This window comes from Pleurodeles waltl, chromosome 10, assembly GCF_031143425.1.
Source record: "Pleurodeles waltl isolate 20211129_DDA chromosome 10, aPleWal1.hap1.20221129, whole genome shotgun sequence".
Classification (NCBI taxonomy): Eukaryota; Metazoa; Chordata; class Amphibia; order Caudata; family Salamandridae; genus Pleurodeles; species Pleurodeles waltl.
Genome location: NC_090449.1, coordinates 370,191,759 through 370,263,847, shown reverse-complemented (window position 1 = coordinate 370,263,847; position 72,089 = coordinate 370,191,759).

Genomic DNA, 72,089 nt, shown 5'->3' with positions numbered 1-72,089 from the left:
GCTTATTGGTGTAGAACATGTCTCATAAATCTGCATGATGTGACACAAATGGTTATACATTGTTTGTATTTTCCATATGATCCTTGGTTAAGGCATTTATATCTAGTGTAACTTGCTTATGTTTTCCGGCCTCAGGGACAGATAATGTCATCTGTCACTGCCTTCTGTCACAATAGCATGCAATTGGCAACGACATTGTTGTTGTTGTTGTTGCAAACATGAATGGATTATGTACTGACCTAGACATCCTCTGTGAATATATGTCTGGTGATCACATGGTAACTTTGTTGTGTTGTACAGTCAGTATTAGTCTACATGTGTTCCTTCTCCTACATTTAAGGCATAACGTGTTTGGAGTTGATTTGGTCCTATATTTCTGGCATTCTTTAGGCTGCTTATCCTTTGTATAATTCTTCTACTGCAACATTGTCCCATCATACATGGACAGGATGCTACATGAGACTTGTGTAATTTGTAGATGAACACATCTTCTTCTACTGGCTACGTGACAGTATCTCTCCCAAATGCTTTGCTACATAACATGACTTCTACACACACATTACAGTACACAAGCCACAGCACTTGTGTAGTGTCAGAGTTACTCCCTATGTTGTACCTCCAAGTATCTGAGGGAGTCTCTCAGCTGTTCTTCCACTTCTTTTGGTTTACATGGACATTCACTCACATCTACATTCCACAACGAATTTCACTTTCACCATGAGTGTATCTTATAAGTGTGTGGAGTCATCTCAGCTATGATTATATGAAATGCCAAATGCAACATTTCAGTCTCCTTTTTCACCCATACAATTTTGGATGGGTCTGTGACATGTTTGGACATTGCTAGATTTTCATGCACATCCCAAACAGGATTGACATGTGGGAGACCAAGAAATTTTACGGTTTTAGTCTCAGAAGGTCTCTTTCTCTTGGTCAGTGTCAATGAGAGGTGTGTTTTCATATTTCATGTGTGACTGTATCATACAGACTTTATTGAGTTACCTTTCAGATATAAAGCAACCATTATCTGTAATTGCTATCTCTTTCCTACCTAGGACATGCACCAGTGCAGCAGTCTTCACATGTATTTCTAGACTAGCTGCAGGCGTATGTCAAAACAACACAATTGTAACATGTGTCTAAGAATGTACATTGGAAGTGCTATAGACTCTGCCTACATTCCACCCACACATTCATGTGGTGGTGCATTCTCCCTTTTTATGGATCATTCCTGGCTATGTGGCGTATGTGTGGAGAGTAGATCAGCAACCATCGCTGTCCCACTTGTCTTTTGGCCCTTAGCGCACTCCACAGCCAAAATGTGTGTGCTATATTTGAGAGAGAGCAACAGAGTAGGGGCCAATAGCGCTCAAGGTATGTAACACCATTAAAATACGGTGCAGGGTTAGGGTCAAACTTTTGGCCCTAACCCTGACCAGTGCATAAGGGTGCATAGATACCAATGGTGTTGCCCCGTCACACCTGCTCAGTGCTGGTGTTACAGCTACCTGCCTGAGATGTGACACAGCTCAGTTCCTTATTTTCAAGTACACCATTTTGAAACAGCCCTCTCCGTATGTACGCCTCCCTTGCATAAATCTTGCCTGGCGAAGGCATGATGTTGTACAAGCGGTCAGAATTGGTGCAATGCATACATTACGCCACTTAGTATTTCTGATGTGTAGATCTAGGCCATTGAGAGCCACATAAGTGTGAGGAATGTGATGCTGATGTGCGGCATAGAGGTGCCAGACCCTCTTAAATCACAACCTATGCTCCAACATTCTTTGTAACAGTTGTGGTTTGTTCCTGCTCTCTGAGGTATCTCCAACTTATCAATGGAGTATGAAGCAGCAGATGAGTAGGCCAGGGACAATCTGGTGCAATGAGATTTAATGGTGATATTTACAGGGTGATTTTAGTTGTACATTGTCTAAGTGAGCAGTTTAGTATAATTAGTTGTCCCCTCAAACTCTTGCAACAGTGTTTTGTTGTTCCCCTTCACCTGTGCTGCATCATTGTCTCCTCATTGGGGACATCTACCAGTTCATCCCAGGGGGCATTAATCTGCATACAAATGTTATTGAAGATTGCGCATACGAAGCTCATCTTGCATACCAGTGGTGGTGCATGCAACAGGCTTCCTCCTGTTAAGGCCAGGCACCTGAACTTTGACTTCAGGAGCCCAAAAGTCCTCTCCACCGCATTTAGGGCCTGATTACAACTTTGACGGAGGGGGTTAATCCATCACAAATGTTACGGATATCCCGCCCGCCATATTACAAGTCCATAATATCCTATGGAACTCGTAATACGATGGGTGGGATATCTGTCACATTTGGGACGGATTAACCCCCTCCGCCAAAGTTGTAATCAGGCCCTTAGTGTCCTCCTGTGGCCTTCATTGTACGCCCGCTCTTCCTCCATTGTTGGGTTGCCAAAAGGGATCATCACTCATGGCTGGATGCCATAACCTTGGTTGGCTACAAAGGAATGAGAGGACATGTGTCTGTCATGCATATATTTGGTTTTCTATGTGCCATGGTAGATGTTAGTTTTAGGTGGAGTGGTGACTCAGACTTGCATCTGGTATTGTGTGTGTTCTTGTTTTGTTGAATGGTTGCATTGGTGTGTGATGGTAGACATTAATATCATGGGTTGTGGCTCAGGGACCTAGTGATTGTCAAATAAAATCTGGACTGACAGTTTGACTATGCCAAATATGAGTTGTTTTGTCCATATTTGAGGCTGTGTCCTAATGTTAGTGGAACCTTCCACCTCCTTGCACCACAATTTGTATTGACAATATGTTAGCCCAGAAGGCTAAACACAGACCACCATGTTTCTATGTGGCACTATGCATGCAGTGCACCACTTAGTTACCCTTTGTAGCAGAATATGACTGTACCAGGCATCATGTGTAAAAGGGGGAGATTCACACAATAGGAGGTCTAGCAAAATTGATGCAGAGGATTGTCCAAGGTTCCAAGACGCGATTTTTCACAGATAATTTCAACATCTGAACAGAGGAGGTATTTGGAGGGGGCACACCATAGATTTGAATGGGTCCCTATGTACTGTGCATGAAATGGTCCGGTATGTTGTCAGTCCTCCAACAGAGTCCATCAATGGCATACATTATCTTGACACTATTTCACCTACTCTGTGGCATGGTGCGCCGTATATTATATATGGTGCCGACATGGTGGCAGTAAGGTGCGGCAAAGGGGCACAATTACAGTGGCACTGCTGTTGATGCTGCTCCACCTTTCTGACATGTGGCCCTCAGTCCCTTCACTTTAGACCTGCAGAAGAGTGATGCTTTGGGACTTAACGCAGGTTTTGTGCCCTGTGTGTAGAATGTGATTCCCACCCTTTTTCCCTTGGAAAAGCTCCTTTGCACAAAGTGTTATTGTTGCCAATTGCTGGCCGGAATTCGTATCTGCATGTGGAACATGGGCACAGTGTGGCACAGCTGTATGGAATGTATGGTATGTTTTGTGATGTATGCATGAATTTTCAGACACCTGTGTGACAGGAGGGGGAGTGTTGTGTTTTTCTGAAATTCCCTGTGTCGCATGACCAGTCCTGCTAAGTCCCATGTCTCCTCATTCACATGCATCTCTGGCCTCTCGCAGTGCATTGTTAGTAGTTCAGCTGACAAAGGTGGTCATTATAACCCTGGCGGATGGTGATAAAGCGGCGGTAAGACCGCCAACAGGCCAGCAGAAATAAATTTGCTATTACTACCGTGGCGGAAACCGCCAACAAAGACAGCTACTTTAACACTCGGACCGCCACAGCGGTACAAACAAACAGCTTGGTGGTCACCACCAACAGACAGGCGGAAGACAATGTACCGCCCATAGTATCACAACAGGCCAGTCTGCCACCTTTTCCGGGGCGGATTCACCGCTGATAAAAACACAGCGGAAACTGGAATACTGAAGGAAAAACACTCACCTATACACAGCCCACGAGGAACGAGGACGCCATGGATCCGGAACTCCAAATTCTACTTGCAATAGTCTTCCTGCTCCTCTACCAGGAGCACAAATGCCGGCGGCGAAGACACATGGGAGGGGGGAGGGAAAAAACAGGGACATACACACGCAACACCCCCACCCTCACCCACTGATGCATATCAATACATCACAGTTACACCCCCCAAGCCCCCGGGAGGAATGCAAAGACAATAGAAAATGAGTGTAACCATTGTAATATATTAAAAGCAAGTAGGCAGAAATATATATATATACACCATGTACAAAATATATACCAAGCATAATAGTCCAGGTAGTGCTCTAATAAAGTCCTTGGAACACTGGGACCACAGGGTATAGGCGAGGCCTACACAAGATCCCCGACCATGACGGAGAGAACACTGCAGGGGCATCAGAGAGCAACTAAACAGGCACCTCAGGGGGAGGGAAAGGGGGGCACCTCAGCCGGTTGAGTGCATGACGCCAAATCCACGAGGGGGCCACATGCCCACTGTTCCATCCTGGGGAGTGCAAAGCCACAGTCTCTCAAGTCTCTACAGTGGGTGGTTTTCCCACTGTTCAATCCTGGGGAGTGCAAAGCCACAGCCTCTCAAGTCTCTACAGTGGGTGGGTTGCCTACTGTTCAATCCTGGGGAGTGCAAAGCCACAGTCTCTCAAGTCTCTACAGTGGGTGGGTTGCCCACTGTTCAGTCCCGGGGAGTGCAAAGCCACAGTCTCACAAGTCTCTACAGTGGATGGTTTGCCCACTGTTCAATCCTGGGGAGTGCAAAGCCACAGTCTCTCAAGTCTCTACAGTGGGTGGTTTGCCCACTGTTCAATCCTGGGGAGTGCAAAGCCACAGTCTCTCAAGTGCATGACAGTCTCCACTGGTTCTGAAGGGGGCTTTGTGCCCAGAGTGCATCATCCTGCTAAGGACAGAGGTACTGGATGACTTTCTCCACTGGTTCTGGAGGGGGCTTTGTGCCCAGAGTGCTTCATCCTGCTAAGGACAGAGGTAGTGGATGGCAATGTCCACCGGTTCTGGAGGGGGCTCTGTGCCCAGGGTGCTTCATCCTGCCAAGGACAGAGGTAGTGGATGTGATATGCCAATGGTTCTGGAGGGGGCTTTGTGCCCAGAGTGCTTCATCCTGCTAAGGACAGAGGTAGTTGATGACTTTCTCCTCTGGTTCTGGAGGGGGCTTTGTGCCCAGAGTGCATCATTCACCCTGTGACGCACTCAGTTGCATCAGTGCCCTTGCCGCTCATGGGCCAGTGGTGCTTGAGACAGCGGTGCCCTGTTCAGCGGTGCTTGAGACGGCGGTGCCCTGTTCAGCGGTGCTTGAGACGGCGGTGCCCTGTTCGGCGGTGTTTGAGATGGCAGTGCCCTGTTCAGCGGTGCTTGAGATGGCGGTGCCCTGTTCATCGGTGCTTGAGACGGCGGTGCCCTGTTCAGCGGTGCTTGAGATGGCGGTGCCCTGTTCAGTGGTGCTTGAGACAGCGGTGCCCTGTTTAGCGGTGCTTGAGACGGCAGTGCCCTGTGCAACGGTGCTTGAGGCGGGGGTCTCCATTGCAGGGACTCAGCTGCTGGCTGTCCTTCATCGTCCAGCGGGGCTTTTGCTGGCGGTCCTTCATGGCCCAGCGGGGCTTTTGCTGGCTGTCCTTCATGGCCCAGCGGGGCTTGTGCTGGCGGTCCTTCATGGCCCTGCGGGGCTTTTTCTGGTGGTCCTTCATGGCCCAGCGGGGCTTGTGCTGGCGGTGGCATCCTGGGCAGCTGGGCCTGTGCTGGCAGTGGTCTCCTGGGCAGCTGGGCCTGTGCTGGTGGTGGCCTCCTGGGCAGCTGGGCCTGTGCTGGCAGTGGCCTCCTGGGCAGGTGGGCTTGTGCTGGTGGTGGCCTCCTGGGTAGGTGGGCTGGTGCTGGCGGTCCTGTCCTGGGCAGGTGGGCTGGTGCTGGCGGTCCTGTCCTGGGCAGGTGGGCAGGTGCTGGTGGTCCTGTCCTGGGCAGCTGGGCTAGTGCTGGCGGTCCTGTCCTGGGCAGCTGGGCTTGTGCTGGCAGTGCTGTCCTGGGCAGCTGGGCTGGTGCTGGAGATGGCCTCCTGGGCAGCGGGGATGATGGCAGTCTTCTCCGCTGTGCTGCTCTTTCCAGACTTGCCTAGTTTCTTATTGCCCTTCCCCACCTTGGAAGGTGTTACAGCTGACTCCAATCTCCCACCGGGACCCCTGGGAGCGGCTTTGGTGGCTGGAGTCTTCCCCCTCTCCCGCCGGGCACTGGCCAACTTCTGGTGCTTCACCGGTGGGGGACTGTCTGTGCTGTGGCTCCGTGCCACACTGGCTGCCCTGGTGGCCGGTGGACTCCAGATTCCAGTGACTACAGGCACCACTGGTCCGGAGATGTTGTGGCTGAGGTGCTAGTTCGGGATCTATGAGACAGACGGGGTGGGGGAGGTGTGGGAAAGAGGGCAAGGTTGGACAGGAAAAGTTTTTTTGACACACTGGGACGGGTAGCTGGAGGGGGTTTGGGAGTGGAGGAAGAGGTGATGGTTGTAGGAGGTGTTCGTTTGCTGACTTTGGGTGAAGGTGCATGCGCTGGAGGCTGTCGTGAGGTGGATGGCTGTTGGGTGGGTGTGTGCCTGCGTTTGTGTATCTTGGGAGGTGGCGTCATAGACACACTGGGAGAGGACACAGGGGACGTGTGAATGGTAGTGGGGGTGGTGACTACACGTGAGTGGGGTGTGCTGGTGGGTGTGCTGGAGAGGGATGTAGTGGCTGTAGAGGTAGTGCATGCAGGTGTGAGTGTAGACAAGACAGGGAGGGAGGAGTGAGACGAGGAGGAGGGGGACACAGTGGAGGCAATGGATGTTGGTGTGTCTGTATGTGTGTGATGCTTGCGTGAGTGCCTGTGGGATGTGTGGTGCTTATGTTTGCCTGAGCTTCCCTTGTGTGTTGACGTGTGTGCATGCTGGTCTGTAGGTGTGCTTTGGATAGGCTGAGGTACAGGGGATTGGGTCGGGGTGGAGGAAGGTGGAGGGGGGAGGCTAGACACAGGGACAATGGCTGCCATCGGTGCTGAGGCCAGAGTCTGAAAAGCTTGCTGAAGGGCCGCCTGACCAGAATGAATGCCCTCCAGAAATGCATTTGTTTGTTGCAACTGCCTTTCTACACCCTGGATGGCATTCAAAATGGTAGACTGCCCAACAGTGAGGGACCTGAGGAGGTCAATGGCCTCCTCACCGAGGGAAGCAGGGGTGACTGGGGCAGGGCCTGAGGTGCCTGGGGCGAAGGTGATGCCCACCCTCCCGGGTGAGCGGGCACGGGGCGAAGGCTGAGGGGCTGCTGGGATGGCGGTGCTGGAAGGGGTGGTGGCGGATGTACCTGTAGATGGGGGTGGCACAGATGTTGCTGCCACCACAAGGGAGCTCCCATCAGAGGACGAGTCCATGTCACTGGTCTCTGCTCCTGTCCCCACCATGGAGCTCCCCTCGCACTCCATCCCACTGGTGAATTCCGAGTCCGTAGTGTGGCCCTCCATGGCCATGTGGGATGCAGCCCCCTGGTGCTCCGCCTGGTGATGCTTATGCACACAACAGGGAGACCACAAAAAGGGGGGGGGGGGCAACAGAAGAAAGACATGTTGAGTGCATGCATTACCACTACCGTTGGCGGACACGACTGACACAGAAGCCCCATGCACTACGCCGCGCTCTTGGGCTCCACTGTTCAATTCCTGGGAAATGGCCTACAAGGCTATGGACGACATCTGCACACATAGATGACACAGGGGCATGACTAGGTGTACTTGGCACTCTACAGAGGTGAGCTGGGGTGCCACATGGCCTGCCTTACGGAGGGACCTCGCCCTGGCCTAGGGAAACCCACAGCCCACCTCCCCCACCCAGACCCCTCCACTGCGTGCAAAGTCAGCAGAATGAGAGTGTACTCACCCCCTTGTTGCTGCTGTGATGCCCTCAAGAACCCATCCAACTCTGGGTAGGCCACCGCCAGGATCCTGAACATCAGGGGGGTCATGGTGCGACGGGCACCCCTCCCACGTTGGGAGGCCATCCCCAGCTGAGCCTCCGCCGTCTTCTTGCTCCAGCGGCGAATGTCCTCCCATCTTTTCTGGCAGTGGGTGCTCCATCTGTGGTAGACCCCCAGGGTCCGGACGTCCTTGGCGATGGCACGCCAAATATGTTTTTTCTGGTGGGCGCTGACCTACATGAAATGTACAGGGGGAAGAGTAAGTTATTACCAACTGCACCGTCAAAGTGATTGGCCCCCATCCTTACCCTTGCCATGTGGCACATGCATTCACCGTTGTTTCATGCACGCCGCACTCTCCCCCCTTCCTTCTTACATCCAGCCCTCTCCACACAGGCATAGCCCATACATCATGCACCCTGTGTACTTACCTGTTTGTCTGGAGGACCGTAGAGTAGCGTGTACTGGGAGAGGACCCCATCCACGAGTTTCTACAACTCCTCCAATGTGAAGGCAAGGGCCCTTTCCCCAGACACTCGAGCCATTGTCTCTTCCAGACCGAGGTCACAGCAGCACTTGCAGTGTAGGTCCTCTCCTGTCGAAGATCAGGTATCGAGTGATTCAACAGACAGAAAATGGCGGTCACGTCCACGGCGGTGCGTACCGTCACTGCCGGCGTACATCATCATTGGCTCCTGGGACCCATAGGGTCCAATGTTAACCAATGCAGCATTGCCCCGCGGCCTTCGACCGCCTACCGCGACGGTGTACAACGCCAGCGCAGTTACCTCACATCCCATTGTCCCACGTTGGAGGTCAGACAGCCGCCATTTCAGGGGCCTACATGGCTTCATTTTCAACTGCGTCACACATACCTAGGCCTAGACTCAACACACATACAGGCCACTTTTTTTGTATGAATGGTGTTCCGTGTAAACTGTGGGTACGTACCTCTGAGTTGTTTGACTCTGTGTTCGCTGTTGTCCTTCATAGGCACCGTCCGCTGGGACATGTGAGGAGATGCCGGCATCCTCCGGTGTACCGACCGTTGGTGGACCTGTCGACAATGGAGGAAAGATATGTGATTATCACATACAGGCTTTACCGTGCCACAATCTAGGAACTGTGTACCCAGTTGGAGCCAGACCTGATGTCAGCAATCCGCAATCCCACAGGAATCCCCCCTCAAGTGCAGGAGCTGTCAGTGCTCCATTTCCTTGCAAGTGGGTCATTTCAAACACCAGTGGCCATAGCATCAGGGATGTCCCAGCCTATGTTTTCCAACGTGTTGTCCAGAGTGTTGTCTACCCTTCTGAAACATATGCGGAGCTACATCGTTTTCCCTCAGGTGGAGGATTTGCCTACAGTGAAAGGTGATTTCTATGCCCTGGGACATATCCCCAACATCATAGGTGCCATTGATGGGACCCATGTGGCTTTGGTACCCCCCACAGGAGTGAACAGGTGTACAGAAACCGGAAGAGTTATCATTCAATGAATGTACAGATGGTATGTTTGGCATACCAGTACATCTCCCATGTGAATGCCATGTTCCCTGGCTCAGTGCATGACGCTTACATTCTGCGGAATAGCAGCATCCCTCATGTGATGGGTCAACTCCAGAGGCACCGTGTGTGGCTATTAGGTGAGCACCTGGAAGCAAGACAGTGGGAATGGTTGTCTGCGTCTGGGGAAATCCCTACAAGTTAGTGCGTGTCTAACAGTTGTCCCTCGCCATTTGCAGGGGACTCTGGTTACCCCAACCTGTCATGTCTACTGACCCCAGTGAGGAATCCCAGGACAAGAGCAGAGGAACGCTTCAATGAGGCCCATGGGCGAACTAGGAGGGTGATCGAGTGGACCTTCGGCCTCCTGAAGGCCAGGTTCTGGTGCCTCCATATGACAGGTGGATCCCTATTCTACTCACCAAAGAAGGTGTGCCAGATCATCGTGGCCTATTGTATGCTTCACAACTTGGCTTTGCGACGACAGGTGCCTTTTCTGCAGGAGGATGGTCCAGATGGCGGTGTTGTGGCAGCTGTGGAGCCTGTGGACATTGAAGACGAGGAAGCAGAGGAAGAAGACATGAACAACAGGGACTCAGTGATCCAGCAATATTTCCAGTGAGACACAGGTAAGAGTACAGACCTGCCTACTACATGTACTTATACACTACTGCCTCTCTACTGTCTGTCGTTTTCACCCAGTGTATGGTCACTGAGTTCTCACTTTCCCTTACGATTTCACAGATGTGGGTCCCACTGTGTGACATCTGCTTAGATTCCTCGTGGACTAGAGCTGTGTGACATAGGTATGTTGACATTACAATTGAAAGAGCATTTTGTCACTGTAATTGCTAATACACTATTTCGAAATCACAAACAGACTCCAGATTGTTTTGTGCTTTAAGTGTGTTTATTTAAGTGCTCAATATTGGAGGGGGTAGTAAAATGGTGAGGGGTGATGGCGGAGGAATGTCCATGGCAGAGTCCAGACTATTAGTCTCACAGGTGCATTGCCCATATGGGCATGGGAAGTGGAGCTGGGGCAGTTTAAGTATGGACAGGGTGACAAAGTGGCACAGTAGGATGACAATCAGGGTGGTCTCATTTCTTGGCGGGGGTCTAGGCATCGTGCTCTGTCTTGTTCCTGGATCTCAGGGACCGTTTGCCGGGTGGTTCTCCCTCTGCAGGGGGTGGGGTGCTGGTGTGGTGGTCCTGTGGTGGTGCGTCCTGTCCACTAGCACTGGCGGAGGTGGTGGGCAGTTCATCATCCATGCTAGTGTCAGGGGCCCCTTGGAGTGCCACAGTGTCCCTCCTGGTGTTGAGTACTTCCTTCAGCACCCCTACGATGGTGCCCAGGGTGGAGCTGATGGTTCTGAGTTCCTCCCTAAAGCCCACATACTGTTCCTCCTGCAGGCGCTGGGTCTCCTGAAACTTGGCCAGTACCGTTGCCATCGTCTCCTGGGAGTGGTGGTAGGCTCCCTTGATGGAGGAGAGGGCCTCTTGGAGAGTGGGTTCCCTTGGCCTGTCTGCCCCCTGTCGCACAGCAGCCCTCCCAGTTCCCCTGTGTTCCTGGGCCTCTGTCCCCTGGACCGTTTGCCCACTGCCACTGCCCCCAGGTCCCTGTTGTTTTTGGGGTGGTGGGTTAGCTTGGGTTCCCTGTAGTGGTGGACACACAGCTGATTGACGTGTCCTGGAGACGGAGGTATGGGCCCGCTGGGTGGGTGCTGTGCTGATGTTTCCAGAGGGGGGAAGCTCTGTAGTGGCCTGTGACTGTGTGATGGGAACCGACTGTCCCGATGTCCCCGATGGGGTGGGCTGGTCATCTAGATCCAGTTGGACAGAGCTGCTGTCATCACTGTGGGCCTCTTCTGTTGGTGGTGTGGACATGTGTGGACCCTCCTGTCCGGTGACGTTTGGTAGGGGTCCTGCAGGGGTATAAAAGGATGTTTATTATATCTGGGTGTGGCATGGTGTGCAATGGGTGGGTGACCGTGTACCCCAGTGCTTGCATTTCTGTGTGGGACCTTGTGTGATGATGGTTTAGGGGGGTGCATGGGTATGTGCAGTGGGCATGCTTTAGATATTGGTGTCCATGCTTTGTTGTTGCATGCAGGGCTTGGTGTTGGGATGGGTGGTTTGTGATGTTGGGACATATGTGAGGAGTTGGAGTGCTGGGGGTGAGGGTGAGGTTGGGGGTATGTGCTGGCATTCAGGGAGGATGGGGGATGTAATAGTTAAGATTTTTCTTACCAGAGTCCATTCCTCCACCTACGCCTGCGAGGCCCTCACGATGCAGAATCGCCAAGACCTGCTCCTCCCATGTTGTTAGTTGTGGGGGAGGAGGTGGGGGTCTGCCGCCAGTCCGCTGAACCGCCAGGTGGTGTCTTGAGACCACGGAACGCACCTTCCACCGTAGGTCGTTCCACCTCTTCCTGATGTCATCCCGATTTCTTGTGTGCTGTCCCACTGCATTGACCCTGTCCACTATTCTTCGCCATAGCTCCATCTTCCTTGCAATTGAGGTGTACTGCTCATATGATCCGAATAGCTGTGGCTCTACCCGGACGATTTCCTCCACCATGACCCTGAGCTCCTCCTCCGAGAACCTGGGGTGTCTTTGCCGGGCCATGGGGTGGTGTAGGTGATGTGTGGGGTGGAGTGTGGGGTGATAAGTGTGCTGATATGTAGTGGGGTGTTGTGTGAGGTGCGTGGAAGTTCTGTGGGTGATGGTGTTGTGTGCCTGTGGATGCTGTTGTTCTTGCTGGTGCTGTCTCTCTCTGGCTTTCGTTCGTGATTTGTTGTGGTAAGGGTTTGTGGGTGATGTGGGTGTGTGTTTTATATTGTATTGGGTGTGTGGGAGTGGTGTGTGTATGTGTATCAGATGTGTGTATTTCGATTTGTCCAATGTGGCTGTGTTTTGTCAATGTGTGTGTATTTTGAGCGCAGTGGTGTGTACCGCCAATGGAATACCGCGGTTGAAAGACCGCTGCGTGGATTTGTGGGTCGTGATAGTGTGGGTTTATTTCTGTTGGCCTGACGGTGGAGGTTTTGTTTTCACCAGTTTATCACTGACCTTTGGTGTGGCAGACTTGTGTGGGTGTCTAGATTTTGGCAGATTCAGAACTGTGGGTCATAATAGCTGTGGTGGAATTCCGCGGCCCCGGCTGTGTGTTGGCGGTCTTCTGCACAGCGGTAAGCGGCTTTTACCACCAATGTTGTAATGAGGGCCAAAGTGCCCTGTTGGTACCCAGGTTTCATGTTAGGGAATTGTGAAATTACTGGGTATTACGGTAGGTGTGCTTGAGGCATCCATCCCTAGACATGGTCTTTCATGGCTGGTGATGTTGTATTCCTATGTGTGCAGGAAAATGCACCAGAGAGAGGAAGGTGAATACAAGGGGTATGTCTGTTATATTTTGGTGATATGTAGTTGGTGATGAGAACACTTGGATGGCATTTGATATGGGTGCCACTGGAGACTTCTACACCATTAGAAATGTGGCACTGTGCCTATATGTGACTTTCTTTATGTTGACATGGCCAATGCCATTCACATAGCTGAGCTATTGGTTGTTGGGTGGTATATGTGTGGGACCTGTATTTAGTTGTCAATCAGTGGACACTTGTAGTGGTTTGGGCCCAGCTTCTGAATGCAAAGAGGACATTGCTCCACTTGTCCTTCACATCTGTGTGCTAGTCAGGTTGTACCTGTATTATGTACATGGCTTGCATATTTATAGAATGGGTGTGTTTGTGGTACCTGTAGAGGTGTTCTGTTGCAGCAGGTGGCACAAGTTGGACATGGGTCCAGTCCTTTGCACCCAGCACAAACTTTGGAACCCAGCAATTTGGTAGAAACCTTAATTGGTCTCCTGCTGCAGTTGCTGGGTATTGGGGAACCAGATGTGGTGGGGTGTGGGACAGACGATTGTGTCCAGAACCTTTGGAAGGAGGGCATAGAAGAATGGCTGGGAGATACCACCCACTTGTGCCCCAGTTGTCTGGAATGATCCTGACTCCAGCACATGGGGGACAGCCAGGAGTTTGGTAATAGGTGGAATAGTTGTTGAAGTTTCCACTCTTGCAGTGATGTCTAGTGAAATGTGATGCAGCAGGTGTACAGCTTCAGACAGTAGATTCTGATGAAATCTTGTTCCCTTAGCACAAGGATGTTTCTGCGCTGTCGAAATATCCTCTCCCGCCTTCTGCGCTGCCTTTGTAGCTGCTATGATGGTGTTTGGGGTTACTGCGGTGGTGCTGGCAGGACATGTTGTCATCGCTGTCATCGACAGCATGTGCCAAGCTGGAGCAATAACATATCCATGTTGTCCAGGGGGTTGCCAATGCTCCTTCTGTGTGTTTTCCTTATGTAGTAGTGTATGGGCCTGATTTTAACACCTGGTCTGACCAGGTGTTAAATTTTGACAATAATCAGAATTTGCATGATTTTTTTGAACTGGATCCTTATTGTGCGTCATTTTGCGTCGGGTGGTAAATATGGCTCTAGAGGGCTAGTGTCATTTTTTGGAAGGGAACACTCACCTGCATGTCATTGTCGCTAAATGACGCAAGGTGCGGTGGCACTCCCAAAAATGATGCTAACTCTGAACTGTTGTCGCTAGACAGGTCTAGCGACAAAATATAAATATAGTGCTAGGTGAGCGCCACTTTTGCATTAGACACAATGGCACAAAGGTGCTGCTAAGATTTCTTAAATATGTGTGAAAGTTTCTTAATTTTGTTCCAGAAACCTCTCTAATGACCTTTTCGTTCTTGCTCTGTCATTATATCCTCGATATGCCTACAGTTCATATTCAAATGGCAGATCCAGCCGAAAGTTGAAGTCTGGAATGACAAATTCCTCTGAGATCTCCATTTCATGTTGCACAGCTACCTGACATGCCAAGTCCTCAACATCCTTCCTTGATAGTTCATTTGGATTGCACTTCTTATTTATTATTTTGATGTGACCTATTTCTTGTGTTGCTACCCTAAACATGTCACTTTTCAAGTGTACTACATCTACTTTCCAATAAGTGATGACAGGTCTGCAAAATAAGCAAGTCATTGTAAATCTGCGTTTATATATTTTTTCCTCAAACAGGCACTTGTGATGGAAGCGGAATCCATTTTACTGAAATATGTTCATGTGAACAAGACAGATTATTGGTTGTCTATTCGTGACTTTTATGGTGATGATGCTGACTCTCCTGCACCATCTGTAATTCAACTGGCCCGCGAACCCCAAATGACCACCTTGAACCAACACTTTGGAAAGCATGCATTTAAAAAAAAAAAATGAAAAACACACTTCAACCCAATAGCAGTACTTAAAAATGGAGTAAAATGTTTGAGTAATGTGAGGCAGAATGTAATCTTTCTAAGACATGCTGCTTGTCTGTGCCATTGAGTGCACAAGTAAACACATTTAGGGGCATCTTTATAAAATATTCAGACAAACCATTGCAGCAAGCCACCTTCCTGCATTGCACTGTGTGAAAGGGCAGGAATGTGTCATCTTTAACATTATTAGCACATCCATGCTCTCTGCCTGTGCTGGTGCACAAACTGCTACCTATCCCCAATGCAGGCACCCTTACAGCATGATGCAAGGGTGCCTGCTATGTAGGCATGATTTTTTTTGTGCAGAAAGGGACACCTTTCTGCACAAAAATAATCAAGGAAAAAATGAGAAATACGTATAAGTCTTCTCGTTAAGCCTCTCCTGGGCTGATGTGGCAGCTTAACACATTCCCAGGTCTACCACTAATGGTAAATCTGGGAATGCACCCATATCCGTGAGTGAATGGGCAGAACAACCATGCCTTACCCATAGAAACCTCCCTGGGGCAGAGTATTGCATGACAGTAAAATCTATATTAAGCCACGCAAGGTGGCTTTGGGTGGCTTGGGAAATGTCATCTTGGTTTTGTGTTGCCCTTGTGCCCCCTTGTATGGTGCATGAATGAACCAAAACCATGACAAATATGACAGTCATTACCTCAGATCTGAAGATGTTTTTGGTGGGAGGGCTGCAACAGTATTAGTTGTGTATGAGTGTAGAAAGACTCAAGTCCATGAAGCAAAAGACAAAAACAGTTGAGCTGTCTAGAAGGGACTAAGGTGGTCATTACAACCTCAGCGGTCTTTTAAGAAGACCGCTGAGGGACCGCCGTGCGGAAGACCGCCAGTAGTGGTGGTTTGCCACACGGCGTATTATGACCGTTGGCGGCCCTCCGTCGTTTTTTCCGACGGAGAGCCGCCAACAGCCATACTTGCGGGTGGTGGGGAAGTGGAGGTTGCTCCACCTCCACCGCCACGCCAACAGAACACCGCCGAGCGAATCACGTCATGTGATTCTGCGCGGCTGTGTTCTGTTGGCAGTGTGGTGTTGGCGGAGCTGCCCCCATGGCTCCCGTCCCCTCCCGGAGGATCGACGGAACAGGTAAGTCGATCGTCCGTTAGGGGAGGGGGGTGGGGGGTGTTGTGTGTTGTGTGGGTGCATGGAAGTGTGCGTCTGTGTATGTAGGGGGGGGTGTGAGTGCGTGTATGCTTGCGGGGGTGATGCGTGTTTCGGAAATGTGTGCGTGTATGTCTGTATGGATGTCTGTATGGATGTGTGCGTGAATGTGTGAATGTGGGTGTACGTGTCTGAGTGTGTGTGTGGATGTTGGCATGTATGTCGGTGTGTGTGCGTGTTTGTGTGTTGGTGGTGCCTGCGTGCGTGTCGGGTGTGTGTCTGTAATGGTATGTTGGGGGTCAGGGTGGGGAGGGGGGCCCTGCCACCTTTGGGGGTGGCAGGGGTGGTGGGGGGTGTAGGGGAGGGAGTCGGGGTGGGGCAGGGGGTGGGGGAGACCCCTATCAGTGCCATGGAAGGAATTCCCTGGCACTGATAGTGCTTACCGCCATGGATTTCATGGCGGGTCCTACCGCTGGAAATCCACGGCGGTAAGCCGGGTCACAATACCGGTGGCGGTATTGTCACGGCTGCCGGGCTGGAGACCCAGGTCTCCAGCCCAGCGGTCTACTCCACCCTGGCGGGCGGAACGGGAAAGCGGCGGATGGCCATGGCGGTAACCGCCATGGTCATAATACTGAAAAAAAGACCTCCAGCCTGTTTGCGATCTTACCGCCGCTTTAACACCGTCCGCCAGGGTTGTAATGACCCCCTAAGACCCATATCTACGAACACATTTTCCCATAGACACAGAATGGGTGAAACCCTTTGCCACATCAGGCCCTAAAAGTGGCACACATAACAGTAGGAGGTGTCTTTTGTTAGATCTCTGAGATTCTCACACACAAGGAAAATGTGGACTTGGGTCTTTTTTCACAGGGGTGCTCTTAGGTTATCTGGCACACTGCATCATTTACACACAAAACTTTTACCAGAATGATGGTGTGTGTAGGCGTCTGATGTTTCCATATCGGTATTATGCAGCCTTTAAGTTAAATGACATGTATAATTAGGGACATATTTATGAGGCCCTTTGTGTCGCTCTTGCACCACACAACATGGTGCAAGAGCGACAGAAATGGAAAATTCGATTTATGAAGCCATACAAGGCGACCTAGCATGGCCTTGAATGGCTTCATAAATCTTGAGTAATGTAACGCAGTGCAAATCTTTGCATTGAATTATTCTGCTTCAGGGAGGCATCTCCATTGGTGTTGCGTGGGTGCTCCCACGCAACATCCATGGATTTTGATGCATTTCCAGATTTCCAAGAACAGGTAAACTTGGGAATGTGCCATAAATATATACCTCCACAGGAAAGGCATAACTAGGAGAAATTCCTTTATTTCTCCTCATTTTTAACTCTTTCTATGTGTACTGCACTCAGCAGCACGCACAGAAAGAGGAAAAAGCCTTTCAGGATTGTTTTGTGTAGGATGGTGCACCTTCTTGCACAAAAACAATCTTGCATGCATTGTAAGCACCCTTGCACTACGGTACAAGTTTGCCCACGTTTTCGCTACACAGCCCATTGTGTGCCAGTGCAGAAGAAGTGACAGGAATGCACTCTATTGCCTTAAATACAGCACATTCCTGCCCTTTCCCAGTGACTCAGCATAGCGTGGTGACTTGCTGCGCCCTGTCACTTATTCATAAATATGGTCCTTTGCTTGTGGAGGAGTTTTATCACATGATCCTTTTTTCCCCATTGCAGGTTTGTGAAAAAGATACAGGTGGTCATTACAACCCTGGTGGTCGGTGTTAAAACGGCGGTAAGACCGCCAACAGGCCGGCGAAAAAAAAAATGGAATTACGACCATGGCGGAAACCGCCAACAAAGACAGACACTTTAACACTCCGACAGCCATGGCAGTACAAACAAACAGCGCAGCAGTCACCACCAACAGACAGGCGGGAGACAATGTTCCGCCCACAGTATCACAACCTACCAATCCGCCACCTTTTCAGGGGCGGATTCACCGCGAACAAAAACACGGCGGAAACAGGACTGTGATGGGAAAACACTCACCTCTGCACACCCCACGAGGAATCAGGACGCCATGGAACCAGAGCTCCACATTTTACCAGCCTTCATCTTCTTGCTCCTCTACCAGGAGCACGAACGCCGGCGGCGAAGACCACAGTGAGTACTGCATCTACGACACAGGGGAGGGGGAGGGAAAAAACAGTGACACACACACTCAACACCCCCACCCTCACCCTCACCAACGACAACACACACACTAATACAGCATGATACATTACAGTTACACTCCCCAACCCCCCCGGAAGAATGCAAAGACAAAAGGAAATGAGGTGAACGATTGTAATATATTAAAATTCAGTAGTCAAATAATATACATACACTATTGACAAATATATACACCAAGAACATTAGTCCACGGTATTCCACCCTTAAAGTCTGTGGACCACTGGGCCAACACTGCATGGACGAGGCCCACACAAGATACCCGAACATGGCGGATAGAACACTGCAGGGGCATCATATAGAAATAAAACTGGCACCTCATGGTTAAGGGAAACGGTGGGCACCTCAGCCGGTTGAGTGCACGACGCCAAATCCACAAGGGGGGCCCCATGCCCACTGTTCAATCCTGGGGAGTGCAAAGCCACAGTCTCTCAAGTCTCTACAGTGGGTGGTTTGCCCACTGTTCAATCCTGGGGAGTGCAAAGCCACAGTCTCACAAGTCTCTACAGTGGGTGGTTTGCCCATGTTCAATCCTGGGGAGTGCAAAGCCACAGTCTCTCAAGTCTCTACAGGGGGTGGTTTGCCCACTGTTCAATCCTGGGGAGTGCAAAGCCACAGTCTCACAAGTCTCTACAGTGGGTGGTTTGCCCACTGTTCAATCATGGGGAGTACAAAGCCACAATCTCTCAAGTGGATAACAGTCTCCACTGGTTCTGGAAGTGGCTTTGTACCCAGTGTGCTTCCTCCTGCCAAGGATTGAGATAGTGGATGTAAGTCTCCACTGGTTCTAGAGTGGGCTTGGTGCCCAGAGTGCTTCCTCCTGCCAAGGACAGAGGTTGTGGATGTAAGTCTCCACTGGTTCTGGAGGGGGCTTGGTGCCCAGAGTGCTTCATCCTGCCAAGGACAGAGGTAGGTGATGTAAGTCTCCACTGGTTCTGGAGGGGGCTCGGTGCCTACAGTGCTTCATCCTGCCAAGGACAGAGGTAGTGGATGTAAATCTCCTCTGGTTCTGGAGGGGGCTTGGTGCCCAGAGTGCTTCATCCTGCTCGTGGCAGCCTCAGTAGCGTCAGTGCTTTTGGCACTCATGGGCCTGTGGTGCTTGTGGCGGCGGTGTCCTTGGCAGCGGTGCTTGTGGTGGTCCTGTCTTGGGCAGCGCTTCAGCTGCTCGCGGTCCTGTCTTTGGCAGCGGTGCTTGTGGCGGTCCTGTCTTGGGCAGCGCTTCAGCTGCTGACGGTCCTGTCTGGGCCAGCGGGGCTGCTGGCAGTCGCCTCCTGGGCAATGGGGCTGCTGCTGGCGGTCCTGTGTGGGCCAGCTGGGCTGCTGGTGGTCGCCTCCTGGGCAGCAGGCTGATGGCGGTCTTTTCCATCGTGCTGAACTTCCCAGACTTGCCGGGTTTCTTGTGCCCCTTCCCCACCTGGAAGTAGTGGCTGTAGATGTAGTGCATGCAGGTTTGAGTGGAGAGGAGACTGGGAGGGAGGAGGGAGATGAGGAGGAGGGGGACACAGTGGAGGCAGTGGATGTTGCTATGTCTGCATGTGTGTGATACTTGCGTGAGTGCCTGTGGGATGTGTGGTGCTTATGTTTGCCAGAGCTTCCTTTGTGTGTTGAGGTGTGTGCATGCTGGTCTGATGGTGTGCTTGGGGTAGGCTGAGGTTCAGGGAATTGGGTCAGGGTGGAGGAAGTTGGAGGGGGGAGGCTAGAAACAGGGACAATGGCTGCCATCAGTGCTGAGGCCAGAGTCTGAAAAGCTCACTGAAGGGCTGCATGACCAGAATGAATGCCCTCCAGGAATGCATTGGTTTGTTGCAACTGTCTCTCTACACCCTGGATGGCATTCAAAATGATAGACTGCCCAACAGTGAGGGACCTGAGGAGGTCAATGGCCTCCTCACTGAGGGCAGCAGGGGTGACAGGGGCAGGGGCTGAGGTGCCTGGGGCGAAGGAGATGCCCACCCTCCTGGGTGAGCGGGCACGGGGCAAAGGCTGAGGGGCTGCTGGAAGGGCAGTGCTGGAGGGGGGGTGGCTGCTGTACCTGTAGATGCGGGGGGCACAGGTGGGGCCGCCACCACAAGGGAGCTCCCATCAGAGGAGGAGTCTGTATCGCTGGTGTCAGCTCCTGTCCCCACCGTGGAGCTCCCCTCGCCCTCCGTCCCACTGGTGAAATCAGACTCTGTAGTGTCGCCCTCCAGGGCCATGTGGGATGCAGCTCCCTCCTGCTCCGGAGCCACTGCTCCTCCGTCTGATGATGCTAATGCACACATGTACAGGGAGACCCCAAAAAGGGGGGGAGACAGAAGAAAGACATGTTGAGTGCATGCATTACCGCTACCGTTGGCAGACACGACAGACATAGAAGCCCCCTGCACTACGCTGCACATTTGGGGTCCACTATTTAATCCCTGGGACATGGCCTACAAGGCTATGGTCGATATATGCACACATAGATGTCACAGGAGCCTGCCACAGGGTCTGCCTGAAAAAGGGGACTTAACTAGCACACTCGCCCTGGCCTAGGGAAACCCACAGCCCACCTCCCCCACCCAGACACCTCCACTGCGCGCTTAATCAGCAAAATGAGAGTGTACTCACCCCCTTGTTGCTGCTGTGATGCCCTCAAGCGCCCATCCAACTCCGGGTATGCCACCGCCAGGATCCTGAACATCAGGGGGGTCATGGTGCGACGGGCATCCCTCCCACGTTGGGAGGCCATCCCAGCTGGGCCTCCGCCGTCTTCTTGCTCCAGCGGCGAATGCCCTCCCATCTTTTCTGGCAGTGGGTGCTCCGTCTCTGATAGACCCCCAGGGTCCGGACTTCCTTGGCGATGGCACGCAGGGGAAAAAGAGAAGTTATTACCAACTGCACCGTCACAGTCATTGGCCCGCATCCGTATCCTTGCCATGTGGCACATGCACTCACCGTCATTTCATTGACGCATCAATCTCCCCCTCCTATCTTTTATCCACCCCACTCCACACAGGCATTGCCCATACAGCATGCTCGCAGTGTACTTACCTGTTTGTCTGGAGGACCGTAGAGGAGCGTATACTGGGAGAGGACCCCATCCACATGTTTCTCCAACTCCTCCGTGGTGAAGGCAGGGGCCCTTTCCCCAGATGCACGAGCCATTGTCTTTTCCAGACTGAGGTCACAGCAGCACTTGCAGTGTAGGTCCTCTCCTGTCGAAGATCTGGTATCTAGTGATTGAACAGGTAGAAAATGGCGGTCACGTCCGCGGTGGTGTGTACCGTCACCGCCGGCGTACATCGTCATTGGCTCCTGGGAACCATAGGGTCCAATGTTAACCAATGCAGAATTGCACTGCGGTCTTCGACCGCCTACCGAGACGGTGTAAAACGCCAGCGCAGTTACCTCACATCCCATTGTCCCACTTTACAGGTCAGGCAGCCGCCATTTCAGGGGCCCACATGGCTTTATTTTGAACTGCGTCACACATACCTAGGCCTTGGCTCATCACTCCTACAGGCAAAAGTAGGGTTAAGAATGGTTTTCTGAGTAAGCTGTGTTTACGTACCTCTGAGTTGGTTGACTCTGTGCTCGCTGTTGTCCTACATAGGCACCGTCCACAGGGACATGTGAGGAGATAGCGGCATCCTCTGGTGTACAGGCCACTGGTGGACCTGTCGACAATGGAGGAAAGACATGTAATCATCACCTACAGGCTTGATCGTGCCACAATCCGGGAACTGTGTGCCCAGTTGGAGCCAGACCTGATGTCAGCTATCCGCCATCCCACAGGAATCCCCCCTCAAGTGCAGGTGTCGTCAGTACTCCATTTCCTTGCAAGTGGGTCATTTCAAACTACAGTGGCCATAGCATCAGGGATGTCCCAGCCTATGTTTTCCAACATGTTGTCCAGAGTGTTGTCTGCCCTGCTGAAACACATGCAGAGCTACATCATGTTCCCTTAGGTGGAGGATTTGCCTACAGTGAAAGGAGACTTCTATGCCCTTGGACATATCCCCATTATCATAGGTCCCATTGATGGGACACATATGGCCTTGCCCCCCCCCCCCACAGGAGTGTACAGGTGTACAGAAACCGGAAGAGTTACCATTCGATGAATGTGCAGATGGTGTGTTTGGCCGTCCAGTACATGTTCCATATTAATGGCAAATTCCCTGGCTCAGTGGATGACGCTTACATCCTGCGGAATAGAAGCATCCCTTATGTGATGGGGCAACCCCAGAGGCACAGTGTGTGGCTATTAGGTGAGCACCTGGAACCAAATCAGTGGGAATAGTTGTCTGGGTCTGGGGACATAACCCTAAATGTTAGTGTGTGTCTAACAGTTGTCCCTCGCCATTTGCAGGTGACTCTGGCTACCCCAACCTGTCATGGCTACTGACCCCAGTGAGGAATCCCAGGACAAGGGCAGAGGAACGCTACAATGAGGCCCATGGGCGAACTAGGAGGATTATAGAAAGGACCTTCGGCCTCCTCAAGGCCAGGTTCAGGTGCCTCCATATGACAGGTGGTTCCCTATTCTACTCACCTAAGAAGGTGTGCCAGATCATCGTGGCCTGCTTCACAACTTAGCTTTGCGATGACAGGTGCCTTTTCTGCAGGAGGATGGTCCAGATGGAGGTGTTGTGGCAGCTGTGGAGCCTGTGGACAGCGAAGATGAGGAAGCAGAAGAAGAGGACGTCGACAACAGGGACTCTGTGACCCTGCAATACTTCCAGTGAGACACAGGTAAGAATACAAACCTGCCTACTACATGTACTTTAACACTACTACCTCTCTACTGTCTGTCCTTTTCACCCAGTGTATGGTCACTGAGTTGTCACTTTCCCTTATGATTTCACAGATCTCACAGACTATGCGACATCTGCTTTGTTTCCTCATGGACTAGAGCTGTGTGACATAGGTATGTTGACATTACAATTGAAAGAGCATTTTGTCACTGTAATTGCTAATACACTACTTCAAAATCACAGACAGACTCTAGATCGTTTTGTGCTTTACGGGTGTTTATTTAAGTGCTCAATATTGGAGGGGGTTGTAAAATGGTGAGGGGTGATGGTGGAGGAATGTCCATGGCAGAGTCCAGTCTATTAGTCTCACAGGTGCATTGTCCAAAGGGACATAGGAAGTGGTGCTGGGGCAGCTTGAGGATGGACAGGGTGACAAGGCGGGACAAAAAGATGACATTCAGGGCGGTCTCATTTCTTTGCGGGATCTTGACATCGTTCTCTGTCTTTGTCCTGGATCTCAGGGTCTGTTTGCGGGGTGGTTCTCCCTCTGCAGGGGGTGGGGTGCTGGTGTGGTGGTCCTGTGGCGGTACCTCCTGTCCACTAGTGCCGGCGGAGGTGGTGGGCAGTTCATCATCCAGGCTAGTGTCAGGGGCCCCTTGTTGTGCCACAGTGTCCCTCCTGGTGTTGAGGACTTCCTTCAGCACCCCTACGATGGTGCCCAGAGTGGAATTGATGGTTCTGAGTTCCTCCCTGAAGCCCAAATACTGTTCCTCCTGCAGCCGCTGGGTCTCCTGAAACTTGGCCAGTACCGTTGCCATCGTCTCTTGGGAATGATGGTATGCACCCATGATGTTGGAGAGTGCCTTGTGGAGAGTGGATTCTCTGGGCCTGTCCTCCCCCTGTCGCGCTGCAGCCCTCCCAGTTCCCCTGTTTCCCTGGGCCTCTGTCCCCTGAACGGTGTGCCCACTGCCCCCAGGTCCCTGTTGTTGTTGGGGTGGTGGGTTAGCCTGGGTTCCCTGTAGTGGTGGACACACTGCTGCTTGATGTGTCCTGGGGACAGAGGTATGGGCCCGCTGGGTGGGTGCTGTGCTGGTGTTTCCAGAGGGGGCAAGCTCTGTAGTGGCCTGTGCCAGTGTGAGGGGAACCGACTGTCCCGAGGTCCCAGATGGGCCGGGCTGGTCGTCTAGATCCGTTTGGACAGAGCTGCTGTCATCACTGTGGGCCTCTTCTGTTGGTGGTGTGGACATGTGTGGACCCTCCTATGGGGTGACATTGGGTAGGGGTCCTGCAGGGGTGTAAAAGCATGATTATTGCATCTGAGTGTACCATGGTGTGCAATGGGTGGGTGACTGTGTACCCCAGTGCTTGCATTCCTGTGTGGGACCGTGTGTGATGATGGTTTAGTGGGGTGTATGGGTATGTGCAGTGGCCATAAATTGGTGATGGGTGTCCATGCTTTGTTGTTGCATGCATGGCTTGGTGTTGGGATGTGTGGTTTGTGATATTGGGACATTTGTGAGTAGTAGGAGTGATGGGGGTGAGGGCTAGGGTGGGGGTAGGTGATAGCATGCAGGCAGGGTGGGGGTATAGTAGTTAAGGTTTGACTTACCAGAGTCCATTCCTCCAGCTACTCCTTCGAGCCCCTCAGGATGCAGAATAGTCAAGACTTGCTCCTCCCATGTTGTTAGATGTCGGGGATGAGGTGGGGGTCCGCCGCCAGTCCACTGAACCGCAAGGTGGTGTCTTGATACCACGGCACGCACCTTCCCCCGTAGGTCTTACACCTCTTCCTGATGTCATACCTATTTCTTGGGTGCTGTCCCACTGCATTGACCCTGTCCACTATTCTTTGCCATAGCTACATCTTCCTAGCTATGGAGGTGTGCTGCACCTGTGATCCGAATAGCTGTGGCTCTACCCGGATGATTTCCTCCACCATGACCCTGAGCTACTTCTCAGAGAACCTGGGGTGTATTTGCCGTGCCATTGGCAAATGTGAGGGAATGTGTGGGTGATGTGTGGGTGATGTGTGGGTTGTGTGGGTTGGTGTGTGTTGTGATATGTGGGGTGATATTTAGTGGTGCGTTGTGTGAGGTGCGTGTATGTTATATGGGTGTTCGTATTGTGTACCTGTGGATGCTTGGTTGTAGATTGTAGTGTCTCTCTCTGGCCTTCTTTCGGGATTTTGGTTGTAGGTGTTTGTTGGTGATGTGGGTGTGCGTTTTATATTGTATTGGGTGTGTGGGAGTGGTGTGTGTATGTGTATCAGGTGTGTGTATTTCGATTTGTCCAATGTGGTAGTGTTTTCTAAGAGTATGTGTATTTTGAGGGCAGCGGTGTGTACCGCGAATGGAATACTGCGGTTGAAAGACCGCCGCGTGGATTTGTGGGTCGTGATAGTGTGGGCGTATTTCTGTTGGCGTGACGGTGGAGGTTTTGTTATTGCCAGTTTATCACTGACCTTTGGTGTGGCGGACTTGTGTGGGTGTCGCAATTTTGGCAGATTCCGAGCTCTGGGTCATAATGACCGCAGCGGTGTGTTGGCGGGCTTCTGCACGGCGGTAAGAGGCTTTTACCGCTAATGTTGTAATGACCCCCACAATGTCTTCCTCAAATCACCTCTGCCTCAAAAATTGTGTCACTGACCGCATGTGTGTGTGTGACTCAGGGAATCATGTAGAATCTTAATTTGGGAAATTGATGTTGATTTGGTGTGTCCCCCTTGACGCTTGATGTGTTTAAAGTTTGGTGAGGGCAACAAATCTGTAACTTCTTCTACTGTTTTTTTTTACAAATATAGGGGGTTATTACAACTTTGGAGGATGTGTTAATCCGTCCCAAAAGTGACGGTAAAGTGACGGATATACCACCAGCCGTATTAAGAGTTCCATAGGATATAATGGACTCGTAATATGGCTGGTGGTATATCCGTCACTTTACCGTCACTTTTGGGACGGATTAACACCTCCTCCAAAGTTGTAATAACCCCCATAATGTGCTGTTGTCCTTTAACTCACAACTGTAGTTGATGTTTGAAAAATAGACATGCATAACTATGTAGAAAGGAGAAAATATGTCCATGTTTTTCTCAAGAAACATAGTAAGTGGCATTCCATGGCGCACATGAAGCTTATAAAAAGCCTTAGTAATGCAGGTAAATCCTTAATGGTCTTCAAAACATTTACATTTAACTATTCATAACACCTCTTTTACACACATTGTACTGCAACAGGAAGAGTTCAATGAAATCTTACTTAAATAGTTTCTTAATACCTTTTCAACTTTATAACTTTGCAGTTTGAAACTGTCTATGTGAGAAATTGAAGTATTAGCAAAAGGAATGCAACCCATTTCAAATAATAATTACAGGCCTTGTCAGGGTGATCTACTGAAGTCACTAAATAAACTTGTACCTAACCCTCTGATAGCTTGGCACGGGGAGACAGACTTAACTTAGAAGCAATGTGCAAAATATTTATGCAACACTCCACCAATAATAAACTGAATAAACAACACAAGAAAAAGTCCAAGCCAATTTAGAAAGCATAGAGAAAATGTCAATATATGTTTGGACACCAGAACAACAAAAGATAAAAAGTGGACCAAAGGTATTTTTTAAAAGTCTGATTTAAAAATAGCACAAAAAAGCACAAAGCACCAACTGTGGTGATCTGGTTTTGTTAGGCCTGAACAAAGCCAAAAGTCAAGGTCAGCCATGATGGATCACCAGTCGGACACAGAGACCAGGTTCACCCCAGTCAAAAGTTTACCTTCTGACCCAAATACTTTTATAGAGGAAAAGTGGTTGACAAATGAGTGGTCGGCAGTGCAAGCTGAAACAGGCAGGGCTCGACAATGCAGGTTGCTGAAGAGAGGGGATCCCAGTTAAGTTGTCTTCAAAGGCACAAAATCTTAGAGCATGCAAAGTCCTTTCCCAGGAAGGCCTCAACATTAATCAGATGCTGGTCGCCATCAGTTCTGATGAAGCTCTCTATGTTCAGACTTAAAATCTTTCTCAGAATTCAGATCTCCTAAAGAATGCAAGGGGGCATTCCAGCACTAAGGGAGCCAAAAACGGGTGCAAATAAACCTAAGAGATTTATTTGTGTCATTTGTTTTGACATTTTTACCGCCTGCTCAGAGTAGGCATTAAAAGGAGGCTCCCATTGTTTTCATTGGGCCTCTGGGTGCTTTGCAGGATTTTCGTCAACATTTTTTATGCTAATCCTGCAAAGTTCCAGAGTAGCATAAAAAATCATGATGCTTGTGCCCCTGACTATCGTCATGGTGTGCCGTATTTTAAATATGGTGCACACATGGTGGATTTAGAGGGGCGCAAAGGGGTGTAAAAAATGTGGTGAATCTGTCCCTTAGTTTCTAAGCCTGAGATCTTGCAGTTTAGGAACAGAAGGAGTGCACTGTAATGCCCGCCAAGGATCCAGTATCAGCAGGGGGTGGGGCTCCATCTGAGGGTGAGCACTCACTCCAACAAAGACCAGCAACAGGGTCCAGGGCACATCCAGTTCATACTAATCAGTTGGACACCTGCAGAGAAAGGACCTCTCGAAACTATTGTTTTTCTGTAGCTCAAAAAAAGATGTCAGCCAACTGACCATTGGAGTCACTTCTGCACCCTGTCCTAAGAAAGATTTAGGCCCAGCATAAGGTTTGTGTTGTCAATTTGACATGACAGTTCTAAAACTGCACACACAGGCTGCAATGGTAGTACTGGAGACATGTTGTACAGTGCTACTTTAGTAGGTGCACAATGAGCACTGCAGCTTCCCATTAGCATTAAATTAACACACTATGGGTACATTGGATACAATTTACTGGGGCCACAAAAGTAAACTAAGGCCCGTTTCTATACTTCTTTTGCGCCGCATTTTCGTCATTTTTTTACACAAAAGTGGTGCAAACTTACATAATATAATTGTATTTTATAAGTTTGCGCTGCTTTTGCATCAAAAAAGGATGCAAATGTGGCGGAAAAAAAGTATAAATATGGGCCTAAATGTCCCAATTATTCATATTCTGCTTCTTTCATGTTGACTTTTCTACTGGTTAGCTGGAATAAAGTGTATCGATTCTTACGGGTTTACCTAAGGATAGCAAAATCTGGTGGAATGCCACATAACATATGGTCATTTCCAACAGTCTACTTCAGCCTCTGTAAGCAGAGAATCCACAGGTCCATACAGGGCTTCCCTGGTTTGTAGCACCACTTAGGGAGAATGGATGTTCTTCCCTGACAGATAGCTGAAGCCTGTCTATAGAGCACCGACATCACCATTCTAGACAATAATGTGATGTTGCTGCTGACTTTGGTATTACAGCCATAGAGCAAGTCATGCATAATGCTGCTTCCCAGGTGTGAATTTCTCCGAAGAGACACTGTTGAAAAGGGGAGAGTCTTCTCTTTCCAACACTGTCTCTTCTGATTAGATTCCTGTTTTGCAAATTGCTTTGAGATCACTAACCCCAATCAACAATCTACACTAGATGATTGTGAAATTTAAATGGAGGAGTGCTACTACTTAAAGGATCTCCCACCCACCCTCATGGCACTAATAAAACCCAGATGTTATCAAATCATACTGGTGCCAACCAATGCAGATACATCCCATTCCAACACACCAGGGATGGGAAATGCCCACTGGCCTTCAAAATTTCAGCCAGTGGCAGATTGCACTTGAAGATAAGCTCCTCAGGGATGATTACATCCTGGCACCCTGGATGATTAATTCAGGTGGATTAAGCCCACTGAACACAAAGCAATGAAATACTGAGAGTTCCCACCAGGAATAGGGGAGGAACCTCCCACTGAGACAAAACACTACAGAAAGCCTTTCCATGTTCCTCAGTGGTTGACCTCTCCCTTGCCAGCCATAGAGACATCATTCCAAAGCTGTGATGCCATTTAGCCAGCCATACTGCTGCCGTCTTGGAGTATTGTAAATGGCCCTTTGCATCGGGTCATCCTCAGGCTTGTTGCCTTCCTCCATCTCATTTTCTGAATTTGTTTTTGTTGGCTTTAGTATTCTGGGCACTTTACCACTGGTAACTAGTGCTAACGGGCATGTGCTCTCTGATTAAAATATGGTAACATTGGTGTGTTCACAATTGGCACATTTACTTTACATGTAAGTACCTAGTAAACAGCACCATGTGTGCACAGGGCCTGTAAATTAAGTGCTACTAGTGTTCCTGCATGTCTGATTGTCCCACACACTACAGTAGCCTTTCAAACATGTCTCATACCTGCCACTGAAGAGCCTGTGCATGAGGTTTTAAACTGCCATTTTGACCTTGCAAGTGCACTCATTTGGTAGGCCCAAACCTTCCTTTTTGTTTCATGTAAGTCACCCCTAAGTTAGTCCCTAGTTAGCCCCAAGGGCAGGGTGCAGTGAATTTAAAACGTTGGACATGTACTTTTAAGTTTAACATGTCCAGGTACAGAATAGAAGCTAAATTTGTTTTTCATTACTTCAAGGCCTATCTCTCCCAGAGGTTAACATTGGGGCCACCTTAAAGCAACCTTTAAGTATAACTTTCAACTGGGAAAAGAAAGGTAGAAATATTAAGTTTGGTGTCTCCGGACTCACAATTTAAAATCACAGCTTATGGTGAAGTTGGATTTTCAATGTAAGGCTGAAAATGACACTTTTAGAAAGTTGACATTTTCTTGCTTTAACCATTCTGTGCCTCTGCCTGTCTCTGAATGCACATCTGAGGTAGATGACAGCTGGGCTTTGTGTGTCCCCTCTGGACAGTCATACACAAGGGAGCTGGTGTGTGACATTTGCATCCTTATGGCCCATTACCAGGCTGGTGGGCCATTATCTGGCTTAATGGGGATGCGGAGAGCTTAGTACTGCCTCACTTACACCGGAATAGGACTGTACCTCCACTCACACAAAGAGCTGCATAAAGCCCCGTAGAGTGTCAGGATCTAAGGAAGGAATGGCAGGGATCTTATGATCTTCAAAGACCTCTTTAAAGTCTCCTCCACTTCAAAGGGTATAAGTACGGAACTCCAATCCTCACCAAATCAGAACTCTACTGAAACTAAGGACATTCTACCAAGACGAAGGAGTGCTGTGCTGCCAGGAGGGACTTCCACTCTGCAACTGTATTGTTGTGTTAACCTACTGCTTGCTGTGTGCTGTGCTGTAGGAGGGACGGCCACTTTGCTACTTCCCTTGCTGTGTTGGCCTGCTGCTTCTTGCCTGCAATGAGGAAGACTGGACTTGCTCGCTACATCCTTGAATCCAAGATTCTCCAAGGATGTGTTTACTTGCCCCCTGTTTTCCTGAATCCCAGGGAAATCAAACTCTGCCTACTACTCTCCTGGTGCTGCTGGACTCTACCATTTGTGAGTCCTACTCTTGCCCTAGGTGCCCCTTCCAGTTCTGGGCCTCAGAAGTGGGTTCTGAAGCTCATTTCTGCAAAAATTTACAAATCATGCCTTCGATGTTTTGCTCCATCAAAGGTACTGTTTCAGCAGACTCTGAGTGGGTTGTGTAGCCAGCTTACCCTTCATTGCGGCCGGCCTGAACTTTGGGTGTTCACTGGTTCCTCATGACCTCAAGTAACCTTTTGACCACTTGTGAATTCCAAGCACTATTTTCATATTTAATCTTTATACATTCATATCTCGACTTCTAGTTATTAGATTTTTGTCATTTTGGTCTTGCTTTATTCAAGCATTCTCCATTTTTCTAAACTGTTGTGGAGGATTTTTGTGGAGTCTTTACTGTTTTATTGTAATTCAGTGTTACACATTGGGGGTCATTCTGACCTTGGCGGACGGCGGAGGCCGTCCGCCAAGGTACCGCCGTCAGAACACCGCACCGCGGTCGAAAGACCGCGGCGGTGATTCTGACATTTGCCCTGGGCTGGCGGGCGGCCGCCAAAAGACCGCCCGCCAGCCCAGGGCAAATCAACCTTCCCACTAGGATGCCGGCTCAGAATTGAGCCGGCGGAGTGGGAAGGTGCGAAGGGTGCAGTTGCACCCGTCGCGTATTTCAGTGTCTGCTGGGCAGACACTGAAATACTTTTTGGGGCCCTCTTACGGGGGCCCCTCGGCACCCCTTACCGCCATCCTGTTCATGGCGGGAGAGCCGCCATGAGCAGGATGGCGGTAGGGGGTGTCAGAATCCCCATGGTGGCGGAGCGCGCTCCGCCGCCATGGAGGATTCAGACGGGCAGCGGAAAGTCGGCGGTACACCGCCGACTTTCCGTTTCTGGCCGCGGCTGAACCGCCACGGTCAGAATGCCCAGCGGTGCACCGCCAGCCTGTTGGCGGTGCTACCGCCGACCTCCGCCATGGCGGTATTTACCGCCATGGTCAGAATGACCCCCATTGTCTCTTAAGTAAAGGCTGCCCGCTCTCTGCCAAGCTAACAGAGGGTGGGCACAGGTTAATTTAGGGTGTGTATTTTACTTACCCTGACTACGATTGTCAACTAGAGACCCAATTTCTAACATAGGAAGTTCCATTGAGTACAGGAAATTGAGGAGTGTTGTACTGCATAGGCACTCTCTTCCTGCACTGGACCATCTTCCAGCCCTCATCTCGGCTCCACCTTGATTAGCATCTCCAGCTTATACGGCTCTGAAATATCTTCAGGCAAGGGCCTTGGCATTCTGAAAGGGTGCCTCATATCTCTGTACCCTGGAGGGTCATATTGGGTGAGTGGCAGGGCACAGGTGTATACAACAATCTCCTGAACCTATGCAGCAGCAGTAACACTTATTTGTTAGGGACTAATGGGAGAACACAATTACTTGCTGTGAAGGACACAAGGAGTAAGAGATGAGTAAAGGCTTTATTGTAACTAATGCTTGAAATACTGCAGTCACTATGTTAAATTAGTTTGATCAACTGCTAACCATCATTAAAATGATTAAATCTGCCACCCACTCTGGGACAACTGATAGATTTAGGACTTATTGATCAGAGACGTCCATTTGTTTTTTTATTGATGGGCGTTTAATAGAAACCAAACTATGGGCCAGATATATACTTTTTGATGCAAATCTGCTCAAACGCAAGTTTTGACCTAAAAAGTCTAGTGCCATTTTTTAATACTACCCGGGTGTCATATTTATACTATGATGCTGGGTGACGATAAAAACAGGTTTAGAGTCAACATTTTTTACGTTAACCATTGCGCCATTGTCGTAAGGCAAAATTACGTTAAAGCCGGAAAAACGACTCTAACCTGTTTTACGACACATAAACATGTCGCAAAACGGAAATGCACCATTTTTACCCGCATTAGCATCATATACAGACACTAATGGAGAAAACAGTGCAAAGGAGAGGCAAAATGGAGCCAGAAAGCCAGGAGAGACCCCAGGGTGACCCCAATCAACCAGGAACCAGCCAGGATGACACACACAAGACCCAGGGGAGGGAGAAGAAAAAAGAAAGTGTTGTTTCAGTGCAGAGGAGCATTAAGTACTAGTGAGAGAGGTGACAGAGCATCAACATCAACTCTTCGTCACCTCAAAATTGCCAATTGCCAGGAGAGAGGCAATCTGGCAGCAGATAGTAGACAAGATTAACAGTGTGGCAGAGGTGAGGAAAACCGTAACTGAGTGCAAGAAACGCTGGCATGATTACAAGTGAAGGACAAAGGAAAAAATGGCAAGGAACAGGAAGGCAGCACTGCAAATTGGAGGTGGTAGTCCAGCACCACAAGAGGACCTGGACAAGATGGGGGAGATGGTTACAGCAGTCATCCCGGAGGAACTGGTCACTGGAATTGCAGGACAGCACAGACTACCAGGAAACACCACAAATGCAGGGTAAGTTGCATGGGGGAAATGAATGCTAAATTGTCAAGTGCAAGAAGGGGGAGGCACATTGGACAGCCACAATGCATGTCAAAGGAGTGCAGAGGGACACATTGCACATGAAGCAAGTTGCACCATTCTGACAGAAGCTACACATGTACCTACCCCTCGGTAGTACCATGCACCACAACACATAGACAAACTGGACACCTGCCATTCACCAGGGCTAGATACCTACATGTACATATGCAGCACATGGGATGGATGGCGTGTCTAATGACATCAGAAACTAGGTAGTCAGTCAAAACCATTCCTGGGGTTATATCATGGTGGTGACCCTTGCAGTAACACCTTGGAACTGGCTTGCCTCATTGCCCGAACACATGTGTCCTGCATCTCACAGCACACAATTCATTACAACCATCCCAACAGTACCCAGACATGTGCCAGTAGCACCACCGTCCCCCACATTAACAACACATACACATAAGGCAGCCACCACTCCATCATGCAGTGAGGATGCCCCTGGGTGCAGGGAAAAAATATCAGAGCAGGCGCTGGGGGAATTACAGGGTGGTCCTGTATCACTGGGAACATGCCACTACCCAGAACAACTAAACTGGTGTAGTGTGGAACCACACATCTTGATGCTGATCAGAAATGTGCCACTACAGGAAATATGTACCACAGATAGCAAACTGTAGGTCACAACAGATACAGGCTGAGCCCACAACTACCCTGACACAAACATGTGAGACACATTGGAATGCGGAAATAAACACACACATGCAACATATGGTATATGACTGTGAACATAATGGTGTATAATTCCACATTGACGGCAGGAGGATGGTGCATGGACAAGTCTGGTGTTGGTAAGACTGCCAGCGCAGTGTACCCATTGCAGTTGGCAGTATCAGTCACACGTTGGGATTGCGGGTGGAAATCTGTCCGCTCATGGTAGCTCTGTGTGGCACTTAGCACAACATTGTTGATGGATCAAATAGAGTCAGTGCCAGTCTTGGAGTGCATTGGGTGTGATAGGCCATGCTGCTCTTAGCCATGCAAATCAGGCAGTGGAAAGGGCATAGGGGCAGGGCATGGGACCCCTGCACTGCCCATGCCAGGTGCATCGGCTGTGCAATGGCACTCAGGGGCACACAACACCACATCACCACCAACCTTTGCATGGGGGTTTCACCGCCATGCAAAGGCTGGTGGAAAAGCTGGAACATACCTGGAGGGTAGTGTTGATCATTATAGTGGTCTGGTGTCACAAGACAGGTGGAATTGCCACTCTGTAAGCTGCTAGAAACCTGCCAGTGCCAGACCATTGGCCCATGGGGCATTCCCCATTGACAACATGTGCCACTACCACCTGCGCTGTTGGGGGTGGTCATTTAGGCAATGGCAGTCAAGTGGTCATGGAACTGCCACACTTGCAATGATGGACCAGTATGACTACCTGCAGAACCACCATCAAACTAGCTTGAGGCCCTGACCTTAGTTCAACTACAGTTAACTGGCTATGTCCATGAGCTAAGTTACCATTAGTCACTGTCATATACAAAATGATGTACACAGCAAAAAATTATACCCATGCTGACCATCCCTGGGTTTACCCCTGTGTCAATTTAGCTGCACTGCCACTATGCTGCATCTCTTACATCGTAGTGCAAGGATGGCTGCATTGAGGGTGAGATCATAGTTGTGTAGGAAGGTGCACCTTCCAGCACGGACAGAAGATGAAATGGAAATCTGCTAGATCCGTGCGTGCCGTTCAATGTAATACACATACATACGTGAGACGCTATCAAAGGAAACAACAGCGTAGCGTCCTGGCAATGCCATCCTTGGGGTGGTGAAGGTTTCAGTACCACACAGGTGTATGTGAAACATGTAAGTCTGGGACAGGGGCATATTGCCTTGTGTAGTGCTGTGGCTTGACCACTGCAACACCCATTGCAAGGCCCTACCATGCAAATGGATGCATAGGGAGTGTTGACAGTAACAAGATGGTGTCAAGCCACAAAAAGGATATACATCACACCTAGTAGTTATGACGCAGCAAACTGCGCCACCTGAGTGTCCCCTCATGTGACACTCAGGTGGGGCAAAGAGCTGATAGACTGCAATCATGATGTACAGGAACATTGTTTCGGAAGTAAGATGATAATGAGCCTCCCATAGAAATTCAGAGAGATGACACGTCAACTGCCACAACACAGAAGGATTGATTTTACACCATCTCATTACAGAGGATGATGGCTTTCCTGCTGATTTGCCTGTCCTGGAGTACCCCGATGACCCGGACGACCAGCTGACAACCATAAGCCAAAAGACCCTCCAAGAAGTCCTGGTATCCCTCCAGACACCACCTCCTGTCGCAATGAGAACAAATAATGTAGCAGCCATCCCAGATGCCCTGCCCAACACCCCAATAGTACGACCTTCCAGCACCAACACAGCTGAGGACTCCGATGACCCAAGGATCAGCTTTGAGAGGACAGTGGTAGGAGTCCAGCGGGAGCTGGCCAAGGAGGTGAGGGTGGGGATGGAGACTGTGGCAGCCAGTTTAGAGGGTATGCACGCGTGCCTCATTACGGCCAATGAACATACTGCATATAGTCCAGCAGTGTCTGAGAGACATAGCTACAGCCATGAGGGAGAGGCCACAACAACTTCCCTCCCAAACTGGCAGCAGCCTGCTTGAGAACAAGATGGACTCCATGCACCAAGAACTGGCCTCCCTCAGGGCAGACGTGGCTGCCTACCACTGGGATGTTGCTGCTAGCCTAAAAAATCAGCAGTTCCTCCTTGCTGCAGTGATGCCATATGTACTTCCACAGATGGCAGCTGCCCGGAATTGGGACTCCACATCTCCAACCACTGATGTGTGTGTGGCCCCCTTTACCTCCCCACCACCACCATCAAGGGCAGAGGAGACACCACACACATCAGAGGATGAAGCTATGGAACAGATCATCTTCACTCGTAAAAGTTCTCATTAAAACCAGCCCCTGCCACATGGGCAGTGTTTTCCTTTGTCCTGTGCTTGAGATCATGCCAGTGTTAGCACAGTTGGATATGTGCACTCATCAAAGACACACTGTTGACCTGTCTGCTATGGACTGTCATTGTCTCTCACTTACCAGTTGGCAATTCATGTTCCTGCACACTTAACAACACTTCACCCAAGCATGTCCCATGATGTGTCCCTCAACCATGGACTTGTGTTGTGTCACAATTGTATGGTTTTCACAAATGGGGTCACTTACCTGGACATTGTAAATATTGCAGTACGACACTTGTAAATAAACACCTCCTGCACAAACAGCAGGTCTCTGTGTACTGTGACACATCTACTATGCTTAGGAATTGTGATGTGTATAACCATGTCATTAGTCACAGAGTGTCAGTACAAGAGTGCAGGAATATGGGGGTACATACCTACCCAATGTTCCAACATGATAAATGTCAATGCTGGTCTCATCCCCCACAAGCAATTCACTGAGTATGTCAAAAATGAAGAAAATATGTATGTTTCACTCACTAAATATGGCAGGAATGGCTGTGAAACTGTTCTCAGGCAATATCGTCAGCTGGGAGTACCAGTAGGACATATTGTTGTGAAACAGAGGTACCTAACCTCATTAGTGATTGCCACTGCTCACTTTTGCAGGATAAAATTCAAATGTGGGCTGTTGTCAGAAGTGCTACAGTCCCCAACATTCCTACACAGGACCTCAACACTGACAGCTGAATTACCACACCTACCTGTCCAATACAAAGTTAACATAGTCACCTTGAGTGGTGAGTACACTGGATGGCAAATGCATGGACACGTAGATGTGTTGTTGCTGCCAATCGGACAGCTCAGTTGTCAATAGGTGATGCACATGTCAAGAGAGGAATTTGAAGGAAGGACGAATCCCTAGGCCAACACAAAGTTTGCACTATGCACTCATGGGAAAATCCTTAGACACTATCATATAACACAAAATGTATAGTAGTACCCAAAAATGTTTTTTAAGTATTAAACTGAACTAAAAAAATAATAATAAAACCTACTGTATCCTAAACTAACCTATTCAAACTATACTTAACCAACAACTAAAGCTGACTACCCTATGCTAAACTTAACTAACACATTTAACACCAGACTCTAAACATTAGCCCCCCCAAATTCCCTTAAGTTACAGGACACATGCAGGACAACATATACTAATACTACACATATACTAACTAAATCTAAACAAATATATATTTTTGTATTTTTAATTTGTATTAATTTTGTAATTTTTTTTTTAAATATAGATACCCCAACATTGCCCCACCAGACCCACCAATTAACACGTAATAAGTAAATAACCCACCCCCCAAATCCACTTATCCTAACTAAACTGCATACCTACACTAACCTAATACTATACCCCTAAAACCCTCAATAAAACATAACTTAAAAGCAGAAGGGAGGGGACAGAACTTGGAGGTGGCAGTTCAGATGTAATTCAGAGTTTGGCCTTCAGTTTAAAAAAAAAAAAATTTCGGCCTCTTGGTGTTGGCAGCCACCTGCTTCTCCAAACTGTCCAAACGTGTCAGGACCAGGGAAATGTCCCTCTTCAGATCCTGCCGCAATTGCATGTCCATGGCAGCAGATGCTGTGGGCTGTTGCAATGTTGTTGTCGAAGTAGTTGCAGCCAAGGTTGTGGGAGTGGTGCCAGATGTGCCCCCCACACTGCTGAGGAGCTATGTGTCTGCGGTGCCTTCTTTGCCACTGTGGGGATCCCTTGTGGGAAGGCCCACATATTCCCCAGTTGCCCTCTCAGCACGGTAGCGGCGATCCATTTTACAGGAGCCAGATTCCACTGCCAGGATATCCTGTACTTCACTTCCCTTTTTTGAAATGCACGTAGATCATTATTGCTCATGTTGGCAGCTGTGAAATGGAGACAGGCAACCATCAGTGGCAGCATTGTGTCGAGTCTGTACAGATTAGTAGCTTATACTGCTACATCTAATTACACATGCACTCCAACTCACATTCCAGAAAAGACAATGACCCTGATAAATGTAACAACAACATTGCCTTAGCATCATTTTATTGACACTTAATTGATGCAAAAAGCGAAAATGACTGTGTTGTGAGAATGATGGAGTTCGTCACTACCAATATTCTCTTGTGTACATGATGCTGGCCATTGTGCACCATGAGCCTCACAAGAAGTGGCCTTCAGGTGGTTCATGGGAATCCTTTAAATGGGCCATAATGTCAGCATCCAGCCTACTTTGGTATCTGAACATTGGACAGCTTATCGCATCTGGTATTGTATTCAACTCACAGGACTCACTCATACAAAACCCTGGATTACTTCACAAGACACACATTATGACACTTACTGGATACATCTGGGTCCTCAAATTGTGCCACTTCATTGTTTGTGTAGGGGGCAGGTCCACCTGTTAGACATGAATGAAAAACCATCCTTAGTGTCATATCATAGCCACTGTGAGTGGACAACAAATTTCAGTGTTAACTAATTGAGAGAAGTGAGCTAGTTATCCTAGTAGAAAAAAGTGCAACAGCCACACCACTACGAGCACACAATGACACTGACACTCAGGTGAGTTAGAGCCACACACCTCAACACTAACACTGGGCCAGAGACTCATTTAGTGCTACACCCTGCAACAATCATATGTGGGCAATCTACAGAAGATGAAACACCATGGTATATGGGGGGTTGTGTAAAAAACACAACACTACCCTGGTGCTTAGCAAGACATATGACTGAGGTACTCAAGCTTGTCCTGCAAGGCACCCAGAGGCGCTTTGTGATAGACATGCCGCTCACTTTTAAGTCTGCAAAGATCATGCATTGTTTTAATCCATGACTGATGTGGCAAAGTTGTCCAATGGTATCAAATGCAGTGCCCTGGCGTTTAATACATGACATTATCCCGGGGCACAGGTGTCGCCATGGCTTACCATGTGCTTATGTGATGGTTGTGCAGGACTCACCAGACATCTGACCTGCATTGGTATTATGGATTGACATGTGAACTCCAGGCCGAGACTGGCACAGATACACTCAATTCTGATTGCATACAACCTGTCCACAAGCATTGCATGCAGCACTAAAACTCATCTGCTACTGTCATTCAAGGGAAGTTAATAGTAAATGGTATGCCAATGGGAGACTCACACAACAGGTCTGCCGATCTCAACACCAAGGTGATAAAGCAGTTCCTGCTCCCTGGCCACCAGATCTGCCAAGTGTTGCTTGAGCTGGTGTTCATTCCTGCCACTCCTGTAGACTCTCTTCAGGTGGTGGAGCACCTTGCCCCACCGCATTCACCTGGCCTCAGTCTGGTATCCCTGGATGACCTGGCCACTTATCTACAGCATCATAGGTAAGTAGTGGCATACCAATCACACAAACCCACCTAACTCATCCTCTGCCATCCTCGTCAGCCTCCCTCTACCAAACATCTTGTAAGTGGTCAAAGTTGACTCCAGATACCAAGAAAAAATGAAAATAATCGGAAACTTAAGCCCCACTAACTAATCCCAACTATCCCAAATGCCTAACTACCCTGGACAGACACCCCACAGTACAAATACAAATATAGACAAAAAACACACAAAATCTCTGGGACAAAATGCACACAATATATGATAGGACACGATAGGAGGGGCACCACAAACTTAAAAACACAACCGAGACAAATCCACCATCTCCAAAACACAACCACACAGTCAGAAAGGCACATACTGTAAAGAGAAAGTGAAACTACACCCACTGTATCATGCTTGTAGACAGGATTTCCTATTACATCACTTCCTGTCCCTGTGCATCACGTTTTTCGGTTATGATTGTATTTATTTGACGTATTTGACACTTGCGTTAGTTTTTAGATGCATATTGCACATGCGTCATTTATGTAGACGCATGACGGTTATGCGTCTATTTCACTGATGGCAGCATTGAGAGGCATGCGAAGGTGGAATTCACGCTAAGGGCCCATGTGTCATTTACTTTACATTTGCAGATCTTTTAGATGCATTTGCATCATATTTATTGACTCATTCCTGATTGCGTGTTTTTTTGCATTTTCCTTAGATGCACCCTGAACCAACATACATATGACATGGTCTGTGCTGCAGTGTGGCATATTGGGTATGGCCACATGTGGTGGTCCATGCAACAATGTGACAAGGGTGTGATTGGTCTGTTATACCAATGTGTTACATACTCAACAGCATGCAAATTGTTGCACGTCGTGCATATAAACGCATGTCTGACAACAGTGTATCCACATATGTTTGGCATTCGTTACAATGCAATAGTTCTGATTTGTGATTGTGTATTGTGTATTTGTCTGTGATGTGTGATGTTGTCAAACAGAGCATAATACAAAAGCTACATACATAGGTCAGGCATTGTTGATGATGGGTAAACCACTGCTACCTAGGAATTATTACCCAACAACTGTCTCCGTATGTATATTTTGAGCTTATTGAGACTTGTGTGAAGCCTGCATATTTGTCTGACATGTGTACACCTTTGGTTCATAGTGTGTATGACACACTCTGTCTGCATTCCTCCAGAATATGTTTTGATCACAAAAGTTTGATTACACTCATTCCATTTACCAATGGTTGTTGGTTTTGTCTGGTGGACCTGCAGCCCTAGCTGCATATGGTTTCATCCATGCTGATCTGCATTCCACAGATGTGTCCGTGCAATGTGTGAGGTCATGTGTACTGTGTGTCAGGATTGTGCCCCATGGCAGTATCAGGACAGATTACCATGGATATTTTGCACAGGGCCAACTTCTACCCTTGTTATTTATTTGTGGGCAAATCATGATGACCATAGTTACTAATGATATCTCCCCGTCACACATGTTCCATGCAGCCATTGCAACTCTCAGACTGAGTTGTGTCAGTGTTGAGTTCCAACCTGACTTAATTTCTATTGTTTGACATTTACTACCTCATGTGTGGGCCCTTTGTATACATCCTATTTGGACATGAGGTAGTTGTGTCTGATGAACTATTGAATAACAAGTTGGCATTGTGGATGTACAAAATATGTAGTGGTCCATAGATTGTGTCCTTCATTTGTCACATATCAGTGACAAGGCTGTTACTGATGTGTGTGATGGTGGCAGTACAATCTTGCACATCACATATGATGTTGCAACAGTACTTGTCAGGTTCCTATTTGTGACATGATCCCTGAGCTTTGACTCACATTCCTATGATATGTGTAGTCGAGATTGAAGAGACCAATGCAGGATTGGTAGTATTAGTGAATAGTTTATTTACAAAACTGACAAGGTGAATTCAGTGGCTTTAAAGAGGGAAAGTTGTCAACTATGTGCTGTCTCTGGTACACCCCAGCAGCTGTGTTGTGCTGTTCCCCCTCCATATCGTCACCACCATCCTCCTCTTCCTCCTCAGGCAGGTCATCTACCTGGTCATACATCGGACCATTCATCGGCACACATATGTTGTGCAGGATAGCACATGTCAGGATAATTTTGCACATAATGTGTGGGGCATATAGAAGGTTGCCTCCTGTGACGTCCAGGCACCTGAATCTTGTTTTCAGTATGCCAAATGTCCTTTCCATTGTATGCACGGTCTACTGCTGTGCTTGAGTTTGCAAATGGGGTCATCATTCATGGCTGCATAATGCCACTTCTCACAAGTCTGGCACATTGTATGTGATGGCCACTGATGTCGTATTCCTATATGTGTGACCCAATGCATCAGGAGATGTATATGCGCACTATAGGTACGTCAAGTATGTGTTGGTGAGATGTAGTTGGTATTGGCACCAGTTGTCTGGCATTTGATTTTTGTTCTGGCAGAGACTTTCGTGGTATGATCTAACTGATCTGTGCCTATTTATGAGTTACGTTACATAAGCATGGTGTATGCCAGTGACATTGCAGTGCTATTCTTTGTTTGGTGTACTGTGTGTGTGAAGTGTATGCAGTAGGCAACCTGTGGGCACTTGTAGTAGTTTGTGTACATCTTCTGTTTGCAAAGAGCACATATCTGCACCTGTCCTTCACGTCGTGTGCCTGTCAAGTTGTGGGTGTGTTACGTACATGTGGGTGTATGTGTTTGTGGTGTGCACTGATTGTACTGTACTGCAGCATGGTGCATATGTGTTGTTACCTGCACATTTGCTTACCCTGGCCATGTGTTTTTGGAGTCGTGTATGCCTTGTGTGTTCTACAGGGTTGGTGTGTTGTGTGTAAATTGCTAGGTTTGTTGACTTACCCAATAGTAGGCTATTTCCATATTGTCCATCCTGGAAGTGTTCATTTATCCTGCTGTGCCTGAATATGTAGGCATCATGGACACTCACAGGATACTTGGCCAAAATGTTTGTGAATAGTCCCCGGTAGTCCAACATGGCCTGCACATTTATGGAATGCGTGTGTTTGCGTTTCCGGTATAAATGCTTCATTGCTGCAGGTGGAACAAGTCGGACATGGGTACAGTCCATTGCAACAAGCACATGCAGAAAGCCATCAAATTGGTAGAAACCCTGTTTTATCTCCTGGTGCATTTTCTGGGTATTGGGGAAGCAGATGTGGAGGGGTGTCAGAGAGATAATTGCTTCTAATACCTTTGGCAGGAACACCAAGAATGACGGCTGTGACACACCAGCCACAAGGGCACCCATTGTTTGAAATGAGCCACTTGCCAGCTTGTGCAGGACAGCTAGCAGCTTTGTCACAGATGGTATATTAGGTGGGGTTTGCAGGCTGGCTGTGATCTGTGGCTCAATTTGGTGCAGCAGGTGTAGAATGGCTTGCCAGTTGAGTCTATAAGTCCTTATAATGTCTTGTTCCTTGAGGCCAAGAGGGGTTGTCCTGTTTCTGAATATCCTCTCCTGCCTTCTGCGTTGCCTTTGTGGGCCCCTTTGTGGTGGTGGTGGTTTCAATTGTTGTTGCTGTCCTCTGCGTCTTTTCGCAGCCGGAGCAGTAGCACTTCCATATTGTCCTGTGGGTTGGTAATGTTGCTTCTGCGCATTTTCCTTAAGCAGTGATGTGTGGGCCTCATTTTAATGCTAGGTCTGACCCAGGCTTTAAAATGTGATGCAAATCGGAGAAAACATCATTTTTTGGGTCTGCCTTCCATTGGTGTGTCATTTTTGCCCAGGTGGATAAATATGGCACTAGGGGCTTAGAGTAATTTTTTGGACGGGAACACCTACCTTGAATCTCATTGACGCAAGGTGTTTTCACGCATTCAAAAAATGACGTTAACTCCAAAATTTGGATGCTAGATGGGTCTAGTGTCAAAATATAATTATGGAGTTAAGCTTGTGCTGAATTAGCGTAAAAAATTATGCCAATTCAGCGCAAAGCAAGTATAAATCTGGATCTATTTATGCACTTTTACCTTCCACAAAAAATGTACTTTGTCACTTAAGTGTCAATAAAATGATGCTAAGGCAGTGTTGTTGTTACATTTATCAGGGTCATTGTCTTTTCTGGAATGTGAGTTGGAGTGCATGTGTTATTAGATGTAGCAGCATAAGGTACTAAATCCCAAATTGCACAGCAAACTCCTGTTATTCGAAGTGGCTGTTCAGTACAGCAGATACATTAGCTTTGAGCCAAATGCTTTTCAAAGTTCCAGTGTTCTCAACACAGCCCTTACTTTTTAGAGCACATAGGCCTTCATTACAACATTGGCGGTAACTGTTGCCTACCACCACGGCGACAGCCACCAAGATACTGTTGCCATGGCTACCAGCTGTCCACCCGCATTAAGACTCTCTACGGAATTCTGATACCGCCGACGGTGTTGGACAGCGGTAAGGTGGCGCAGCTGTTAGCAGCAGTGCCACGCCAGCAAAACACCACCTACCGCAGCACCGCGTCACATCTCCAGCCAGAGGACCCCCTGCAAGCATGTAAGTCGCTTTCTCTGACAGGAGAGGGGGTGGGGGGTGTTTTGTGCGTGTGTTGAGGTGTTGTGTGTGTGGAGGGTGTCTGTTTATGAATGCGTGCATGCGGGTGTGAGTCGCGTTGAATGAGTGCGTGAATGCCTGAATGTGAGTGTATGTTGTGTGTTGTGAATGCATGTGTGCGGCAAAGTATGTTGGTGTGTGTTGTGGTGTGTGGGTATGTATATGTGCATGCGTAGGTGGATGTGGGTATGCATGTGTATATGTGTGTGCACGTGTGTCAATGTGCAGGGGGCAGGATAGGGAGGGGGAGGGTGGGGGAGGACTTTGGGGAGGGGGGCAGGGGAGACTCCTATTAGTGCCAGGGAAAGAATTCCCTGGCACTGATAGTGCCTACCGCCATGGTCTTCATAACGGTACGCTTGCCACGAAAACAAATGTCGGTAGGTGGGGTCATAATACCGAGGGTGGGATTGTGACAGCAGCCGGGCTGGAGACTGAAGTCTCCAGCCCAGCGGCCATTACCACCCTGGCGGACGGAGTGGTAACTTGGCGGTTTGGCTTGAACCAAACAGCCAATGTCATTATTTGGGAAAAGGTACCGCCAGCCTGTTGGCAGTACCTTTCCCCAAATTACCACCGACCACCATGGTCGTAATGAGGGCCATAATGCTACTTTGTCCTGTTTTTTGTTGCTTCATCCTGTTGTTGTAGTAGCTGTCAGATTTTTATTTGAGTTGAACTCTGACAAGGTGGCAATTTTGGTAGCTTTATTTCGTAATGGAGGTAATAAGAGCATGTTGTGATCATGCAAGCTTAATATCGTAACTCGTTGCATAAAATGTTGAAAGAATTCTTTATTTAGTGAGTGTTTGCAACGCAATAGCGATTTAACTGTTTTTTAAGAATATAGGGCCTGATTACGACTTTGGCGGAGGGGATTACTCCGTTCCAAATGTGTTGGATATGCCACCCGCCGTATTATGAGTTCCATAGGATATAATCCATCACATTTGGGACGGAGTAATCCCCTCCGTTGAAGTCGCAATGAGGCCCATGATGTATTGTTTTCATTAAGGGTGGGCGTAACTTGGGTAATTCCTCATAGCAAAATCATGTGGAATTACCTAAGAATTCCACAAGATTACTCTTGAATTACATGAAAAAGAGTAAGATTTAGTGATGTTTCTTAGTGCAGAACTGACCCCTCAAGTCCAAAATGGATCCAGTCGCACCCGTCAAATGTGTTCTTAGGGTAGGATTTTCCCCCAACTTACTACGAGCATTCAGCACTATTTTCCTATAGCAAAATGCACCCTTACATCCAAAATTGATGTGAGGATGCATTTTGCACTAAGAAACTGAGCTAAATGTAGCAGGACATGGATAGCAAGCTTGAGCAACCACTCACACTTGCTAGAAGTGCTCTGCTGGTGAGATTTATTTCCCTCAACTTACTATTAATTACATGAGCAGAAGTAATTATGCAATTACCAGTAATTCTGCCCTCAAAAATTAATGCAATATTATCAAAATTACTTCAATTACTAAGGCATAATCAAAATTCTGCCCATGCCTATTTTGTATGGACAAATATCTCTAAAAAACTCTCTTTGAATTGAACTGAACTGAACTGAATTGAATTGAATTGAATGGAGACGCCAACTTTCAAAAGAGGCAGAAAATTATGCCTGGACTTTGCTAGCCCCTGTGTTACTGATTGGGGAATTAAGGTCCGATCAACTCCTCACATGTGGAGAAAGCCAATGGGGCAACAGGTAAGATTGTCGTGCAAGAAGTAGGTCCCTGTATTAGGGCCTGTGACTCACCTGCCTAAACAGATCTTAATTGCCAGATTGTCTCTGCAGAATAAATACGAATTACTCATACATCTGCACCAGAAGATGGGAAAAACTTGCTAAATACCATGGATTGTGGATGGTGAACCAGGAATCTCCTAACACAAGCCCATCTCTAACCAATCTCCATTGCAGTTCTTCCCTTCAACCTGGTGAAAGATTTTAGTTATGCCCAAAATACTCTCTTTCATCTCTAAAATACCAAAAATGCCCAGTCTTCAAAGACTTATTATATATCTGTCTTCTGAAAACCTCAGCTCCTTCCAATCAGGAACTGCACCCTCCCATCTGTATTTCCTTTTCTCATCATTCATTTTATTCTGCTAACAAGCTTTTGACACTGGAGATCACCCTCATTATTATAGTCTGCTTAAAATAATGGCATTATGGCATATTACACCCTTTCTGGGTGAAGTGAAATTCCAACAGATTTACCTCAGCCTCTCTAGTAGTTTAGCTCCTTCAAGGATCAGTACTAGGTCTGCTTGAATGTTATCTCCATATCTCCTCACTGGGGACATCCTCTCATCTATTTGTTTATCATATTAACTCTTCTCTGTACATCTTATTCATTCTTGCCTTCTTTCTCTACCTCCAATTATGAAACTCTGACTGACTATAATTTAAAACAAGTTTTGCTGTAGGCACCTTATGTTAAACGGAGATCATCCACTTTCCATTCTCTTCTACATCCTGCATTCCCATCAAGTTCTATCCACTCCCTCCAATAACTCACTCAGGGAGAAATATGGTTATTTTTTCCAATGTTGTGAAGCTTGTGGAATCATTCATTACTGCCACGACAACAGCTCTGGACCAATGTAGAAACATATCAGAAAAAGTCAGTCATGTTTACCATTTCTTATTGCAAATGCTGTCATTAATTGAGTAGGACATACTAGGACATAGTCAATTGGATTTTACTCCTTTTTCAATCCATTTTAATAGGCTCACCCACAGATAAGTGATAATAATTTTTGTGGAAAAATGTGGAAACTCACAATCGTTGTATTTATGCCACCTAAAGCAAATTCCTTGTCTTAGGATGCCTAAATCTGAGTACATTATGCTGTTTTAGTCATGCTATTGTATTTGTATGGAATTCGGGTAAGGTAAATACTGGGATTTATCCAATACACAATTCACAATTCCCTGAATTTCTCTTTTCCTTATTTTTTAGAAATGCCTGTGGCTGATAGGGTTCTTTGAATTTTTCCAATCTCAGGGACATTGTTTCAGAATGCCTGATTGTCACAAAATGTTACTGTTTTAGTGATACTTTGGTGTTTGATGGACAGTCTCAATGAACAAATTAGTGGGACTCTATCAAAACACACTTCCAAAATGTTCCCTTGTTTGCTGGTTTTTACATATGCCTGTGGCTAATTGGTTCTCTGGCGCTGGTCAGTCCTGACCTAACTAGTTCAGCCATCATTCATGGGAATTGTAAGGAAAACTTGTTTTAAGTGACCATGGTATGGTATTTGCAGGGCTATGTAGTGAGATCCTTGCAAACCACACAGCCAGTGAGCCTCCTCAGTCTCTGGTTTTCAAAGAAGCCAGGGGCTAAGCCTGGGGTTGGAAGGGTGCCAGTTATATCTGGGCAAAATTACTTCAGCAATTATGCACACAATTTTGCTCAGGTTCCTTCTCCTTCAAATCATGCTTGCATATTTGTGGAATCCAGGGTGGGCCCCTTTCAACTACTGTATGGTAGACCCATCCACTAACATGAGCTACTGCTTCTATTGGGAGACATGTAGGAACACAGGATTGTAATGCATTTGCTATTATCAATAGATTTTTTTAACATGTTTGGCCTCCTAATGTAAGTAAATGTTCACAAAAACATATTTCACAAAAAGTCACATTCGGATAGCATAATGAGTATTCCAACATTGCAAAATGTCCCAACAGCACCTAAACCTGAGTTTACAAAAAGTATGTCCAATTCAATTAACTATTGCTTTGCATACTACTAAATTTCTATTGAGTTTCAGAGTCATAAAATTATGCTTATATGGTAAATCATTAAAAGTATGTAACAGCCTTGGCTAGCTTTTGGCTCTTGGTACGTGTATTGCATATTTTGTGATACATGTTAAATGCCCCATAGGCTATGAGTCAAATAAAAAAGTACAATACATTCATAGATTTACCTTCATGTTTAAAAGTAATATTATTATGAATATTGAACTGGTGCTCATTTGTGTTCGATTCTACTGCATTATTGGATTATTAATGTATCCTGCACCATTGTAATGTTTTATTCAATACAAATATTTATAAAAAAAAAGTCATAGCTGTACATATTGTTCAAAATGTCTTTTCCACCATTTCTATACAAGTAGTGGAATAGTATATGTTTAAAAACAAAGGGTCATATTTATACTCTGTTTGCGTTGAATGTGCATTAAAAATTGTGACGCACAATCAGCGCAAACCGTGCACCATATTTAAACATTGACACCCGAGCCTTCGAATGCCAAAATCCCACCGTGTGCGTCATTTTCTGGATGCGGGAAACCGCCTTGCGTTATTGACATGCAAAGTAGGCATTCCCGTCCAAAAAATGACTTAAACACCATGTTAGAAATGGGTTCTTTGGTTGGCAGTCAGGTTACCCCCTGTCCAAGCAAGGACCCTCACTCTAGTCAGGGTAAGTCACACACAATCCAAATTATCCTGTGCCCACCCTCTGGTAGCTTGGCACTGAGCAGCCTGGCTTAACTTAGAAGGCAATGTGTAAAGTATTTGTGCAATAAATCATACAATAACACCATATAGTACTACCAAAAACACACCAAACAGTGTTTGTAAAAATATAGATTTTATCTGAATAATTGTAGGTCAAAGAGGATTAGAATGCACCAAGGACACAATGAAATATTACTGGAAAAGTAATAAAAAATGTCTTTAGAATTGTAATTTTACTGCAAAAGCAATAAAGTGGCTTAAGGTCTTCAACAAACAACATGTGTCTCCTGCAGGGCACGGTACCTGGTTTGCGTTGAAAAATCCTCACAAGGTGCCGCAGAGGAGAAGATGCGTGGAAAACAGGTAAGTGTGTGTCGGTTTTGCCCCTTCGCAGACGGACTTGCGTCAATATTTTCCACACGGGGAAGCCGTGCGTTGATTTTCAGCATGCGGACTCGGATCCTCTTCGGGTTGCAGGGTTTTCGGATGCCCCGGGGTCGATGCATGGAAAATCCAGGGCTTGCATCGAAGTCACAAGCACTGCGTCTATTCCAGCGGGCGATGCATGGAAATTTCTTCCGCACGGCAGGTGTGGCGTCGATTCCTCCCTGGAAGTCGGGCTGCATCGTTGCAGGTAGGCTGTGCGTCGATCCAGTGGGCTGTGCATCGAAGTTCCGGTCGCGATGCAGGCACTGCGTCGATCTTCCAGTTGCCGAGTCAGGCAGCGTTGTTCCGGATTCGGCGTGCGGTGATTTTTCCACGCGGTGCAGGCTGTGCGTCATTTTTTGCAGGCTGTGCTTAATTTTTCGGCGCACAAGGAATTTCTTGCAGAGATTAAGGGGGTCATTCTGACCCCGGCGGTCCGGTTGGCGGGAGCACCGCCAACAGGCTGGCGGTGCCCCGCAGGGCATTCTGACCGCAGCGGTTTGGCCGCGGTCAGATGCGGAAAACCGGCGGTCTCCCGCCGGTTTTCCGCTGCCCTTTAGAATCCTCCATGGCGGCGCAGCGGATTCTGATAGCCCATACCGCCATCCTGTTCCTGGCGGTTCTCCCGCCAGGAACAGGATGGCGGTATGGGTTGTCATGGGGCCCCCGTAAGAGGGCCCCACTTTGTATTTCAGTGTATGCTTTGCTGACACTGAAATACGCGACGGGTGCCACTGCACCCGTCGCACCTTCCCACTCCGCCGGCTCAATTCTGAGCCGGCGTCCTCGTGGGAAGGCTCTTTTGCACTGGGCTGGCGGGCGGCCTTTTGGCGGCCGCCCGCCAGCCCAGTGCAAAAGCCAGAATCACCGCAGCCGTCTAATGACCGCGGAGCGGTGTTCTGGAGGGGGGAACTCTGGCGGGCGGCCTCCGCCGCCCGTCAGGGTTAGAATCACCCCCTAAGTCTTTTCTGGTCTTGAGACATCAGGGAACAGAAGGCAAGCTCATCCAAGCCCTTGGAGAGCAGCAAGACAGCACGGCAACAGCAAGGCAGCAGTCCTTCACAGAAGGCAGTCAGGTGAGTCCTTTGGGCAGCCAGGCAGTTCTTCTTGGCAGGATGCAGGTTCTGGTTCAGGTTTCTTCTCCAGGGAATGTCTGTCTTGGTAGGCCAGGGGCCCTGCTTTTATGCCCAAAAGTGCCTGTGAAGTGGGGGAGACTACAAAGATGGACTCAGAAGTGCACAAGTTCTCCTTTCAGTTCAATCCTGTCTACCAGGGTCCCAGTAGGGGGTGTGGCAGTCCTTTGTGTGAGGGCATACTACTGTCCATTGTCAAGTAAGTGTCAGGCCCTCCACCCTCCCAGCACAGGAAGACTCATTCAAAATGCAGATGTATGCAAGTGAGGCTGAGTATCCTGTGTTTGGGGTGTGTCTGAGTGAACACACAAGGAGCTGTAAACTAAACCCAGCCAGACGTGGATTGTAAGGCACAGAAGGATTTAAGTGCAGAGAAATGCTCACTTTCTAAAAGTGGCATTTCTAAAGTAGTAATATTAAATCCAACTTCACTAGTCAGCAGGATTTTCTATTACCATTCTGGCCATACTAAATATAACCTTCCTACCCCTTTCAGATCAGCAGTTACCACTCAAACACTGTATTAGGGCAGCCCCAATGTTTGCCTATGAAGGGAGCAGGCCTCACAGCAGTGTAAAAATGAATATAGGAGTTTTACACTACCAGGAAATGTAAACTACACAGGTACATGTCCTGCCTTTTGCCTACACAGCACCCTGCCCTATGGGTTACCTAGGGCATATCTTAGGGGTGTCTTATATGTAGAAAAAGGGGAGTTTTAGACTTGGCAAGTACTTTTAAATGCCAATTCGAATTGGCAGTGAAACTGCACACATAGGCCTTGCAATGGCAGGCCGGAGACAAGGTTAAGGGGCTACTTAAGTGGGTGGCACAATCAGTGCTGCAGCCCACTTATAGCATTTAATCTACAGGCCCTGGACACTTATAGTGCACTTTACTATAGACTTATAAGTAAATTAAATAGTCCAATTGGGTATGATCCCATGTTACCATGTTTAAAGGGAGAGAGCATATGCACTTCAGCACTGGTTAGCAGTGGTAAAGTGCGCAAAGTCTAAAAACCAGCGAAAACAGTGTCTAAAAAGTGGAGGGAGGCAGGCAAAAAGTCAGAGATGACCACCCTAAGGCTGTCAGGTCTAACACACCTGTGCGCCTTATTTATGCTACAGTGCAAAAATGATGCACGGCCGGGAGGCGGAGGCGAATAATGACGCGCAACCCTATTTGCGTAAAAAAAATAACACCTGGGTCAGGGCAGGCGTTAAAATGGGGCAAACACTCCTGTACTTAATGAAAACACACAGAAGCAACAGCAGAGCTCCAAAAGGAAGACATGGAGGTGCTTTTCATCCAGCATGCACATAGACACAGAGCACAGGAACAACAACAGCAGCTTCCACAACACCAGCAGGGACCCCAAAGACAATGCAGAAGGCAGGAGAGGATATTCCGCACCAGGACAACCCTCATGGGACTCTGCAACAAGACATCATTCAGAGGTACAGGCTTAACTGGCAAGCCATTCAGCAGCTGCTGCACAACATTGAGCCACATTTGTCACCCAGCTTTCAGACACCCAGCACCATTCCACCAGAAACCAAGCTCCTAGCTGTACTACACATGTTGGAAGTGGCTTCTTTCAAACCACTGGCGCCCTGGTTGCTGGGATCTCACAGCCATCATTCTCCGCCTTCCTCCCCAAGGTACTGGATGCCATCATCTCCCTCACACCCCACCACATCACCTTCCCCAACACACAGCAGAAGCAGCAGGAGACCAAACAGGTGTTTTACCAAATGAATGGCTTCCCACATGTCCTTGGTGCCATTGACTGCACACTTGTACGCCTTGTGCCACCTGCTGCAACCAAACATCTATACAGCAACAGAAAGCACACACACTCCATTAATGTGCAGGCCATTGTCGGTCACCGGGGTTTGATTACCAACATCGTGGCAAAGTATCCTGGGAGTGTACATGATTCATTCATCGTCCGTCACTGCACCATCAATCAACAATACTTATATACACACTGCACAGCAACCCTCTAGGACACACAACACATACACCACTACATCGACATGTGGACAGGAACACACTGAGGTTGTGACACTGCTAGGCATGTTTGATATCCTCACCCAATGGGAGACACACCTAGGGACAAATGACCGTTCAAAATAACAACTGATACCACTCCACAGGCACAAGGGAAAAATGTAAAACAACACAATGACAAACACATGGCCCCAACTGGTAGTACATCTGGGATGATCAAACTTTCAATATCACATCAATAACACTCAATCCAACACCCTTCAAACCAATACGTACTGTGTAAGGGGTGTGTAATGTTTTTTGCTGCCGGTCAAACACCATGACACACATAGCATGATGATGACTTCAATGAAGGTCATGTGCAATCATTGAGGCTGTACCAGTATCTCACATCACTCCTTCTCTCACATTGTCCACTACCAAGAAGCAAGTGGACTGTGCGAAGAACACATCTTTATGGAACAATATTGAAAGTGCACATTCCTACACATACGCATTGCGACAAATTAACACACACACAACAGATGTACTGCCATATGGATCTTCTGAAACTCTTAATGATAACCTCACAACCAAGTTAGGAATCGGAACCTGAACATGTTCAGTAGTATAGGAACATGTTACAACCTGAGTCGACTTGGCAAGGGCAGAGAAATAGGTCTGCAGTGAACTTATCACACATGTGAAATTAGTGCATAGTCAATTGTTAACACGTCAGTGCTCACAATGTATGGAGATCTTTTTGCACAATGTCACCATGCAAAATCTAAGGGTGTCACTGATGCTTAACTTAATCTATTGCATATGTCAAATTGTATGGGATGTCCCGGGTACATAGATGCAACAGTGTTACCACCACTGTCGAATTGATTCTATGTATGGAAGTATCATCTCACCCCCAGTTAAGACACAGGGACACCTGTTTCACAAGTCACAATGCAAGGGAGTGCCCACTGTACTGCAACTCTACAAAAATACTGCTGACATCCGGTCAACAGCCAAACACCCGTTCAGATAAGGAAACAACCCAATGTTGTTGGTATATCTTAGAAGCCTAGGAATCCCACAATAACACAAACACCAATGAGTCACAGACAACACAAGATAACTACTGCCATGCAAAATGATATTTATGGGGCAAGGTACATCAACATGTTCTCACTAATTTTCTCTTTCAGTTGATCAGGGGTATGGGATCCAGCCAGGGATTATGACCCCATTTGCAAATCCAAGCACTGCAACAGAGCGTGCCTATAATGAGGCACATAGGAGGACACGCACCATAGTCGAGAGGACCTTTGGCATCCTGAAGTCAAGATTCAGGTGCCTCGACATCACCGGAGGCAGCCTCCTATACTCACCTGAAATGGTGTGCAAAATAATTTTGACCTGTGCCATCCTGCACAACATATGTGTAAGAAGGAACATTTCCCTATATGAACCCGACCCACAAATACCTGAAGAGGATGCTGGCCATCAACATGAGGGAGACCTTCAAACACAGATGCAGGATTGCGTCAGAGACAACATATTGCCCGATATTTCTTTTAACTCTATTCACCCATCACCACTGTCTTACCATATGTAAATAAACACCTATACTATACACTATGTCATGGTCTGGATAATCATTTTTGCATAACATTATCTCTAACTATCAGAATCAGAGTGTAGCCTCATGGAGCATTTCTGAAATACCGATTAGGACACAGAAAATTCCTAAACTAGTTAGATGCGTATGAATGTACAGCCACATTCACTCACACTGTAAATGACATATATCCTGTACATGTCACATTTGAAGGGCGATAGCAGAGGGCCACACCTATTTCACACATACATGTTGGCAACATGATTCATTGCAGCATATGGCACACAACTAAGACACCATCAGTCAATAATGGAAAAAAATGCCTCATTCATGAGGCAGTGGATGTGCTATTGCATTAGTAACAGGAATGTATGACCAGACCCTTGACAGCAGTAAGTGTCACATCACCTATCTTTGCAAGGACTATGGGTGACTAGATTTCCATATAAGCAGCAAAGTCATAGCACAAGTGCCCCAGGTATGACTAGCATTGCTCACATGACATCCCCTGCACATGACAGCTCATGTCCTAAGTCCTGACACACACATGTTCCCGGCATCACCCCACCCTTTGTCCGAGGTTCCTGGAATGGTAATATGTGTCCACAGATAATCCCTCCTCTACACACTCCGAGACTCACAATGTAAATCCAGTGTGCTACCCTCTTTAGTATAGTATGCCATAGCCATTGTACTTCTGTCTGCATGGACGTCAGGTTAAATAATGCACTGGCTTGTAGTCTCTAAGCCCTGTTATCACCTGTACATTGCTTCCATGTGAAAGGTACCATTGGCCATTTGAACTTGAATCTCCCCTACTGAACTTGTGAGAGACTGATGCAGCACACACCTGTGAGCACCTGCATGGACACCAGCCATTTGAACATGCACTGCCCTTGCAGCTGCTTGGAACAGCATAGAAGCTGCCATTTGATCCATAACACTGTTATGCCTACCCGTATAAATCAGCTGTGTAACACAGCCCTTGGGTTAATGTGTTACTGTCCATCACACAGGACAAACACACTTTTACATTTCCACTGTCTTGTTCCTCATTTGACTACTCTCAGTCTGACCACTGTGTATTTACCTTGTGAAATGTTTGGAACCTGATTGACCCTGCATCCGGTGAGCCTGACTGGCTCCTGTGTTAGCGTCACCCTAAAGGTTCCTTGGGCCTATATTTGTATCATAGTTGCTTTCCCATCCCTCATATTCCTCCTTGGGTATTGTGTCAGGTGGGTCCACAATGCATACTCAAATACATTGCATGGCATAATCAGTTTATTTATTGCAAAATGGGGGGGCTTGTCTCCAAATAGCCGAATCATGGCCTATCCCTTGCTGGGTCTCATGTATGCATGAGTGACAAATTGTGACAGTGTACCATGGCTGTATGCATGGATTGGGTATGGTGCCTCCAGCACAATAAGCAACATCAGATATTGTGCATGAAATGTCTACACATGTTAGGACCCTGACAGTCCACATGCTGATTCACATTGCTCTCAACATATTGATGGGGCTTGTGTGGTGATTAGCTGTGAGAGTAATCAGCACAGAGGCACTGATGTTCCCGGAGGCTGTGGGAATTTTAAAGGTCAACCTGTGTACAAATGTTGTCAGAAAACCTGCCGGTATAAGATTTCTGAGACATTAACTTTGTCAGCACACCAAGGTTACCCTGTTGACAGTCTCATAACACATCTGCAGTGACAGGGTTGGACCATCCCCATGTGTGTTCTCAAATCCCCAGTGGCTTTCCTTCTATTGATCTGCGAAGGATACGTTGTAGATACAGGAAATAGCTCCACTGACTCATGACTAAACCTGCACGTAACTGTGACAACACAGACCCAAATAATTATACAGGCTAAACATTGTCCCACACACATGAACCAGATACCTCTGTGCATTTTTCCACTGGAAATATGTGAACACGTGCTGCTTGGTCTGTGGTCCTCCACTGCCACAGAAGAGACATGGCTCTTTTATATGACTCCAACTGTGGCGTAACATTACAAATGTGTATTATATTTGTGACTCTGTGACACAAACACGGTACCCACATAGTATGATCCTATGCCTGACTCATGGTGGATTAACAAACAAGTGCCTAGGAAGTAGTATCCAACATTCCAGGACATGTGATGGCTAAGTTTTGGAACATTGACATGAACAACCGTCTGCTATCTATCCAGTGCATGTATGGTGGTGTTTAAGTTCCAAAACAAATGCACACAGCAGTTCTTGCTATGTGTATGACAAACACATGTCCTCTCTCATTTCCACACTGACTTGCATTGGAGGATTGGACACATTGGCCCTCATTACAACATTGGCGGTAAAAGCCGCTTACCGCCGTGCAGAAGACCGCCAACACACCGCCGCAGCAGCGGAATTCAGCCCCGGTCGTTATGACCCACTGCTCGGAATCCGCCAAAATTCAGACACCCACACAAGTCCGCCACACCAAAGGTCAGTGATAAACTGTCGAAAACAAAACCTCCACCGTCACGCCAACAGAAATACACCCACACTATCACGACACATGAATCCACGCGGCGGTCTTTCAACCGCGGTATTCCATTGGCGGTACACACCGCCGCGCTCAAAATACACACAGATTTACAAAACACAGCCAAATTGGACAATTCGAAACTCACACACCTGATACACATACACACCCCACTCCCACACACCCATTACAATATAAAACACACACCCACATCACCCACAAACCCCTATGACCACAATTACAGAGAGAAGGCCAGAGAGAGACACAACAAACAACTACCAAGCATCCACAGGCACACAATACCATCACCCACAGAACTTCCACGCACCTCACACAACACACCACTAAATATTACCCCACTTATCACTACACACACCACCCCACACATCACCCACACCACCCCATGGCACGGCAAAGACACCCCAGGTTCTCTGAGGAGGATCTCAGGGTCATGGTGGAGGAAATCGTTCGGGTAGAGCCACAGCTATTCGGATCACAGGTGCAGCACACCTCCATAGCTAGGAAGATGGAGCTATGGCGAAGAATAGTGGACAGGGTTAACGCAGTGGGACAGCACCCAAGAAATAGGGATGACATCAGGAAGAGGTGGAACTACCTACGGCGGAAGGTGCGTTCTGTGGTATCAAGACACCACCTTGCGGTTCAGAGGACTGGCGGCGGACCCCCACCTTCTCCCCCACAACTAACAATATGGGAGTAGCAGGTCTTGGCGATTCTGCAACCTGAGGGCCTCGCAGGAGTAGATGGAGGAATGGACTCTGGTAAGTCAAAGCTTTACTATTATATCCCCCACCCTACCTGCATGCCATCACATATCCCCACCCTCACCTTCACCCCCATCACTCCTACTCCTCACAAATGTCCCACTATCACAACCCACCCATCCCAACACCAAGCCCTGCATGGAACACCACAGCATGGACACCCATCAACAAAGCATGGACACTGCACATACCCATACACACCCCTAAACCACCATCACACAAGGTCACACAAAGAAATGCAAGCACTGGGGTACACGGTCACCCACCTATTGCACACCATGGCACACACAGATGTAATAAACATCCTTTTATACCCCTGCAGGACCCATACCCAACGTCAGCGGACAGGAGGGTCCACACATGTCCACACCACCAACAGAAGAGGCCCACAGTGATGACAGCAGCTCTGTCCAACTGGATCTAGCTGACCAGCCCGGTCCATCGGGGACCTCAGGACAGTCAGTTCCCCTCACACAGTCACAGGCCACTACAGACCTTCCCCCCTCTGGAAACACCAGCACAGCACCCACCCAGCGGGCCCATACCTCTGTCCCCAGGACACGTCAAGCAGCAGTGTATCCACCACTACAGGGAACCCAGGCTATCCCACCACCCCAACAACAGCAGGGACCTGGGGGCAGTGGTAGTGGGCACACGGTCCAGGGGACGGAGGCCCAGGAACACAGGGGAACTGGGAGGGCTGCTGTGCGACAGGGGGAGGACAGGCCAAGGGAACCCACTCTCCACGAGGCCCTCGCCTCCATCATGGGAGCCTACCACCACTCCCAGGAGACGATGGCAACGGTACTGGCCAAGTTTCAGGAGACCCAGTGCCTGCAGGAGGAACAGTATTTGGGCTTCAGGGAGGAACTCAGAGCCATCAATTCCACCCTGGGCACCATCGTAGAGGTGCTGAAGGAAGTATTCAACACCAGGAGGGACACTGTGGCACAACAAGGGGACCCTGACACTAGCCTGGACGATTTACTGCCCACCACCTCTGCCGGCGCTAGTGGACAGGAGGCACCGCCACAGGACCACCACACCAGCACCCCTTGCAGAGGGAGAACCACCCCGCAAACAGTCCCTGAGATCCAGGACAAAGACAGAGAATGATACCAAGACCCCGCCAAGGAATGAGACCACCCTGAATGTCATCTTTCTGTCCCACTTTGTCAACCTGTCCATCCTCAAACTGCCCCTGCTCCACTTCCTTTGCCCTTTTGGGCAATGCACCTGTGAGACTAATAGACTGGACTCTGCCATGGACATTCCTCTACCATCACCCCTCACCATTTTACAACCTCCTCCAATATTGAGCACTTAAATAAACACCCTTGAAGCACAAAACAATCTGGAGTCAGTCTGTGATTTCGAAATAGTGTATTAGCAATTACAGTGGCAAAATGCTCTTTCAATTGTAATTTCAACATACCTATGTCACACAGCTCTAGCCCATGAGGAAACAAAGCAGATGTCACACAGTGGGACCCACATCTGTGAAATCGTAAGGGAAAGTGACAACTCAGTGACCATACACTGGAGAAAACAACAGACAGTAGAGAGGTAGTAGTGTTAAAGTACATGTAGGAGGCAGGTTTGTATTCTTCACTGTCCACAGGCTCCACAGCTGCAACAACACCGCCATCTGGACCATACTCCTGCAGAAAAGGCACCTGTCATCGCAAAGCTAAGTTGTGAAGCATACAGCAGGCCACGTGGATTTGGCACACCTTCTTTGGTGAGTAGAATAGGGATCCATCTGTCATATGGAGGCACCTGATCCTGGCCTTCAGGAGGCCGAAGGTCCGCACTATTATCCGCCGAGTTCACCCATGTGCCTCATTGTAGCGTTCCTCTGCCCTTGTCCTGGGATTCCTCACTGGGGTCAGTAGCCATGACAGGTTGGGGTAACCAGAGTCACCTGCAAATGGCAAGGGACAACTGTTAGACACACACTAACCTGTAGGGATATCCCCAGACCCAGAGAACCATTCCCACTGACTTGCTTCCAGGTGCTCACCTAATAGCCACACACGGTGCCTCTGGAGTTGACCCATCACATAAGGGATGCTGCTATTCCGCAGGATGTGAGCGTCATGCACTGAGCCAGGGAACTTGGCATTAACATGGGGGATGTACTGGTCTGCCAAACACACAATCTGCACATTCATGGAATGATAACTCTTCCGGTTTCTGTACACCTGCTCACTCCTGCGGGGGGACCAAAGCCACCTGGGTCCCATCAACAGCACCTATGATGTTGGGGATATGTCCCAGGGCATAGAAGTCTCCTTTCACTGTAGGCAAATCCTCCACCTGAGGGAAAACGATGTAGCTCTGCATGTGTTTTAGCAGGGCAGACAACACTCTGGACAACATGTTGGAAAACATAGGCTGGGACATACCTGATGCTATGGCCACTGTTGTTTGAAATGACCCACTTGCAAGGAAATAGAGTACTGAAAGCACCTGCACTTGAGGGGGGATTCCTGTGGGATGGTGGATAGCTGACATCAGGTCTGGCTCCAGCTGGGCACACAGTTCCTGGAATGTGGCACCTGTAGGTGATGAAAACATGTCTTTCCTCCATTGGCGATATGTCCCAGGGCATAGAAGTCTCCTTTCACTGTAGGCAAATCCTCCACCTGAGGGAAAACGATGTAGCTCTGCATGTGTTTTAGCAGGGCAGACAACACTCTGGACAACATGTTGGAAAACATAGGCTGGGACATACCTGATGCTATGGCCACTGTTGTTTGAAATGACCCACTTGCAAGGAAATAGAGTACTGAAAGCACCTGCACTTGAGGGGGGATTCCTGTGGGATGGTGGATAGCTGACATCAGGTCTGGCTCCAGCTGGGCACACAGTTCCTGGATTGTGGCACCTGTAGGTGATGAAAACATGTCTTTCCTCCATTGGCGATAGGTCCACCAGCGGTCTGTACACCGGAGGATGCCGCCATCTCCTCACATGTCCCAGTGGATGGTGCCTATGAAGGACAACAGCGAGCACAGAGTCAACCAACTCAGAGGTACGTACCCACAGCTTACACCGAACACTAATCATAATCCAAAAATTGGCCTGTATGAGTGTTGAGGCAAGGCCTAGGTATGTGTGACGCAGTTAAAAATGAAGCCATGTGGGCCCCTGAAATGGCGGCTGCCTGACCTGTAAAGTGGGACAATGGGATGTGAGGTAACTGGGCTGGCGTTGTACACCGTCACGTAGGCGGTCGATGACCGTGGCACAATGCTGCATTGGTCAACATTGGACCCTACGGGTCCCAGGAGCCAATGACGATGTACGCCGGCGGTGACGGTACGCACCGCCGCGGATGTGACCGCCATTTTCTATCTGTTCAATCATTCGATACCTGATCTTTGACAGGAGAGGACCTACACTGCAAGTGCTGCTGTGACCTCGGTCTGGAAGAGACAATGGCTTGTGCGTCTGGGGAAAGAGCCCCTGCCTTCACATCGAAGGAGTTGGAGAAACTCGTGGATGGGGTCCTCCCCCAGTACACGCTACCCTACGGTCCTCCAGACAAACAGGTAAATACACTGGGAACATACTGTATGGGCTATGCCTGTGTGGAGTGGGGTGGATGAAAGATGGGGGGGAGATTGAGGCATGCATGAAATGACAGTGAGTGCATGTGCATCATGGCAAGGGTAGGGATGGGGGCCAATGACTGTGACGGTGCATTTGGTAATAACTTTTCTTTTCCCACTGTACAATTCATGTAGGTCAGCGCCCACCAGAAAAAAGATATTTGACGTGCCATCGCCAAGGACGTCCGGACCCTGGGGGTCTACCACAGATGGAGCACCCACTGCCATAAGAGATGGGAGGACATTCGCCGCTGGAGCAAGAAGACGGCGGGGGCCCAGCTAGGGATGGCCTCCCAACGTTGGAGGGGTGCCCGTCGCACCATGACCCCCCTGATGTTCAGGATCCTGGCGGTGGCGTACCCGGAGTTGGATGGGCGCTTGGGGGCATCACAGCAGCCACAAGGGGGTGAGTACACTCTCATTCTGCTGATTTTGCACACAGTGGAGGTGTCTGGGTGGGGGAGTTGGGCTGTGGGTTTCCCTAGGCCAGGGCGAGAGTGCTAGTTAGGTCCCCTTGTTCTGGCAGACCCTGTGGCACCCCACCCCACCTGCATACAGTGCCAAGTACACCTAGTCAGGCTCCTGTGTCATCCATGTGTGCAGATGTCGTCCATAGACTTGTAGGCCATGCCCCAGGGATTGAACAGTGAAGTCCAAGTGTGCGGCGTAGTGCAGGGGGCTTCTGTGTATGTTGTGTCCGCCAACTGTAGCGGTTATGCATGCACTCAACATGTCTTTCTTCTGTCGCCCCCCCACTTTTTGTGGTATCCCTGTTCTTGTGTGCATTAGCATCATCAGGCAGAGGAGCAGTGGCACCGGAGCAGGAGGGAGCTGCATCCCACATGGCCCTGGAGCACGACGCTACGGACTCGGAGTTCACCAGTGGGACAGAGGGTGATGGGAGATCCACGGCGGGGACAGGAGCTGACACCAGTGATACGGACTCGTCCTCTGATGGGAGCTCCCTTGTGGTGGCGGCAACATCTGTGCCCCCAGCATCTACAGGTACAGCCGCCACCCCCCTACCAGCACCGCCCTCCCAGCAGCCCCTCAGCCTTTGTCCCATGCCCGCTAACCCAGGAGGGTGGGCATCTCCTTCGCCCCAGGCACCTCAGGCCCTGCCCCAGTCACCCCTGCTGCCCTCATAGAGGATGCCATTGACCTCCTCAGGTCCCTCACTGTTGGGCAGTCTACCATTTTGAATGCCATCCAGGGTGTAGAAAGGCAGTTGCAACAAACAAATGCATTCCTGGAGGGCATTCATTCTGATCAGGCGACCCTTCAGCGACCTTTTCAGACTCTGGCCTCAGCACTGATGGCAGCCATTGTCCCTGTCTCTAGCCTCCCCCCCTCCAACTTCCTCCACCCAGACCCAATCCCCTCTACCTCAGCCTATCCCAAGCACACCTTCAGACCAGCATGCACACACGTCAACACACAAGGGAAGGTCAGGCAAACATAAGCACCACACATCCCACAGGCACTCACGCAAGCATCACACACATGCAGGCACACCAACATCCACTGCCTCCACTGTGTCCCCCTCCTCCTCGTCTCCATCCTCCCTCCCATTCTCGTCTCCACTCACACCTGCATGCACTACATCTACAGCCACTACTGCCATTACCAGCACACACACCACCACACCCTGCTCACGTGCAGTCACCACCCCCACTGCCATTCACACGTCCCCTGTGTCCTCTCCCAGTGTGTCTGTGACACCACCTCCCAAGATACACAAACGCAGGCGCACACCCACCCAACAGCCATCCACCTCACAACAGCCTCCAGCGCATGCACCTTCACCCAAAGTCACCAAACGAACACCTCCTACAACCACAACCTCTTCCTCCACTCCCAAACCCCCTCCAGCTACCCGTCCCAGTGTTTCCCAAAAACTTTTCTTGTCCAACCTTGACCTCTTTCCTACACCTCCCCCACCCCGTCCGTCTCCTAGGGCCCGACTCTCCTGGTCCCAACCTAGCACCTCAACCACAACATCTCCGGGACCAGTGGTGCATGTAGTCACCGGAATCGGGAGTGCACCAGCCACCAGAGCAGCCAGTGTGGCACAGAGCCACAGCACGGACAGTCCCCCACATGTGAAGCATCAAAAGTTGGCCAGTGCCCAACAGGAGAGGGGGAAGACTCCAGCCACCAAAGCCGCTCCCAGGGGTACAGGTGGGAGTGTGGAGTCAGCTGCAACACCTTCCAAGGTGGGGAAGGCCCACAAGAAAGTCAGCAAGTCTGGGAAGAGCAGCACAGCGGAGAAGACTACCACCAGCCCTGCTGCGCAGGAGGCCACCGCCATCATCCCCCCTGCCCAGGAGGCCACCGCCATCATCCCCGCTGCCCAGGAGGCCACCGCCATCACCAGCCCTGCTGCCCAGGAGGCCACCACCACCAGCCCTACAGCCCAGGAGGCCACCACCATCACCAGCCCTGCTGCCCAGGAGGCCACCGCCATCATCCCCGCTGCCCAGGAGGCCACCGCCAGCACCTGCCCTGCTGCCCAGGAGGCCACCGCCATCATAACCGCTGCCCAGGATGCCACTGCCACCAGCCCCACTGTGCTATGAAGGACCACCAGCCCCGCTGGGCCAGGCAGGACCGCCAGCACCAGCCCCGCTGAGTCACAGCAAAGGACCCCGCTGTAACAAGCACCGCTGAACAGGGCACCACCGTCACAAGTACCGATGAACAGGGCACCGCCGCACCAAGCACCGCTTAACAGGGCACCGCTGCCACAAGCACCGCTGAACAGGGCACCGCCGCAAGAAGCACCGATGAACAGGGCACCACCGCCACAAGCACCGCTGAACTGGGCACCGCCGCAACAAGCACCACTGAACAGGGCACCACCACCACAAGCACCGCTGGCTCACGAGCGCCAGGGGCACTGGCGCTAGTGAGTCCGTCACGAGCAGGATGAAGCACTCTGGGCACCAAGCCCCCTCCAGAACCAATGGAGAAAGGCATCCACTACCTTTGTCCTTGGCAGGGTGAAGCACTCTGGGCACAAAGACCCCTCCAGAACCAGTGGAGTATCACATCCACTACCTCTGTCCTTACAGGATGAAGCACTCTGGGCACCAAGCCCCCTCCAGAACCAGTGGAGAAAGGCATCCACTACCTCTGTCCTTGGCAGGATGATGCACTCTGGGCACCAAGCCCCCTCAAGAACCAGTGGAGAAAGGCATCCACTACCTCTGTCCTTGGCAGGATGAAGCACTCTGGGCACAAATCCCCCTCCAGAATCAGTGGAGAAAGGCATCCACTACCTCTGTCCTTGGCAGCATGAAGCACTCTGGGCACCAAGCCCCCTCCAGAATCAGTGGAGAAAGGCATCAACTACCTCTGTCCTTGGCAGGATGAAGCACTTTGGGCACAAAGGCCCCTCCAGAACCAGTGGAGTATCACATCCACTACCTCTGTCCTTGGCAGGATGAAGCACTCTGGGCAACAAGGCCCCTCCAGAACCAGTGGAGAAAGGCATCCTCTACCTCTGTCCTTGGCAGGATGAAGCACTCTGGGCACCAAGCCCACTCCAGAACCAGTGGAGAAAGGCATCCACTACCTCTGTCCTTGGCAGGATGAAGCACTCTGGGCACAAAGCCCCCTCCAGAACCAGTGGAGTATCACATCCACTACCTCTGTCCTTGGCAGGATGAAGCACTCTGGGCACCAATCCCCCTCCAGAACCAGTAGAGAAAGGCCTCCACTACCTCTGTCCTTGGCAGGATGAAGCACTCTGGGCACCAAGCCCCCTTCAGAACCAGTGGAGAAAGGCATCCACTTGAGAGACTGTGGCTTTGCACTCCCCAGGATGGAACAGTGGGCAAACCACCCACTGTAGAGACTTGAGAGACTGTGGCTTTGTACTCCCCAGCATGGAACAGTGGGCAAACCACCCACTGGAGAGACTTGAGAGACTGTGGCTTTGCACTCCCCAGGATGGAACAGTGGGCAAACCACCCACTCTAGAGACTTGAGAGACTGTGGCTTTGCACTCCCTAGGATAAAGCAGTGGGCAAACCACCCACTGTAGTGACTTGAGAGACTGTGGCTTTGCACTCCCCAGGATGGAACAGTGGGCAAACCACCCACTGTAGAGACTTGAGAGACTATGGCTTTGCAATCCCCAGGATAAAGCAGTGGGCAAACCACCCACTGTTGAGACTTGAGAGACTGTGGCTTTGCAATCCCCAGGATAAAGCAGTGGGCAAACCACCCACTGTAGAGACTTGAGAGACTGTGGCTTTGCACTCCCCAGGATTGAACAGTGGGCATGTGGCTCCCTCGTGGATCTGGCGTAGTGCACTCAACCGGCTGAGGTGCCCCCCCTTTCCCTCCCCCTGAGGTGCCTGTTTTATTGCTATCTGATGCCCCTGCTGTGTTCTCTTCGTCATGGTCGGGGATCTTGTGTGGGCCTCGCCCATACCGTGTGGGCCCAGTGTTCCACGGACTTCAATGGAGTACTACCTAGACTAGTATTCTTGGTGTATATTTTGTTTATAGTGTATATATGTATATTTTTGCGTACTGGATTTTAATATATTACAATGGTTACACTCATTTTCTTTGGTCTTTGCGTTCTTCCGGTGGGGGAGGGGGGTTGCGGGCGTAACTGTAATGTATCAATATGTCTTAGTGTGTGTGTTGTCATGGGTGAGGGTGAGGGTGGGGATGGGGGTGTTGGGTGTGTGTGTCACTGTTTTTGCCCTCCCCCCTCCCCTGTGTCGTAGGTGCATTACTCACCGTGGTCTTCGCCGCCGGCGTTCGTGCTCCTGGTAGAGAAGCAAGAAGAGAAGGGCTGGCAGGATCTGCAGCTCTGCTTCCATGGCGTCCTGGTTCCTCGTGGGGTGTGTAGAGGTGAGCCTTTTCCCTTCAAAGTCCTGTTTCCGTCGTGTTTTTGTCTGCGGTGAATCCGCCCCGGAAAAGGTGGCGGATTGGTAGGTTGTGATACTGTGGGCGGTACTTTGTCCTCCACCTGTCTTTTGGCGGTGACCGCCAAGCTGTTTGTTTGTACCGTGGGGCGGTCGGAGTATTAAAGTGGCTGTCTTTGTTGGCGGTTTCCGACATGGTCGCAATTCCAATTTTTTTACCACCGGCCTGTTGGCGGTCTTACCACTGCTTTAACACCGTCCACCAGGGTTGTAATGACCACCATTGACTCCACATGCATACCAGCATCTTGTGATGTTCACACAGTGGGTTAACAACAATAGTAGTAGCCAAATCACAAACATTGACCAATAGGCTTGAGTTATTCTAGTGAGTTGAGTCCCCTTGCTATCCTCTTTTGATGCAAAACATGCCCAAACTGGGTAATAAATAATTGTATCCCACACGTTTGGCCATCTATAGCGTCAGTGATGAAAATCCAGTACACCAAGTAGAGGATCATGGTCCGCAGTGGTATGATCTGTCACATGTGCCCATACACCGTAATGCCCAATGTGGGTGCAATCAGCCTATCTCTGTATTTTCACAACTGTCATGTCCCATTCAAAATGAGGAATGACCCAAACCCTGTTAATGACAGAAAGTTTGACGCATATGTGTAAAAAAAGACGCACATGCGTCTAAAAATGGCGCATATGCGTCAAAATATGACACACAATGCCCTGAAACATCCAGTGGCCCTGAGCAGTAATTCCCATCCTGTCTCCCCGGAAATTGGTTAAGTATAACACATATTTAACAATATGGAGGTGGGGTTATTTTTTATCATGTGGGTAAAAAAAAATGACGCACAGACTGTAAGCGTCATTATATTTTGACGCATAACAAGAGAAACGCACCACATTTGAGGCAGGAAGTGATGTAATAGGATATCCTGTTTACAGAATTGGTACAGTGGGTGTACTTTCACTTTCACTTTGCAGTCTGTGATATTTCCTGACTGTGTGGCTGTGTATAGACTTGTCTCTTTGTGCATTTTGTGATTTTGTCTCCAGTGTCGTCTTTAAATTGTCTTTTTGTGTATAATAACCGTCTGTGGTATCCTGTCTGAGTGCTTTTGTGGTGAGTTGTGTTGTCAACATTTGTCTTTGTTGTGTTGGGAGTCTGTTGTAGGTAGTGTAGTTTTTTTGCATTCTCCGGTCCTACTTTCCCTCTATTCTCCTTTGTTCCACTTTATCCCCTCTTTATTTTTGGTACAATAATGTTGGGTAGGCCTCGTCTTGGCAGGATGGGAGAGGAGGAGCTGGGGGGGTTTATTTGGCTGGTGTGCCACTTCCTACCCCTGATGATAGAGGCAGGTGGTTGTGTGATCCAAGGCTATCACACAGAGGCAAGGAGGCTCCGGTGGGCAAAGGTGTTGTACCATCTGCAGAGACTATACAACACACTGCGAAATGACCACCATCTGAAGCACCGCTGGGCTGACCTTTTTGCCGGAGAGCAAGATCTGCTGGCCACCTGGGGATTGTAATTGGTGGCCCTGTTGGTGAGTACAAATTAGAGTAATGTGCATGTTTAAATGCTCTGTAGTGACAGTAGCTGATTTCTTTGTATTCTGCCGGCAATGTTTTTGAACGTGTGGAATGCTAGTGAAACATACAGGGCCATATTTCTACTTTGTCAGCACTGCAATTGCAACCTGTTTTGAAACAAGAGCGGCGCAAACTTACAAAATACAGTTGTATTTTGAAGTTTGCGCCGCCTTTGTGTCAAACAGCAACACAAATGCGGTGCAAATTAGGTATAGATATGAGCCACAGTTGCCTGTGAGGTATACAACTTTCCTACACATTACCGTCATTTGTTGACGCAATGGTTGACTATCTTTCTAAACACAACAGGAGCCTGAAAATTAGTGCTGGCTTCACGGCAATTGATGATGGCAATGTGGCTCAAACAGATGTTTCAGGTGTGGTCGGTGAGTGTATCAGGAAACATATATTGGAAAGCCAGATTTTTTTCATAATATTGTGTCCCTCAATTGTTTTCGGATACATGTCTGAACTGGATTCTGACACATACGTAACAAGTAATAGCTTACCTCAGAAAACATCTTAGACTGATATTTTAAGTTTGTAGTGCCACTTTTCAATTAGGGATGGCTGGCAAATGGTATGCACACTGGATCATACCTCTATGGTTGGTGCAATTCACCATAGCTGTGGCACATACAATGATGAAAATTATACAAATTGAGGGCTAACAACTGTCCCTGGCCCTCTGTACATTGTACCTGTGTGTCTAAATTTGTTCTTAGTCACAATGGCTGCGTGACTGGTATTGCAGTCCTCACGGAAAGTGGCTTTGGATGTCTCTCATGGATGCACGTGATGAGAGGAATATACTCCATGATTTTGTCTGCTCACTAATGAATGAGCATGTTTGCCACCACATGATAGTTAGGGCCACTGCATGTGTGCAGATATGTGTGTATCACTCACTGGAGTCCCCAGGTCTGGACATGTTTGCAGTGGTATGTAGGATGCAGTATCATCATGTTTGAGAGCCTTTACTTTCTGAGTTAATATTACACATAGTATTTGTATTCTGAAGTGTTGTACAGTGCACAGACATTGAGCACATTTCTTCCTTCAATGCCTTACAGGTGGACGTGCACCCTACACTATTGGAGAGGTGGCTCGATTTGCGGACCCAGACATCTCCAGTAAGTGTTGATATTTCTGTTCTGTGTTGTGTTTGCTCATGATGTGTGATTGACTCCTGTGTGTTGGACACATAGCAAGGTGTGATGCTCTGGTCAATCATCTGTTTTGTTCCTTGAGTGGATTATCATTTTATCACCATCTTTAAGCTGGCCAATCCTTATCCTATTGGTATATTTGGGTTCCTAGGTCAGTCCTGTAGGCATGGCAATGGGAATAGGGATGAGTTATGTGGATAAAACTTGAAATCAGAAAATGTAGCAGTGTACCATATTAGTTAATTAGTCAGCAAGTCAGACCCAGTTTTTCACAGAATAGAGATGCCAAAGTCTTACCCACAGACTTCAGCTTCCATAATCACTATTGGAGAGGTGGCTCGATTTGGGGACCCAGAAATCTCCAGTAAGTGTTGATATTTCTGTTCTGTGTTGTGTTTGCTCATGATGTGTGATTGACTCCTGTGTGTTGGACACATAGCAAGGTGTGATGCGCTGGTCAATCATCTGTTTTGTTCCTTGAGTGGAGTATCATTTTATCACCATCTTTAAGTTGGCCAATCCTTATCCTATTGGCATATTTTGGGTTCCTAGGTCAGTCCTGTAGGCACAGCAATGTGAATAGGGATGAGATATGTAGATAAAACTTGAAATCAGAAAATGTAGCAGTGTACCATATTAGCTAATTGATCAGCAAGTCAGACCCTGATTTTCACAGAATAGAGATGCCAAAGTCTTCTCCACAGACTTCAGCTTCCATAATCACTAATGAACATGTTGGACTATATGTTTAACTTCCTAGCAGCATGTAGCTCCACATGTTGTGCTTCAAGTATGAGGCACTTGAGGACAATGGCCTAGGTGTGCATGCACCCTATGGTCAGAAGTGTGCTTGCATCTATCTGTTTGTTGTAAGTCATGGCTTACTGGTATGAAATGATGTAGACAATGGTCAAGATGATATCGCCATGAGAGAGCCTCCGGAGTGTGGAGGGCATTTGCACACGGGGGCCCTTCCGTGTCCACCACAACCACCACCACCAGCACCACCACTACCACCCAGGTGGCCCCAACAGCAGCTGGGACCTTTGTTGGACCATCTACAGCAACAGCTCCAGGACCAGTCACAGCACCACCTGCACCTCAGCCTACGGACATGGCACTGACAAGGGCCCATACTTAATCGACTGGCACCCAGACCACCCCTGCTGCAGCCATTGACCCTACAGCTTTTGCCCAGATGCAAAGGAGCTTAGACTGTGTCCTACGGAAAATGACCAGACTGCAGCAGGAGGTGGCACAAGTCAGCCTGAGGGTGCATGCCATTAAAAGACCCTGAGGAGGGCCAACTTGTAGGCTTCGACTCCGGCATGATTCCCTCCCCTCCCTCCTCTTTCCTGGTTCTTTAATTTAGTGGGATTAGGGGGCTTAGGCCCTCATTACGACCCTGGCGGTATAGAACCGCCAGGGCCGCGGGACGCGGTGGCACCGCCGACAGGCCGGCGGTGCCCCGCGGGGCATTCTGACCGCGGCGGCTTAGCCGCGGTCAGTAAAGGGAAACCGGCGGTCTCCCGCCGGTTTCCCGCTGCCCCCAGGAATCCTCCAAGCCGGCGCAGCTTGCTGCGCCGGCTTGGGGATTCCGACTCCCCCTCCCGCCATCCAGTTCCTGGTGGTTCTCCCACCGGGAACCGGATGGTGGGAGGGGGAGTCTCGGGGCCCCTGGGGGCCCCTGCAGTGCCCATGCCAATGGCATGGGCACTGCAGGGGCCCCCGTAAGAGGGCCCCTACAAGTATTTCACTGTCTGCTTGGCAGACAGTGAAATACGCGACGGGTGCAAATGCACCCGTCGCACCTTCCCACTCCGCCGGCTCGATTACGAGCCGGCATCCTCGTGGGAAGGTCGTTTTCCCCTGGGCTGGCGGGCGGCCTTTTGGCGGCCGCCCGCCAGCCCAGGGGAAAACTTGAAATACCCGCCGCGGTCTTTTGACCGCGGCGCGGTATTTTGGATGGCGGAATTCTGGCGGGCGGCCTCCGCCGCCCGCCAGAATCAGAATGAGGGCCTTAGTGTTAGGTTAGTATAGGCTGTTAGTTACTTAGTGGTAGTGGGTGGGTTTGGGGGTTTCATACTTTTTTAAACTGTTTTTTATTATGTCTGTGTCGATCAATGTTGGGGTTTTGGTGTTTTAATTTTGTTTTTTTTAAATATAAAAAAATTAAATACAAAAAACACAAAAAATATATCTTTGTTTAGTATAAGATAGTGGGCCTGATTCTAACTTTGGAGGACGGTGTTAAACCGTCCCAAAAGTGGCGGATATACCACCTACCGTATTACGAGTCCATTATATCCTATGGAACTCGTAATACGGTAGGTGGTATATCCGCCACTTTTGGGACGGTTTAACACCGTCCTCCAAAGTTAGAATCAGGCCTAGTATGTGTTTAGGTTAGTATCTGTTGTCCTACATGTGTCCCGTCTTATAAGGGGGGTGGGGGGTTGATATTTAGATCATTTAGTTAAATGTGATAAGTAAGTTTAGCTTAGGTTAGTTAGGGACAGTTGTGGGTAATGTGTAGTTAGAGTAGAATAGGTTAGGTTAGGTGTTTCCCCTGGTATTAGCTTCTGTTTTTACTGAATAATAAATATCTAGGTAACCCTTTACAGTATGTGTCACATGCTTGTAGATCAGGGCCTTGCCATGAATGAACACTGTCTCTTTGGTATTTGCTTTAGTGTCCCATGCTGCAACCATATCCCAACTGAGCTGTTACATTGGCAGCTACACCAAGGCTACGTAGCTAAGATTTGGCCATCCATTGCACCCACCACTCACGGTTACTATGGATCCCAAAGTGTGGTTATTTTGTGCTGTATGTTTTCAAGGTCGCATACTTTGCTACCTCATTTGGTATTGGGGACACTGTGTAAAGTCTGCCTGCAGCCTGATGTCCCAGCAAATCATTATAAGGTGAATGGTAGTATGCTCTCATGTCGTATGGTATACATAACTCACACCTATCATTTGTTACAATGTTCAGCATGATTACTTATTTGTATGGAAACTCATACATATCCCTTCATGCTGTTTGGTGTGTGTTAGGTAAAATTTGACAAATATGTCACATACGTAAGTTTTGACTTTCAGTAACAATCAAAGTGACTTTTTTCTGGCTTAGACATCCCTTGAGGAGGCGTTATTCTGTACAACACAGCATTTTGGTGCATAGTTTCTATTTTGCTATGAAATAACCCTCAGGGAGGGCAGGTGATGGTACAATCCAGGCCACTGTGCATAGTTAGCAGACAAGAATCATTCAGGTCAGGTGTCTATACAATCAATGCTCATTGACCTCAGGTTAACATCACTGATGGCCATCACAGTTGATGTCTCACATTACACAGAGACACATTTGTTGTGTAAGTGCTATTTATTTAAAAGTGCTGTAGTGCTATAAGTACATTGTCCATGATTGTGAGTCCATTAATGTGACATCTCCCATTGCGATGCTACATAAGTGCAAAAGGACATGTCATTGGACATGCTGGGGTGAAGTGTCAGACAGTGCAGAGAGACAGGATTGGCCAATCAGTTACTGAGAGACATTCACAGGGCAGGGTGACAAGATAAACAGTGGGTTGAAGAACAGTGCTTGAGTACAGTTGTTGCAAGACTGGCATGTTACAAAGCACAGGACATTGGTAATAGGTGGCCATGTGGCAGGGACTAGTGCTACCGGGTACTCTTACGGGTGAAGGTGATCTGCTCCACGTCTTCATCTTCTGATGTGTGTGTTGTCTCCTCTTCCCTTGGTGGTGGTGGTTGTGAAGGGGCACACACCTCAGTGTTTGAAGACGTGGAGTCAGACATCCCAGTAGCTGCTAACCTTTGGGGTCTTAAGGGCAGTACTGCAACAAGGAGGAGCTGCTGGTTCTTAAGAATAGCAGCCACATCACAGTGGTTGACAGCCAGGTCGGCCCTGAGGGGTTCAATATTGCATTCGTGCACGCATTGACAGGATTGTTATTGTAGGTGTTGGGTCAACTCTATTACAGCTGTGCTGATTTCCTTCAACCTTTTTTCAACTTCCTGCATGATTGTTGTTCGCCCTTGCATAGCTGCTGCCTGTTCTTCAGTTGACATCATGCACAAACGCACCCCCTCTAGGCTGGCTGCCATGGTTTGCATACCCACCCGCACCTCCTTGGCCAACTCCTGCTGTACTCTAACTA